We start from the raw sequence: 71,760 nt of genomic DNA, 5'->3' as shown, positions 1-71,760 counted from the left end.
GAATATATTCAATATCAGACTAAAAAGTATCAAATAACTTATGAATGAGCAGAAAGTAACAATTGTATTTGTAAACAGTATTTTTCTTTTTTCTTTTTTTCTTTTATATGAAATAAGGGAGTTATGTTTCTAGGGGAAGGATGGGAGTTCATGAATAATTAGCGTACTTTAGCTAAAGGGGAGGGTGGGGGTGGAGGGCGAAGGAGGGTAAATATTTGTTAAAATTGTGGTAAAACTTTTTAATTAAAAAAAAAGTTTGCAATGAAAAAGAGGCCCTTCACAGGAGACGCTTTACAAGGGTAGGTCAAATGTAGTGCCTAGGCCAGAGGTCGGCAACCTTAAACACTCAAAGAGCCAGAAAGGTCCTAACCAGAAGCCCCCCATTCAGTTCTGGAGCCAACCAGAAGTCCAGTTCCCCTACCATAGAGTCTCCACCTAGCACGGCATCCTTTTTCTTCTACCTGTCCTAACTGAAATCCCTATCAATTGTGGAGCCCACCAGAAAACCCACCCCTTGCCATAGAGCAGGGGTGTCCAAACTTGGTCCCTTTAAGACTTGTGGACTTCAACTCCCAGAGTCCCTCAGCCAGCAAAGCTGGCTGAGGGACTCTGGGAGTTGAAGTCCACAAGTCTTAAAGGGACCAAGTTTGGACACCCCTTGCCATAGAGTCTCTTCCTGGTGTGCCGTGCTTTTCCTCCCCATAACCGGAAGCTCCTCTCAAAATTGTGGCGGCGACAGGGAGCCGCAGCAGAGGGATGAAAGAGCCACATCAGAGGTGGGTTTCAGCAGGTTCTGACCAGTTCTGGAAAACCGGTAGCGGAAATTTTGAGTAGTTCAGAGAACCGGGAGTAAAAATTCTGACTGGCCCCGCCCTCATCTATTCTCTGCCTCCCGAGTCCCAGCTGATTGGGAGGAAATGCTGTAACCTTCCCCTACCATGCCCACTAAGCCACGCCCACAGAACCGGTAGTAAAAAAATTTGAAACCCACCACTTAGCCACATGCAGCTCCAGAGCCGAAGGTTGCTGACCTCTGGCCTAGGCAATTGCACCATAGGAAGCCAAGGAATATGTATTATGCGTATGTGCCCAAGACCACCCAAAAAGGTTCTCAAAGAATGAAGCCAGGCAGAAGATCTGTATCTACAGGTAACCCTTATGACCATTTGTTTAACAGCCATTTGAAATTACTACGTGTTGTGACCCAGGCCTAAATAGGTGGTATTAGATGCAATCAGTTCAAAAAAAAACAGACTTTATTAGAACTCATTAATGATGACTTAAACTCATTCTCAGCGTCGTCCAAACTAAATCAAAGCAAATTCTTCATAACACAATTCTTCAGTCTTATCACCAACCTTGGTGTCAACCTCCACTCCAATCCTCACATCCTTTTGTACACTTTATATTCAGTAGTTAGATTGCAATGGGGTTTTATGTGTAATGTAAAATAGCTCATGGACTTAAGATGCATTACTATCCTATTCAGGTTAAGTGGAGAGAGCCCTTTAAGAGTGTCATCTGACATGAGATCAAGGGGAGGGGAGATTGACGGTTTGTAAACAGCAAGAAAGTTAGAGTGCGGGCTTTTCAACAGACACTGCATTCCTGAGATGGTTGACAGCCAGAGACCTGCAGAAGAAGATTACCTAATGAGGGGATATGGAATGTTAGCCATATTTTGTCTCAGATCCAACTTTACCCGGCTGTAGTCAAGATGTATTTAGTAAAAGTACTTTTCTTCATTATCAAATGAGGTCAAGGTGTTTTCTTTCCTAAATATAATCAGAGACAGCCTGACACTTGGTCTAATTAGGCAAACTGCCAAAGGCTTTTCCTGGCAAAAGTTCAGAAGCAGAAGACACTGACAAGAAATAAATGCAGCAAGGAGCAAGTCTATCAATGTTGTTTTCCGACAAAGAGCCCAAACACCGTTGCTGGTCTTCTAAACCTTAAGGTAGTAAAACCGGAGGGAGACTCCGCCCATCGACTCCGATGTCATCAGCAAGGTCCTGCACATGCGCAGAAGCAAGCAAGCATGCTTGCACAATCCCACTGCGAACCCGTAGTAAAGGTAAATAGAACCCACCCCTGGTTGAAATGCTGTGATCAGGTGAGGTGTTGCTTTCAGGACCTGGAACAGCTCCAGGGAGGTTGTTTTGTAAAAAGCCTTGGGCTGGCTACAGATTGCGGGAGCCAGAGGTTATGGCTTGTGGCAAAGTGACCCTTGCCTGCCTTTGATTCATTTCCTTTCCTTCTACACTTGGAGGCTGTTGCCATAGCCAGTGGCGCCGAATTTCTCCCTGCCAGTCTTTTTCCCCCCCGCAAAAAAATGTTTTAGAGAAACTCATTCTCAATGCTATAATAATGCTAGAGGGAGCAAGGAATCTGGCAAGCACTGAAGTGTGGTTTGAGGGTGTGCATGTCTGTCCATCAATATAATCATGCCCTTGGCCACAGCATGACCAGATCCTCTAGAGCAGTAGTTCTCAACCTTTATAGTGCTGCGACCCCTTTAATACAATTCCCCGCGATGTGGTGACCCCAACCGTAAAATTATTTTCATTTTGAATTTATCACGCCTGAAGCCGTATTGGCTAGCGATCTGAACTGCTTGCGATTGCCTTGAGGACGGAGGCATTAAAGCGGAGACTCCTCCCCTATTAAGTTTATCGCGCCTGAAGCCAGATTAGGCTAGCAATTGGGAGTGATTGCAGCTGACTTGAGAGGGAGACATCAGAGCAAAGATTTCTCTCTTTTTTAATTCATCACGCCTGAAGCCGAATTTGGCTAGCGATTTGAAGAGCCTGCAGCTGGCTTGTGGGGTCAACCATTGGAGCGCGATTCTTCGACTCGCAAGTATACTTCCCATATTTCCGATGGTCTTAGGCGACCCCTGGCAAATCGTCATTCGACCCCCAACGGGGTCCCGACCCACAGGTTGAGAACCGCTGCTTATGCTAGAGCATAAGATGGTACTTGCAGGAATTAGTTCTCTCTAATTAGTTCTGAAGTATTAGTACTGCTTTATAAAACCTTAGTACTAAGTTCCATACCTGGAATACTGCAACCAATTTTGGCCACCGCACTACAAAAAAGATGTTGAGGTTTTGGAAAAAGTTCAGAGAAGAGCAACTAAGATGATCAAAGACCTTAAGGCTAAAACATAGGAAGAACAGCTGCAGGATTTGGAGTCTGGCTAGTCTAAAGAAAAGAAGAATCAGGGGTGACATGATAGCAGTATTCCAGTGTTTGAGGGTCTGCCACAAAGAAGAGGGTGTTAAATTATTCTCCAAAGCACCAGAAGGCAAAAAAAAAAGAAACAATGGATGGAAACTAATCAAGGAGACAAGCGACCTGGAATTGAGGAGAAACTTCCTAACAGTGAGGACAATTAACCAGTGGAACAACTTGCCTCCAGAAATCGTGGGTGCTCCATCACTGGAGGTTTTCAGGAAGAGACTAAACAGTCACTTATCTAAAATGGTGTAGGTTCTCCTGCTGGAGTAGAAGACCTCCAGTGTCCCTTCCAGCTCATTCATTCCATCTTCTTCTCCTTAAAGACAGGGAAGGAGAGATCACAGAACATGCAAGACCAACCTAAAGTAAGCTGTGTTTCACCATGGAGTAGGAAACCAGCTGTAGCATCTTGAGTGAATTCAGCTGTAGCATCTTGAGTGAATTCAGGCCTTTCTATTAGGCCAGAGTATGGTTTCTTCTGAAGTTGCATTACACAATCATTTGTGTTTTGTTTATCTGGGTTGAACATTCCATGTGTTGCATAGGTCTTTCTATATTAGAGATTTTAAATGAAGTTCAGTCTTCGTTGGATGGACATTATGCCAAGATGGTAACTGTGGTTCTTTCGTGGCCAAGAAAATGTATTACTCAAGTATAGTTGGGGGAAAGAAGACTCAGAGGATTGCTACTTGACTGAAGAATAACCAGTAGTCAGTATTTCTGTTCTTTTCCACAAATGCAAATAGAATCTCACAATGACTGAACCGGACTGAGTTGCTTGCGTCAACTCAAAAATAGTGGCAGCATACAGAGTAGAGCGGATGGCCTTGACAAAGAGAGGAAAGATACGTTACCAGAGCAACAAACAATCAGAAAGTAGTTTAAGCCTCTTTGCAAAGACACAGATGTATGAAAACATCTAAGACAGACACCCCAGGGGTGAAATCCAGCAGGTTCTGACAGGTTCTGGAGAACCGGTAGCGGAAATTTTCAGCAGTTCAGAGAACCGGTAGTGGAAATTTTGAGTAGTTCAGAGAACTGGCAAATACCACCTCTGGCTGGCCCCAGAGTGGGGTGGAAATGGAGATTTTGCAATATCCTTCCCCTGGAGTGGGGAGGGAATATAAGGGGTGTGCATAAGAGCACAAAAGTGCCTACCGTTCCTGTCCTATTGTTCTCTTCATTATAATATTATATGCATACTTTTACTTATACTTTTACTTATATATACTTTTTCTCTCATGATGAGTTATTTTTATGTTGATGATTGTATATACTGTTGTGACAAAATAAAATTTATTTATTTATTTATTTTATTCAATTTTTATACCGCCCTTCTCCCGAAGGACTCAGGGCGGTGTACAGCCAAGTAAAAATCACAGTATAAATATTAAAAGAAATTAAAACAAACATATTATAAGGTGGCCGAATTTAAAACAATTTAAAATATTAAGATATAAAAAATAAAATAAATAAAATATATTAAAATAAAATTTAAAAAAAAGAATAGGGGTTTTGTAGTATCCTTCCCCTGCCACGCCCACCAAGCCATGCCCAAAGAACTGGTAGTAAACAAAATTTGGATTTCACCACTGAGAGACGCCCTTAATTCACACGATGACACAGGTAGCCTGTTAGAACTGCCTTCTCATTCGCTTGATGCCAGGCTACCATGGATGGAAGGGGGGAAAGTTTGCTACTCACCATACCTTCTGGAGCCACAACGTCAAGGTCAGATAGCTGGATGACCAGCAATGGGAAGTGACTTGGGTGGTATGGGGAGCGGGAGTTAAACTTAGGGATTGTTGGCCAGCAAATTTCAGTTCTGGCTTTGTTTTATTGTATTCTGCTTGACCTATACTAAACTATGCCTTTCTCAACAAATGGAGTCAAGGATCGTTCTTACTTAACGGCTCGAGCTGAGGCAGGACTGACATAGTCCTTGAATTATGACAGCAATAGGGAGCAGAATTTTCACCACAGAGCAATGCAGTCTTCAAGTGCAATGTCATGTAGTCACAAAGTTTAGTGATGGCAATTCTGGTAGTCCTGGTTGCCATCATAAACCCAGGACCACGTGGGTCATTAAGCAATGCCCTCCCTGAGGTGAGAACAGTGAGGAAACTCCAGTGAGTATCTAGGGGGTGAGAGGTATGGAGTGGATGGGTAGATAGGTGGCATGGACAGGTGCTATAGAGCAGGGGTCTCCAACCTTGGCAACTTTAAGACTTGTGGACTTCAACTTCCAGAATTCCCAGAACTCTGGGAGTTGAAGTCCACAAGTCTTAAAGTTGCCAAGGTTGGAGACCCCTGCTATGGAGCATGGGTGGGTGGGCAAGAAGCAGCGAGAGTAGGAGTGAGTCACAACCTCCTCCTGGCTTCCTCACTTACTTTGATTGTGGGAAGCTATCAGGGAAGGCTGCAAATGGTGATCACATGACCATGGGATGCTGTAACCAGGTAATTGCCAGTTGGTTGCCAAGCGCCCCATTCTCAATCGTTACAAGAGCAGCAACTAAGTGGGCTTGTCATCAGCCCTTCCTCGTTCAGCACCTTCATAACTTTGAACAGTGGTTGTAACCTGACAACTAGTTGTAATAGAGCAGAGTTCCCCAACTTTTCCAGCTTTGTGGACCAGCATTGCAGGGGTGGGGGGGAGCTGTACAGAACAGGAGTGAAATCTAAAAATTTTCTCTACCGGTTCTGTGGGCGTGGCTTAATTGGTGGGTGTGGCTTGGTGGTCAGGTGACTGAATGGGCATGGTCAATAATAATAAATAATAAAAATAATAAAGTATACAAAACTTGGGAGGCACCGGTCTACCTTCTTTAAAAATTGAGGCCCCGGTCTACCAATTGCCTTTTATTGAGAGGCCCCAGTCTACCAATTGCCTTTTATTGAGAGGCCCCAGTCTACCAATTGCCTTTTTTTGGGAGGCACCAGTTTACCTTCTTTAAATATAGAGGCACCAGTCTACTAGCTTCCTACAGTGCTGATCAGCTGTAGTGCGGCCCTTTGAAGCACCGCAGCAGTCATTTAAGGCTGTTTGCAGCTATATCACCACTGAGAGCTTCAGGGACAGAGAAGAGGAACAGCGAGGAGTGGGCAGTGAGGGGCGGGAGGGATTTTTGCTACCGGTTCTCCGAACTACCTACTCCCATAGCTACTGGATTGCACGATCCGGTCCGAACCGGGAGCATTTCACCCCTGGTACAGAAGTGTGCATGTATGTACAACTCCATTTACACAAGTGGCATGCATGCATGACTGCTGCTCAGGCAAATGGGGTGTGCATGCACGCGGCTCGCGTAACTGGAGATTTGCACGTATTCGTATGTTGCTTCCACAGCCTGGTTGCAAATAGCTCACAGCCCGAAGGTTGGGGACTCCTGTAATAGAGGGAGGAAGGGAAACACATTCAGATTGCAAAATTCTGTCACTGCATCTATTCTAATCAAAGTAGTTTCAGGCCTGTACAGTGTCCGTTTCTTGATCTACAGGCCTAACTCTAACCCTGACAGGCAGACTAGAAGCTCAGTAAAATTTACGCAGGATGGCTCTGGGGCAGCTAATGGTGTAGGGTCTCCTGCTTGGGCAGGGGGTTGGACAAGATCAGAGGTCTCCAACCTTGGCCACTTTAAGATTTGTGGACTTCAACTCTCAGAGTTCTGGGAGTTGCAGTCCACAAGTCTTAAAGTGACCAAGGTTGGAGACCCCTGGACTAGATGATCTACAAGGTCCTTTTACAACTCTCTGTTAATCTCTGTTATTTTCTGGAAGGGAGCAGTTATCATGTGGCTATTTTAAAAATATGCTGAAAATGAGATCAGACCAGCCTCCTGCTCATGAGGTACTGTTGGAAGAAATATCCATCTGGGTTCAGTTCCAAGTGGGGAGAAAGACACTGGAAACATGGAGGCTGATTGGAAAGATAGTTTATTGATGGACAGGACCATATGGGTTTGAAGTCCTGGGCAGCTGAACACATGGAGTGGAGAGTGAAGGTTATTTATACCCTCTCTTGGGCCTTGCCCTTGAGCTTCCTGTTCCTGTGCAAGAAATGTATTCTATTGGGGCTATGCAAGGGTCATAGCTAACTTTTTAGGTTGTCTGAATGAAGTTTGATTGACGCCTGGTCACTCTAAGATGATGCAATGAAGAGGCTTGTGTCCTGAAAGGGTGTTGGGCCACTCCTATTGTGTCTTAATGGCTTTCCTGGTTTGGATCTTGAGTGAAGGTTGATCCTACCATTCTACCTAATTCTGCCTTTGTTCAAAATATCCCCTCTTGAATGGATTATACCAAATCTCCATTTCTAAAAGCCGGCCGCAGCTTTAGCATCTCCTTGGGAGCAGGGAACTATGGCTCTGAATTTCTGTCTCCCTGAAGATTTCTATTTCTGTTGTAGGGGAAATAAAATATTCTGCCTTTTTAAAATATTTCTCAAAATATTTCATTCTTCTCGGAGAGTGGTGGATGCTAACTTTCTACAATAGTATAGAAGTGCCTGGATATTCGGGGCTGAATAAACTATGAGTGGGGAAAAGACCAGAAAACTTTGCACTTAAAATGGTTTGGTTGAGATCATACCTTATGCCACCAGACTTGAAATCCTGGGTTTAGAAAATTTAGAACTCCACCGCCTTCAACATGACCTGAGCTTAACTCATAGAATCATCTGTTACAATGTCCTTCCTGTTGAAGACTACTTCAGCTTCAATCACAACAATACATGAGCACACAATAGATTTAAACTTAATATAAACCGCTTCAATCTTGATTGCAGAAAATATGACTTCAGAAACAGAGTTATTAATACTTGGAACACACTACCTGACTCTGTGGTCTCTTCTCAAAATCCCCAAAGCTTTAACCAGAGACTATCTACTATTGACCTCACCCCATTCCTAAGAGGTCTGTAAGGGTCTGCATAAGAGCACCAACGTGCCTACCGTTCCTGTCCTAATGTTCCCTTTCATGTAGTTATTACATACTTATGCTTATATATATGCTTATATATCGTATAGTTATTTCATGCTTATGCTTATATATAATGTTGTGACAAATAAAATAAATAAATAAATAAAATAAATAAAATAAAATGGTTTGGTTGAGATCTGCATCCATGGAACTGATTGGGGTAGATTGTAAGGGTGACCCCAAAATATAATTTTATGTCATTTTATTCTATTTCATATATTTATCTATTAAATTATATCGCAGCTTCTCTATTTTACCCTACTCTTATTTTAAATTGTTTGTATAAGATTTTATTGGCGATGCATGTTTGCATCTTGTGCTTTGATATGGCTTTTAGGCTAATCAAAGCTATCGTTTTAAACTGTATTTTATTCCAATTTCATTTTAAATCGTATTTTATTCCAATTCCATTTTAAATTCTTTTTATCAGATTTTAGTAATAATTTGTGTCTGGAACTCTGCACTTTGGCCAGAGGGCTAATCAATAAAGTAAACTCTCACTAAAAAAAGTAAACTCTCAGCAGAAAATTAATTTCACCTTTTTTCCTGGAACAAAAAAACCGACATGTATATTTTCAAACGTTGGCGATCCTTTTAAGTAACTGGCCTTCTATGAGAAGATGTTGTTCTGTCTGCTTCTTCCATTCTTCATTTTGCTCCCAGTCAATCTGGTGACCAGAGATAATTCCCTGGGACCAAACCTACAATGTGGAGGAAAAACCACTAAGGGAGCGACAAGCTGTAAAAACAGCATCTGCTCTGGTTATCTTGATAGTGAGCTCTCCGAGGCCCACGGCGAGTGTACCAACCGGCCATCAATGCTTTTTAGATTATTGGTTCTTATCTAAATAGCACCATCTGATTTTATTGGCTGCCGCCTGCTAATGAACAAATAAATGTCATGCTGAGAGGTGGTGTTTTTTTTTTATGCAACCATTGAAACTGCACTTTTATTTTTTACCTTTTACAAAAAAAAAAAAATGGGGTGGGAAGGCAGACAGAACAGACCAGAGGAAATATTTCTTTGCAAACTGCTATAGGGTGAGAAGCCATTTTCCCTTCTCGTCAAAAGAAATAAACTGTGGCTTAAAAAAATAAAAAACCACAGAGGTTAGATCGGTGGTGGGATTCAATTTTTTTTACTACGGGTTCTGTGGGCATGGCTTAGTGGGCGTGGCAGGAGAAGGATACTGTAAAATCTCCATTCCCACCCCAATCCAGGGGAAGGTTACTGCAAAATCCCCATTTCCTCCCAATCAGCTGGGACTCGGGTGGCAGAGAATAGATGGGGGCGGGGCCAGTCAGAGGTGGTATTTGCCGGTTCTCCAAACTACTCAAAATTTCCGCTACCGGTTCTCCAGAACTGGTCAGAACTTGCTGAAACCCACCTCTGGTTTAGTTCATTATTGACTAATAATAATTTTGATAAGCCTTACTAGGTGGCTCAATGGCTAAGACACTGAGCTCGTCGATCGGAAAGTTCGGCAGTTCGGCGGTTCAAATCCCTAGTACAAGTCTCCTGCGTGAGCATAGGGTTGGACTAGATGACCTCCAAGGTCCCATCCAACTCTGTTACTGTTACTGATCCCCAGATGATGCAGGATATGGGTGTGGTTTATTCAGGGGGGTCTGTTCAGATCAGTGGCAGCTCCCTAGAAACACAAGTAACTCCTCGACTTAATAACAATTCGTTTAGTGACCATTCGAAGTTACAACGGCAACTTACAACAGGACTTATGACCGTTTTTCATGGTTATGACCTTTGCAGCATCCCCATGGTCACGTGATCAAAATTCATTGATCACTAGGCAACTGACTCATCGTTTTTTTAAAATAATTTTTATCAAGCTTTTCACCCTTAAAAACAAAATGAAGAAAAAAACACAACAAAACAAAAAAAAACCCACATTAAAAACACATAACAAACATAGCATTACATATTTTACAGCTTGTCATATCGGCCATGGTATATATATTCTCTGTTCTTTTTTACTCAATCCTATACATACTTATATTTACATTGGTTTCTATTTAACAATCCAGTAATATTCATTTCCTAATTTTAACTTAGTTAGATTAACAATCCAATTTATAATTTTGATTTCTTTTTTCCAACCAATCATATAATTTATTCCACACTTTGTAATATTCCAACTCTTCCCTTTCCTTAATTTCTAACGTCATCCTGTCCATTTCTGCACACTGTAAAAATTTTTGGATTATTATTTCCTCTCCTGGAACATTATTTTGTTTCCATACATATGCTACAGCGATCCTTGCTGCCGTTAATAAATGAAGTATTAAATATTGCAAAGATTTATCCATTTTTGAACTAATTATTCCCAATAGATAAAATTCTGGTTTGAATTCCATTTGTAGTTGAGTAATTCCCTCTAGTCAATTTTTGATTTTTTGCCAAAAAATTTTTATCTTGGGGCATATCCACCGCATATGGTAGTATGTGCCTAGCATATACCCACATCTCCAACAATTTGGTGGTAAAATTGGGAACATTTTGGCCAGTCTCGCTGGTGCCAAATGCCATCTATGGAACATTTTATACAGATTTTCTTTATAGGCTACTGCCATTGTTAATTTATAATTTCTATCCCACAATTTATCCCATTTTTCTAATTTTATGTTATGCCTGAAGTTTTTTGCCTAACAGATCGTTTCTTTTACTGTTTCATCTTCCATTTTGTATTTTAAGAGGAAATTATAAATTTTGGTGATCATCCCCCCCCCCACCAATCCTAATAGAATTTTAGGATCTATGTCCAATTGTTCTCTATGTATACTATATTGCTCCTGATCTTTCTTAAATCTGATTTTTATTTGTAGATATGGCCACCATTCCATGTTTAATCCTTGTTGTTTCAAATCTTGAATTGATTTTAATTCCCCTTTTTCATTGAGTAGCTCTGCATATCTTATCATTTTACTCAAATCCGTGGTATTTGGGTGTAATATTGCTTCCATGGTTGATAGCCAAACTAGGACTTTTGTGTAATTGTCTTTCTTAATTTTCTCCCAAACTTGTAAAAGGACATTTCTTAATAGATGTCTTTGGAAATATGTGTGGTATTTATTCTTCCCATCCCAGAGAAAACTGTGCCAAACAATCTGGAGATCATGGCCTTCTATCGTTAATACTCGTTTATTTTGTAGTTGAATCCATTCTTTAAGCCATGTTAGCACTGCGGCCTAATAGTAAAGTTCCCAATTTGGGAGACTAAAGCCACCTCTACTTCCGCTATCTTGCAATATTTTGAGTTTTATACAGGGTTTCGTCCTTGACCAAATGAATTTTGATGTGATTTCATTTAATTGTTCAAAGAAATTTTTCTCTAGTTTAAGCTGGATCATTTCATTCACATTTTCCTTTCTTTGGATAATACTTAATGGAATAACAGAATTAGAAGGGACCTTGGAGGTCTTTTAGTCCAACCCCCTGCTCAAGCAGGAAACCCTAAACCACTTCAGACAAATGGTTATCCAATCTCTTCTTAAAAACTTCCAGGTTTTTAAGGTTTGGAGGGTGAGATGCGGGCAGTGCAGAAAAGAGAGGAGACGACAGGCAATGCTGTGCTTGGACTACAGATGGATAAAATGTCTTATTTCCTTAGGTTTCAAAATTTGGAAGAAGTGGACCAAGAAGACTTGAGAGATGTTGTGACTAAATTGTTGGGAGAATTTCTTGGGAGAGGTGTTGATTTCATGAATTGGGATGTGGATCGAGTTTATAGAGTTAATTCGCAATATGCACGCACGCATGCAGTTCCCAGAGAGGTTCATGTCAAATTTGTGAGAAGAGAGACGAGAGATGAAATTCTTAGAAAACATAGGAGTGGGGCACTGATTTACAGGGGCAGGGAGATAGCCATTCTGAGGCAGATTCCCAGACAGGTACGTGAAAAAAGAAAGAAATATTATTTTTTGTCAAGCAAATTGTACCAGAAGGAGTGGGCTTCAGATGGCTGATGCCAGAGGATTGATGATTTTCCGGGAGGGCATTACGAAAAAAATCAGTACAATTGCGGAGGCTACGGCCTATGTGGAGGAACACAAAGCCTTCCTGGAATCAGATGACCCAGGAATTGAAGAAGGGGAGGTTATAGATCATGGGGCTGAGCGGCTGCGCTGTTGCGCCCTGGAGTTGGGTCAGGCTGAACCCAGAGTTCTGAGATCCAAAACTAGGAAGTGATAAAGATATTTGGGATTGTGTTGGTTTTCCTTATTCTCTTTTGTACGATATTCTGTTTATTCTTGACTCTTCTTTATTACGTATTTAAAATTTGCAAACTTAGCTACTTCGTGTCACCTGCTTGCCTTATGGCTGTTGTATGTGTTAAAAAATTTGAGTAAAATTCTTATTTTAGATAAGAAAAATGAAAATTTACCATACCTGATATGTATTTGTATAAACCTTTTTTGACTAATAAAAACTTTTTGAATAATAAAAACTTCCAGTGTTGGAGCATCCACAACTTTGAGAGGCAAGTTGTTCCACTGGTTAATTGTTCTTACTAAAGGTAAAGGTTCCCCTCGCACATATGTGCTAGTCGTTGCCGACTCTATGGGACGGTGCTCATCTCTGTTTCAAAGCCGAAGAGCCAGCGCTGTCCGAAGACGTCTTCGTGGTCATGTGGCCGGCATGACTCAATGCCAAAGGCGCACGGAACGCTGTTACCTTCCCACCAAAGGTGGTCCCTATTTTTTCTACTTGCATTTTTACATGGTTTCGAAACTGCTAGGTTGGCAGAAGCTGGGACAAGTAACGGGAGCTCACCCCGTTACACGGCAGCACTAGGGATTTGAACTGCTGAGCTGCCGACCTTTCAATCGACAAGCTCAACGTCCTAGCCCCTGAACCAGTTCTGAGACAGTTCTAACTGTCAGGAAATTCTCTTTAGTTCTAAGTTGCTTCTCTCCTTGATTAGTTTCCATCCATTGCTTCTTATCTCGCTTTCTAGTGCTTTGGAAAATAGGCTGACCCTCTCTTCTTTGTGACAGCACTTCAAACATTGGAACAATGTGTCACCCCTGGTCCTTTTCACTACAAATTGGATTCACTAGAACTTCTTCCAGGTTCTCAGAAGTCTTCACATGGGACCCTGAACTGGACACACAACCCGAGGGGGGGGGGTCTGATAAAAGCAGAAAAGAGCAATGCTAGATATTTCCATGCTCTGAAAAAAAAGAGCCCTCTGTTAAATGTTTGCTTCTTTTTCTATGTTACGTCTTCCTTGGCTTTGTTCTTTTATTTTTTTTGTCATGAAGTCAACTCTTTTATATGCTGCCCAGCAACCATAATTAAGATTAACTACTTCTGCTAAACCACAAGTTATTGTAACTTCATTATCAACTTTATTATTTATTGGTTCATATCTTTTCTATGCTCCACTTATTTGTGTGAAGGTTAAAAAAGCGTTTAACAACAGTGTTCCTAATTTAACAGCTGCAATGATTCACTTAACACCTGTGGCAGGCAAAGTTGTAAAAGGAGGTAAAATTCGTTTAACAAATGTCTCGCTTAGCAACATAAATTTTGGGCTCAATGGTAGCCGTAAGTCGAGGACTACCTGTATAAGTTTTCTCCAGACTCTTCCAATAATGCCTCATGGTTCTGGCCACTAAGGAAAAAAATGGCCCAAAGTAGTTCTTGAGCAATGTAAGGTTAGATACTTCAGATGTAAAAAAAATTAAGCAGCTTTCGTAATCAGATTTAACAGAGTTGGAAGGGACCTTGTAGGTCATCTAGTCCAACCCCCCACCCAAGCGGGAGATCCTACACCATTTTTGACAGATGGAAATCCAGTCTCTTTTTGAAAGCTTCAAGTGATGAAACTCCCACAACTTCCGAAGGCAACTTTTGTTCCATGGGTTGATTGTTCTCCCTGTCAGAAAATTCCTCCTTATTTCCAGGTTGAATCTCTCCTTGATCAGTTTCCATCCATTGTTCCTTGTCTGGCCTTCAGGGGCTTGACCCCCTTCCTCTCTGTGGCAGCCCCTCAAATATTGGAAGACTGCTATCCTCTCTTCCCTGGTCCTTCTCTTCACTAGACTAGCCAGGCCCAGTTCAAAATGTTTTGGACTGATGCTCTGTGGTTCTGTGTACAGGGAATGAAATCCATCTGTAAAATAGATTGTGGAGTTACACTAACATAAGTGGTACATGGAAAGAGGACAGGTGTCCATGCATAAACAGCGGCGCAAAGGAGCATTTAACCTTCTTGCCAAAGCTCAGTTCTGTTATTCCCTATTAGAAGTGATTCTCCAGACCTCAGATGCGAGATCTCATGCCCCCACCCCCGCTCCCCTCTTTTGCTCTTCCTGCTTTTCTGAAAGCTTCCACCGAGTTTTTGCACATGGCCCATTTCCCAGGGCTGCACGCCACCGCAATTATTGCAATGCATCAAACTTAATTAGCAATTTTAGGAAAGCTTTTAATGCATCAATTACCACCAAAGACCAGCCGCAACCTTTCAAAACCGCTGCTGTCTGAACCGTGCATATAAATATCTGTTGCCAACAGAGACAAGGCACCGAATATGCTGTGGACGTCTAAGTGGAATATTTGAATTGCAGTCTCTTGACGTAAAAGACCCCCCTTTTTTCCCCCTAGGTGAGTCAAGGCAGGTAGCATCCGCTTGGCCTGGCTAGTCTATAGAATTATAAAATAACAAGAGTTGGAAGGGACCTTGGAGGTCTTCTAGTCCAACCCTCTGCTTTAGGCAGGAAACCTTACACCACTTCAGACAAATGGTATCCAACCTCTTCTTAAAAACTTCCAGTATTGGAGCATTCACAACTTCTGAAGGCAAATTGTTCCACTGATTAATTGTTCTCACTGTCAGGAAATTTCTCATTAGTTCCAGCTTGCTTCTCTCCTTGATTAGTTTCCACCCATTGCTTCTTGTCCTGCCCTCAGGTGCTTTGGAGAATAGCTTGACTCCCTCTTCTTTGGGGCAGCCCCTGAGATATTGGAAGACTGCTATCAGTTCACCCCTAGTGCTTCTTTTCATTAAACTAGATATACCCAGCTCCTACAACTGTTCTTCATATCTTTTAGCCTCCCGTCCCCTAATCATCTTTGTTGCTCTTCTCTTATTCTTTGAAAACCTCCAACGATGGAGCACACTCACAACTCTGGGAGGTAAAAGCTATTTCATTAATTGTTCTAACTGTCAGGAAATTTCTCCTTAGTTCTAAGTTGCTTCTCTCCTTGATTAGTTTCCACCCATTGCTTCTTGTCCTGCCCTCAGGTGCTTTGGAGAATAGCTTGACTCAGTGGTGAAATCCATTTTTTTTTACTACTAGTTGTGTGGGGATGGCTTGGTGGGCGTGGCAGGGGAAGGATACTGCAAATCTCCATTCCCACCCCACTCTGGGGCCAGCCAGAGGTGGTATTTGCTGGTTATCTGAACTACTCAAAATTTCTCCAGAACCTGGCAGAACCTGCTGGATATCACCCCTGGCTTGACTCCCTCTTCTTTGTGGCAACCCCTGAGATATTGGAAGACTGCTATCCTGTCTCCCCTAGTCCTTCTTTTCATTAAACTAGCCAGGCCCAGTTCCTGCAACCTTTCTTCATATGTTTTAGCCTCCAGTCCCCTAATCATCTTGGTTGCTCTTCTCTGCACTTTTTTCAGAGTCTCAATATCTTTTTTTACATCGTGGTGATGTAAAAAACTGAATGCAATATTCCAAGTGTGGCCTTATCAAGGTATTATAAAGTGGTATAAGTTTTTCTTAGGGAAATCTCTTTGGCTTCGCATCCTGGAGCTGCAGGCTTTGAATGTGACCAAGCAAGACCAAGAAAGGGCTAAGACGGATCTTCTTACTCGAGCTGCTACATGCAGGAAGCTCAATGGGGGAAAATAATACAAAAGATGAGCCTCCAGCAGGAACTTCAATTACCTCCACATTACTCAATGGAAGGAATTGCTCAAAGGGGCAGCAAACCAGCGGTAATTTTCTACATGTTTTATTCCTTTTAGTAACATTCGGTAAAATAATCCAGTTGGGGCCTGAGAGGCAATATTACCCTTCAAAAGTCGTCTACTCAAGGCAGAATTTTGTATGTGGGTTGTTGTTTTTACCCCAGAATTCTTATATTAATTCTTATAAGAGCCGTGTTGGTGCAGTGGTTAGAATGCAGTACTGCAGGCAAACTGCCCACCCCCCAGGAGTTCGATCCTGACCGGCTCAAGGTTGACTTAGCCTTCCATCCTTCTGAGGTCTGTAAAATGGGGACCCAGATTGTTGGGGGTGATAGGCTGACTCTGTAAACCACTTAGAGAGGGCTGTAAAGCACCGTGAAGCCGTGTATAAGTCTAAGTGCTATTGCTATTTTCCTTCCTTCCTTCCTTCCTTCCTTCCTTCCTTCCTTCCTTCCCAGTGGTTAGAATGCAGTACTGCAGGCAAACTGCCCACCCCCCAGGAGGTCGATCCTGACCGGCTCAAGGTTGACTCAGCCTTCCATCCTTCTGAGGTCTGTAAAATGAGGACCCAGATTATTGAGGGTGATAGGCTGACTCTGTAAACCACTTAGAGAGGGCTGTAAAGCACCGTGAAGTGGTATATAAGTCTAAGTGCTCTCTCTCTCACTCTCTCTCAATCTCTTTCCCTCTCCCCCCATGGTGGCACAGTGGTTAGAACGCAGTATTGCAGGCTGATTCTGCCCACTGCCAGCAGTTCGATCCTGACCAGCTCAAGGTTGACTCAGCCTTCCATCCTTCCGAGGTCGATAAAGTGAGGACCCAGATTTTTGGGGGAAATATTCTGTAAACCACTTAGAGAGGGCTGTAAAAGCACAGTGAAGTGCTACATAAGTCTAAGTATTATTGCTATCCTGAAGTGATACAGTCCTATCTAACGACCCACCCTGTTACCTGCACTGATTTTAACTCCCCTCCAAGTTCCAGAAGTTCATTCTGACAGTCATAGAAGAGGACAAGAGAAGAAGAGAAATAGCTTACAGTTACCTCAAAGCGTCTCAAGCAGAGATTTGCATTTTAATTTGTTTTCCCTTCGGTTCCTTTTTCCTGACATCTGTGTGCTCTACCCTTCCAATATTTACATCGAAAACGAACTCTGTTGCTATGAGATTGACGGTTGATTTGAGATACATTTCTCCTCGTTCCCTTTTCCATTCTCTCTCCCACTCCGCTATGCAACTGGATGCATTTTTAGAGGCAGATTGTCTCAATAGGGCCGCGGTGTGGCTCAGGCTGTAAGAAGCCTGTTATTAAACACAGCTGCCTGCAATTACTGCAGGTTCAAGCCCCACCAGGTCCAAGGTTGACTCAGCCTTCCATCCTTTATAAGGTAGGTAAAATGAGGACCCAGATTGTTGGGGTGATAGGCTGACTCTGTAAACCACTTAGAGAGGGCTGTAAAGCACCGTGAAGCCGTGTATAAGTCTAAGTGCTACTTCCTTCCTTCCTTCCTTCCTTCCTTCCTTCCTTCCCAGTGGTTAGAATGCAGTACTGCAGGCAAACTGCCCACCCCCCAGGAGGTCGATCCTGACCGGCTCAAGGTTGACTCAGCCTTCCATCCTTCTGAGGTCTGTAAAATGAGGACCCAGATTATTGAGGGTGATAGGCTGACTCTGTAAACCACTTAGAGAGGGCTGTAAAGCACCGTGAAGCGGTATATAAGTCTAAGTGCTCTCTCTCTCACTCTCTCTCAATCTCTTTCCCTCTCCCCCTATGGTGGCACAGTGGTTAGAACGCAGTATTGCAGGCTGATTCTGCCCACCGCCAGCAGTTCGATCCTGACCAGCTCAAGGTTGACTCAGCCTTCCATCCTTCCGAGGTCGATAAAGTGAGGACCCAGATTTTTCGGGGAAATATACTGACTCTGTAAACCACTTAGAGAGGGCTGTAAAAGCACGGTGAAGTGCTACATAAGTCTAAGTGCTATTGCTATCCTGAAGTGATACAGTCCTATCTAACGACCCGCCCTATTACCTGCACTGATTTTAACTCCCCTCCAAGTTCCAGAAGTTCATTCTGACAGTCATAGAGGAGGACAAGAGAAGAAGAGAAATAGAGGTTTACAGTTACCTCAAAGCGTCTCAAGCAGAGATTTGCATTTTAATTTGTTTTCCCTTCGGTTCCTTTTTCCTGACATCTGTGTGCTCTACCCTTCCAATATTTACATCGAAAACGAACTCTGTTGCTATGAGATTGACGGTTGATTTGAGATACATTTCTCCTAGTTCCCTTTTCCATTCTCTCTCCCACTCCGCTATGCAACTGGATGCATTTTTAGAGGCAGATTGTCTCAATATAGGAAGAGAAGAAGGAAGGAGGAAGAAGGGGAGGGGGAGGAGGAATTGTTGTTATTATTATTATTATTATTATTATTATTAATGTTTAATGAATATCATATATTTTAAGAAGATACTTGGTTGATACTTAGGACGCTGGCAGCAACCCATATTAACCATTAGCATCAGTCAATCATATTTGTGATACATTTTTAAATGTTCAGTTGACTCTTTCAGGTTTAATGAATAAAAGAGATAATAATGAAGAAACAAAATACGCAAGATTGTGTATTTTGTTCCTTCATCATCATCATCATCATCATTATTATTTATCTTCTTCTTCTCCTCCTTCTCCTTCTCCTTCTTCTTCTTCTTCTTCTTCTTCTTCTCCTCCTTTTTCTTCTTCTTCTTCTTCTTCTTCTTCTTCTTCTCCTCCTTCTTCTTCTCCTTTTTCTTCTTCTTCTTCTCCTCCTCCTCTTACTGTAGTGAGACAATCTGCCTCTAAGCATGATTTAAGAAAACTGATTTTCTTCTTTGTCTGGCTGACAAAGGGAGGCACCACCAGCACTTCAAATCCAGGTTGTAAGTTCCTCCCCTAAGTAGATCCATGATAACTTCAAACAATCGCTAAGTGACTGGTGGTAATCAGACTAAACTAACCAAGAAGAGAAGCAACTTGGAATTAAGGAGAAGCTTCCTAACAGTGAGGACAATCAACCAGTAGAACAATAGCTTGCCTTCAGAAGTTGTGGGTGGTGCTCCATCACTGAAGGCTTTCAAGAACAGCTTGGATAGCCACTTGTCTCAAATTTGATAGAGTCTCCTGCTTGAGCAGAGGGGTTGGACTAGAAGACCTCCAGCATCCCTTCCAGCTCTATTCTGATGGGATGGAGTTGGTCACAGCACCTGCTCTCTGGTGTAACAGTCCTCTTCATCCCCTCCTTCTCTGAGATCCATGCACCTTCAGCCTGCCACCCTCTACAACAGGGGTCTCCAACCTTGGCAACTTTAAGACTTCTGGGAGTTGAAGTCCACAAGTCTTAAAGTTGCCAAGGTTGGAGACCCCTGCTCTGCAATAGCCTTGAAAACCTGCCTCTTTCCTCAGGCAATGTGTCAATGAACCCACTTCTGAATTGGAATCCCTGTGATTCATTTGTGTGGGTATCTCCCTAACGTTATCTTGCCTACCCAAGTGGTTTCTTGGAGGACTCCAAGGAGTAGTTTAATGCTGAATTGGTGCCTTAACCATTGTCTCCAAGGTGAACATCTGCCTCCAGCATCTTCTGGTATCACTGCTACCAAACAGAGGAGCCTGCTGGCTTCACCTGGGATGACCCTCACTCCTTAGGTCACCCTGCTGGGAGTATATAAACTTGGCAAGGAAAGAGAAGAGGTGGGACCAGCAGGAAAGCTGATGGATTCAATTACAGCAGAAAGGGACAGCAGTGTCGGGAGACGTGAAAGAGCAGATTAGGGACAGTTTACCATTAAGAAAATCAATGATTGCTAAGGGTGATGCCGACTGGATGGCATCCATGGATGTTTAGATGTGTCAGAAGCATCACAATTCAAATAAGGCACACTATATGACATAAAAATTAAGATATAAAATACAAGATTAGAACGTGTACCCATTAAAAAAATCTTGCCCAGAAATTAGCAACATTAATGTCAGCCTCCACTCCAACCCTCACATCCTTTTGTACACTTTATATTCAGTAGTTAGATTGCAATGGGGTTTTATGTGTAATGTAAAATAGCTCATGGACTTAAGAAGTATTAATATCCTATTCAGGTTAAGTGGAGAGGGCCCTTTAAGAGTGTCATCTGACATGAGATCAAGGGGAGGGGAGATTGACGGTTTGTAATCAGCAAGAATGTTAGAGCGCAGGCTTTCCAATGGACACTGCATTCCTGAGATGATTAACAGCCAGAGACCGCAGGAAGAAGACTATTGCTAACATAGTGTAAGCCGCCCTGAGTCTTCGGAGAAGGCGGGATATAACTGTCTGGTTCGGTTCTGCAACCCAACAAGAAAACACAGACTTCAGAGGATAATTAGAACTGCAGAAAAATAATTGCTACCAACCTGCCTTCCATTGAGGACCTGTATACTGCACGAATCAAGAAGAGGGCCGTGAAAATATTTGCAGATCCCTCGCATCCTGGACATAAACTGTTTCAACTCCTACCCTCAAAACGACGCTATAGAGCACTGCACACCAGAACAACTAAACACAAGAACAGTTTTTCCCCGAAGGCCATCACTCTGCTAAACAAATAATTCCCTCAACACTGTCAGACTATTTACTGAATCTGCACTACTATTAATCGTTTCATAGTTCCCATCACCAATCTCTTTCCACTTATGACTGTATGACTATAACTTGTTGCTGGCAATCCTTATGATTTATATTGATATATTGATCATCAATTGTGTTGTAAATGTTGTACCTTGATGAACGTATCTTTTCTTTTATGTACACTGAGAGCATATGCACCAAGACAAATTCCTTGTGTGTCCAATCACACTTGGCCAATAAAATTCTATTCTATTCTATTCTATCTTCTTCTTCTCCTCGTTCTCCTCCTTCTCCTTTTTCTTCTTCTTCTTCTTCTTCTTCTTCTTCTTCTTCTTCTTCTTCTTCTTCTTCTTCTTCTTCTTCTTCTTCTTCTTCTTCTTCTTCTTCTTCTTCTCCTCCTCCTCCTCCTCCTCCTCCTCCTCCTCCTCCTCCTCCTCTTACTGTAGTGAGACAATCTGCCTCTAAGCATGATTTAAGAAAACTGATTTTCTTCTTTGTCTGGCTGACAAAGGGAGGCACCACCAGCACTTCAAATCCAGGTTGTAAGTTCCTCCCCTAAGTAGATCCATGATAACTTCAAACAATCTATAAATATACAAATAGGATGAAGACTATTGCTAACATAGTGTAAGCCGCCCTGAGTCTTCGGAGAAGGGCGGGATATAACTGTCTGGTTCGGTTCTGCAACCCAACAAGAAAAACACAGACTTCAGAGGATAATTAGAACTGCAGAAAAAATAATTGCTACCAACCTGCCTTCCATTGAGGACCTGTATACTGCACGAATCAAGAAGAGGGCCGTGAAAATATTTGCAGATCCCTCGCATCCTGGACATAAACTGTTTCAACTCCTACCCTCAAAACGACGCTATAGAGCACTGCACACCAGAACAACTAAACACAAGAACAGTTTTTTCCCGAAGGCCATCACTCTGCTAAACAAATAATTCCCTCAACACTGTCAGACTATTTACTGAATCTGCACTACTATTAATCGTTTCATAGTTCCCATCACCAATCTCTTTCCACTTATGACTGTATGACTATAACTTGTTGCTGGCAATCCTTATGATTTATATTGATATATTGATCATCAATTGTGTTGTAAATGTTGTACCTTGATGAACGTATCTTTTCTTTTATGTACACTGAGAGCATATGCACCTCCTTGTGTGTCCAATCACACTTGGCCAATAAAAAAAATTCTATAAATGTGAATAAAAAAAAAATCGCTAAGTGACTGGTGGTAATCAGACTAAACTAACCAAGAAGAGAAGCAACTTGGAATTAAGGAGAAGCTTCCTAACAGTGAGGACAATCAACCAGTAGAACAATAGCTTGCCTTCAGAAGTTGTGGGTGCTCCATCCCTGAAGGCTTTCAAGAACAGCTTGGATAGCCACTTGTCTCAAATTTGATAGAGTCTCCTGCTTGAGCAGAGGGGTTGGACTAGAAGACCTCCAGCATCCCTTCCAGCTCTATTCTGATGGGATGGAGTTGGTCACAGCACCTGCTCTCTGATGTAACAGTCCTCTTCATCCCCTCCTTCTCTGAGATCCATGCACCTTCAGCCTGCCACCCTCTACAACAGGGGTCTCCAAGCTTGGCAACTTTAAGACTTCTGGGAGTTGAAGTCCACAAGTCTTAAAGTTGCCAAGGTTGGAGACCCCTGCTCTGCAATAGCCTTGAAAACCTGCCTCTTTCCTCAGGCAATGTGTCAATGAACCCACTTCTGAATTGGAATCCCTCTGATTCATTTGTGTGGGTATCTCCCTAACGTTATCTTGCCTACCCAAGTGGTTTCTTGGAGGACTCCAAGGAGCAGTTTAATGCTGAATTGGTGCCTTAACCATTGTCTCCAAGGTAAACATCTGCCTCCAGCATCTTCTGATATCACTGCTACCAAACAGAGGAGCCTGCTGGCTTCACCTGGGATGACCCTCACTCCTTAGGTCACCCTGCTGGGAGTATATAAACTTGGCAAGGAAAGAGAAGAGGTGGGACCAGCAGGAAAGCCGATGGATTCAATTACAGCAGAAAGGGACAGCAGTGTCGGGAGACGTGAAAGAGCAGATTAGGGACAGTTTACCATTAAGGAAATCAATGATTGCTAAGGGTGATGCCGACTGGATGGCATCCATGGATGTTTAGATGTGTCAGAAGCATCACAATTCAAATAAGGCACACTATATGACATAAAAATTAAGATATAAAATACAAGATTAGAACGTGTACCCATTGAAAAAATATTGCCCAGAAATTAGCAACATTAATGTCAGCCTCCACTCCAATCCTCACATCCTTTTGTACACTTTATATTCAGTAGTTAGATTGCAATGGGTTTTTATGTGTAATGGAAAATAGCTCATGGACTTAAGAAGTATTAATATCCTATTCAGGTTAAGTGGAGAGGGCCCTTTAAGAGTGTCATCTGACATGAGATCAAGGGGAGGGGAGATTGACGGTTTGTAATCAGCAAGAATGTTAGAGCGCGGCTTTCCAATGGACACTGCATTCCTGAGATGATTAACAGCCAGAGACCGCAGGAAGAAGATTGGGGGGGGGGGCGAGAATGAGCTGGCATTGGACCAGACCTGCCTGACCTCTTGGTGGAGGAGGGACTAACAAGGGGATATGGAATGTTAGCCATATTTTGTCTCAGATCCAACTTTACCCAGATGTAGTCCAGATGTATCTAGTAAAAGTACTTTTCTTCATAACCAAATGAAGTCAAGGTGTTATCTTTCCTAAATATAATCAGAGACAGCCTGACAATTAATTGCATTCTGTTGCACTTCCATGAAGTCCTCAAGTGTGTTGTTGTCTGCACGTGACCACAGTTGTCTCTGGAACTTGTTGCATCCCCATGCATACTCTACTCAGCCATGTCCATACTTCCCAGCTTTTGTCAGACACCGGTGCCAGCTCCTCTGCTGGTTCCCTCCAGGGTTGGTTCTGCTAATTAATGAATGAATTGTGTTCATCAGTTAATCAACCTGTATCAATCAATTTCTCCTTAGTTCCTACCAAGAATTAAGGAAGGATTTCCTGAAAAAACCATGAATTAGCTTGCCTGAGGAAGTTGCGAGATGCTGAAAGTTTTCAAGAAAGGATTGGACAACCGTTTGTCTGGAATGTTGTAGGGTCTCCTGCTTGAGTAAGGGGTTGTCCCAGAAGACCTGCAAGGTCCCTTCCAAGCCTATTATTCTATGTTTTATTCTGCTGCTCCACAAGTGAGACGGCCTCTTCTAGGGATTGGGCTGAGAAACATGACTGGCCAAAAGTCTCCCAGCTGACTTCTGTGCCTAAAGCAGGACCAGCGTTTTTATAAGAAATATTTACTCGAATAGAATAGAATAGAATAGAATAGAGTAGAGTAGAGTAGAATAGAATAGAATAGAATAGAATAGAATAGAATAGAATAGAATAGAATAGAATAGAATAGAATAGAATAGAATAGAATAGAATTTTTTATTGGCCAAGTGTGATTAGACACACAAGGAATTTGTCTTGGTGCATACGCTCTCAGTGTACATAAAAGAAAAGATACGTTCATTAAGAATCATTAGACTAGACTAGACTAGACTAGACTAGACTAGACTAGAATAGACTAGAATAGAATAGAATAGAATAGAATAGAACAGAACAGAATTCTTTATTGGCCAAGTGTGATTGGACACACAAGGAATTTGTCTTGGTGCATACGCTCTCAGTGTACATAAAAGAAAAGATACGTTCATTAAGAATCATTAGAATAGAATAGAATAGAATAGAATAGAATAGAATAGAATAGAATAGAATAGAATAGAATAGAACAGAATTCTTTATTGGCCAAGTGTGATTGGACACACAAGGAATTTGTCTTGGTGCATGCGCTCTCAGTGTACATAAAAGAAAAGATACGTTCATTAAGAATAATTAGAATAGAATAGAATAGAATAGAATAGAATAGAATAGAATAGAATAGAATAGAATAGAATAGAATAGAATTTTTTATTGGCCAAGTGTGATTGGACACACAAGGAATTTGTCTTGGTGCATATGCTCTCAGTGTACATAGAAGAAAAGATACGTTCATCAAGAATCATAAGGTACAACCAGTGGTGGGATTCAAGTAGGTTCTCTGCCCTAATGATTTCTTCCAACAACCAGTTTGCCAAACTGCTCAGAAAGTTAACAACCGGTTCTCCCGAAGTGGTGCGAACTGGCTGAATCCCATCACTGGGTACAACACTTAATGATAGTCATAGGGTACAAATAAGCAATCAGGAACCAATCAATATCGATATAAATCATAAGGATACAAGCAACAAAGTTACAGTCACACAGTCATAAGTGGAAGGAGGTGGGTGATGGGAACAATGAGAAGTTGATCTGATCGATTATCTGATCTATTGTCTTGGTAGTAGCTCTTCCTCTGCTCCCTCATTCCTTCTTCCCACTACCAGGGCAGGCTGTCATCACCACCAAGATGACCCTGTTTACATTGTCCCAAAGGTGCTTTTTCAGGAGGCAACTGGACTTTCTTGGGTTTTTTTTAAAGTCATTTCTTTACTTGAATGGTTGGTGGGGAATGGAAGGATTTATACTCCTTGCAGACAGCTGGTCATTTGCATCCTTTTAGAAGGTCGTGGACACTGGTGGGATTCAGCCAGTTCGCACCACTTCGGGAGAACCGGTTGTTAACTTTCTGAGCAGTTTGGTGAACTGGTTGTTGGAAGAAATCATTAGGGCAGAGAACCGGTTGTTAAATTATTTGAATCTTACCACTGGTCGTGGAGGCCACTTGGAGGTTTATTTGTGTCCTCAGGGTCACCTGAGTTGGTGCTCCTGGTTCCTGTAGTCTGCAATTTCCCCCCCTGGAAATCCATTCCTACTCCCATGCCATTCCAAGAACGTTCATCCCAAATTGTATAGGTAAAAGTCTGTAGAGATTCTGAGTCATCCAGGTCACGGGGGGGAAAAAATGGTTGTCCCAAAGTTGCTTTTTTAGGTGGCAACTGGACTTCCTTGTTTTTACTTTGAAGACTTTTCTCTCTTTAAAAGTCCAGTTGCCTCCTGAAAAAGCACCTTTGGGGCAGCCATGACCTGGATGACTCAGAATCTCTACAGACTTTTAAGTACTACATTGGTTTTTGCTTAATTAAATATGTCAGAGAACTTTCTCCCATTCTAAATTTTGAAATCTGAATCTGCAACCCCACAAGTTAGGAGAAATGTATTTCACAAATAGCAACCGATACCTTCTCTCCTTTGCAAATAAGAGCCGCCGGCAGTGACAGGAATCCCATATTTGTCTTATTGATTTTTCAACCACAAAGAGGTGCAAAGATTAAATCACCTACCCTCCGCACATTTATTCATTTGCTAGCTTACTTATTTATGAAGTACTTCAATAACCTGGCTCATTCTGAGATACCCTGAAATGATTTCAGAATCATTATGAAAAAATAAAAGACAGAATGAAAGCAGAACCCAAACATTTGAAAAACAATCCATTAAAGTGAATAGCCCAATTAAGATCATTCAGTGTCTAAGTGGCTTGTTTATAATTTCTCCATTTTTCTTTTTCTTTTTTTGGTCTCATCCTTTGAGAATAGCCCCAGAATTTATCAATCAATAAAGGGCCTCTGGTGGCTCAGACTGTTAAGACAGTCTGTTATTAACACAGCTGCTTGCAATTACTGCAAGTTCAAGTCCCACCAGGCCCAAGGTTGACTCAGCCTTCCATCCTTTATAAGGTAGGTAAAATGAGGACCCAGATTGTTGGGGGCAATAAAAGTTGACTTTGTATATAATATACAAATGGATGAAGACTATTGCTTAACATAGTGTAAGCCGCCCTGAGTCTTCGGAGAAGGGCGGGATATAAATGCAAAAAAAATAATAATCAGTGAGAATAGAGCTGGAAGGGAGCTTGGAGGTCTTCTAGTCCAGCCTCCTGCTCAAGCAGGGAGAACATATACAATTGCAGATAAGTGACTGTCTAGACTCTTCTTAAAAACCTCCAGTGATGAAGCACCCACAATTTCTGGTGGCCAGCTGTTCCACTGGTTAACTGCCCTCGCTGTTAGAAAGTTTCTCCTTAATTCCAGGTTGCTTCTGTCCTTGATTAGTTTCCATCCATTGTTTCTTGTCTTGCCTTCTAGTGCTTTGAAAAATAGGTTGATCTCCTCTTCTTTCTGGAAGTCCCTCAAATATTGGAACACCGCTATCATGTCACCCCCCCCCATTCCTCTTTTGACTAGACAAACATACCCAATGCCTGCAACCATGTTTTGGACTCCAGGCCTCTAATCATCTTAATTTCTCTTCTTTTCACTTTTTCCAAAATATCAACATTTTTTTTGTAATGTAGTGATCAAAATTGGACGCAGTACTCTAGGTGTAGCCTAACTAAGGCTGTATAAAGCTTTACTAATACAGTTCACATGATTTTGATTCTATGCCTGTGTTTATACAACCAAGGATTGTATTCGCTTTTTTGGCTGCCACCGCACACTGCTGGCTCGTGATTAAGTGACCGTCCACTTAAGAGAAAAGAACAACTCCAGTCCACAACTTGGATGACTGTCAGGACTGTCCCAGCTTGGGCATTTGGTAAAGAAAGACCCTCGACTCCCTTTGCAGCAAATGGTATACTTTTGTTAAAGCCCAGTGTTTACAATGTAAGCAAAGTCAGATCTGAATATTCCCGCATAAACCCAGTTAACGGTTAACAGTTTCAGTTTATTACAGCCATAAGCCAGAACAAATAAAAAACACTCTAGTAAATATACAATTAAAAATTCAAGAATAAAATAATACATAACATAAACCCAGTTATTTTCCCTTCTCCCAGGCCCTTTCCCCTTGGTTCTTTCGTTAATGTCCAATGCTATTCAAACATGGTATTTTGGTATCAGTTCGGTGCCTCTTCGTTGGGTGTTTACTTTCCATTCTCATGCCTGTGTCCTTGGATCTTTCAACCATTGGCTCTTATCTCAGGATGGCGCTTCTGGTCCCTGTCACCCCCCGCCCCTCACCCCCATATCCCCCTGCTTCCCCCTCCCCCACTTATGACAGGATGCCATCAAACCAAAGCAAGGAAGAGTCCATTATGGTCCACAGAAACTTTCCTTAAAATATAAAATGCAGCTGATTTTTCCTGGAACAGTCACAGAAAACGAACTAAAATTGTCTGTGCTCGTTTACAGCTATCCACCTTTCAGCAGCTTTCAGTCTGTATCACCTCCCACCTTCCCCCAAATAGGAATGTTCCTGCCTTAATGTGATTAATATCATGTCTTGCGTGTCCTTTAAGCAACTGAGCTTTGAATATCAGCAAACTGATGTTCACAATTTAAAATAAGGGAAACGATAATGTGGCCTTGTTTATCTTCATGCAAAATGCCACACACAACATTCTATGCTTGGTCATATTATTCTCTGTGTGTGTGTGTGTCCATGTTCTTTAGCATGTTGTATAAATCCAAACTATGGCTTAATATAGTGTGCACACACACACCCCAAATTAATTCAATAAGGATAACAGAGTAACAGAATGATAGAGTTGGAAGGGACCTTCAAGTTTTTCTAGTCCAACCCATCCACCCCCAGGCAGGAAACCCTATACCATTTCAGACAATTGGTTGTCCAATCTCTTGTTTAAAACTTCCAGTGTTGGGCCCCCCAGAACTTCGGGAGACAAGTCATTCCACCAGTTAATTGTTGTGTCAGGAAATTTCTCCTTAGTTCTAGGGTGCTCCTCTCCTTGATTAATTTCCATCCATTGCTTCTTGTCCTGCCTTCAGGTGCTTTGGAGAATAGCTTGACTCCCTCTTCTTTGTGGCAACCCCTGAGATATTGGAAGACTGCTATCATGTCTCCCCTAGTCCTTCTTTTCATTAAACTAGACACTCCCAGTTCCTGCAACTGTTCTTCATATGTTTTAGCCTCCAGTCCCCTAATCATCTTTGTTGCTCTTCTCTGCACTCTTTCTAGAGTCTCCACATCTTTTTTACACTGTGGCGACCAAACTGAGTGCAGTATTTCAAGTGTGGCCTTACCAAGGCCTTATAAAGTGGCATTAACATTTCACGTGATCTTGATTTTATCCTTCTGTTTATGCAGCCTAGGACTGTGTTGGCTTTTGGGGCAGCTGTAGCATATTGCTGGCTCAATGATGGTCCACTAGAACTGCAAGATCCCTCTCAAAATTACTACTATTGAGCCAGGTACCACCTATACCAGGGGTCTCCAACCCTTGGCAACTTTAAGACTTGTGGACTTCAACTCCCAGAATCCCTCAGCCAGCTTTGCTTTGCTGGTTGAGGAATTCTGGGAGTTCCAGAAAGTTGCTGAGATTGACCTCAATCTGAGCACTTGGCGGTTTTTTTGGGCTTTTTTTTTGCCTAAACCTTATTTTTTTCCACTGCTGAATTTCATTTTGTTAGATGGGTCCCCATGTTCAAAGTCTTTCGAGATCCACACAGAGATTTTGTTAAAGTCTGTTCCCAAGTTATATTTACACTAATGGAGCAAAAGGGAGGTGTGCAACATGTATGTTTCAAACTGTGGAGAGGTTGTTTCTTTGAGAGCACCTGTAGTGAAGAAGCTAACCCTGAAAGGGAACTAAGCAGGGGTGGGACTCAGCCGGTTCTGACTGGTTTCGGGCGAACCAGTAGCTCTGATCATCAGATAGGCCCACCTGCCCACCCCTGCGCTATACTGACCTATATATATATATATTTGAAGCCCAGCTGACAGGTGCAGCAGAGCGGATTGCTGTGCCTCAGCTGTTTTATTCACTCTGGATTCAGTAGAAGTCAACTTTCTATCGTAATGTGTTTACATGGTAGTGCGAGTTTGGCACACACACGAGCAAAGCGCAGGTGAAGCGCTTGCGTAGAGAACTGGTTGTTACAACTAGCGAATCCCACCACTGGAACTAAGGTAGCACTTTGTTCAGAATGAAGAGGACTTGCTTCTATGGCAATTCTGCATTTTAGCCAACAGAGGATAACAAGAAAAAAAGAATTTTATAAGCTCCTCTGGCTCCTTGAAGGAAGTACTGAGGGTAGGGACTTGGGAGAAATTGACAAATAAATTGTTTAAATGCAATTGATAAAGCTGAACCTGTAGAATGAATAGCCATCAATGCAAGGCTTGTCATACAGTCTGTTTTTTAAAGTCCCTTTATCTTACTGAACTCAAATGCACAACAATAACAATTAAAACAAAAGTCAAATGTGACAATAGATAGCCCCCCCAGCCCCAGTGCTCAGCCCCAACAGAAAGGAAGGAAGGAAGGAAGGAAGGAAGGAAGGAAGGAAGGAAGGAAGGAAGGAAGTGGGAGGGAGGGAGGGAGGAAGAAGGGAGGGAAAGAAAGAAAGAAAGAGAGAGGGGGAGGGAGGGAGGGAGGGAGGGAGAAGGGAGGGAAAAAGAAAGAAAGAAAAAGCTAAAAACCGCAGAACATTTCTTTAGACCAATTTGTTACTCAAACTAACACTTCACAGTGTTAATGGAAGTCATTTTCACTCATTTGTTTCTTTCATTTCATTCTGGGTCTGCCTCTCAAGGGTTGCCAAAACACTTGGCAGCTTGAAAATTGACACCCTCCATTGCAGAGCGTTCAATTTTCAAAGTAGAGTGAAGTACAATTCTTTGCCCGAAGCAAAGGAACTTCAAAATCAACAAGCAACATAATTTCCTCTGCATGACTCAATATATGATGTCAAGTGCATGAATATTAGTACTCTGGTTCTAGCTGTAACTACTCAGAAATAATTTCTACTGAGGTCAGTTGAGCATATTCCAAGATTTATCAGTATATGGAAAACACTGATAGTTTGATATCTTATTCTTGGAGAAAATAAAGACCTAACTTTAAAAGTAATCAAAATATTTTCCGCAGAGTGAGAACCCACAGTAATATAAACAACTCCAGCAATATAAACAATTGGAGAACAGGTACCTACGTGAACAATTCAGGCAGAACGGATACTCACTAGCGTTTATTACAAGAGACCTGCCAACACGCAGGGGTGCGTGTCCTACATCAAAAACATTTCAGAAGCATTTAGAATGCAGCTTCCGAGATCTGCAAGCGGACATCGTACACCACACAAAGGCTACCATACAAGGACGCATTATCCCTCGTAAAGATCATTTGGAGATGGGAGATACTTCTAATCATGTAATCTACCGGATCCTCTGCATGGATTGCCCATGTAGGACAGATGGGGAGGAAGCTCACTAGTAGATTGCAAGAACACAAGTGAGCGGTCAGATGAGGAGAGCCTAATCATGTAATCATGTAATCATGTAATCATCCGGATCCTCTGCATGGATTGCCCATGTAGGACAGATGGGGAGGAAGCTCACTAGCAGATTGCAAGAACACAAGTGAGCGGTCAGATGAGGAGAGCCTAATCATGTAATCATGTAATCTACCGTATCCTCTGCATGGATTGCCCATGTAGGACAGATGGGGAGGAAGCTCACTAGCAGATTGCAAGAACACAAGCGAGCGGTCAGATGAGGAGAGCCTAATCATGTAATCATGTAATCATGTAATCTACCGGATCCTCTGCATGGATTGCCCATGTAGGACAGATGGGGAGGAAGCTCACTAGTAGATTGCAAGAACACAAGTGAGCGGTCAGATGAGGAGAGCCTAATCATGTAATCATGTAATCATGTAATCATCCGGATCTCTGCATGGATTGCCCATGTAGGACAGATGGGAGGAAGCTCACTGCAGATTGCAAGAACACAAGTGAGCGGTCAGATGAGGAGAGCTAATCATGTAATCATGTAATCTACCGGATCCTCTGCATGGATTGCCCATGTAGGACAGATGGGGAGGAAGCTCACTAGCAGATTGCAAGAACACAAGCGAGCGGTCAGATGAGGAGAGCCTAATCATGTAATCATGTAATCATGTAATCTACCGGATCCTCTGCATGGATTGCCCATGTAGGACAGATGGGGAGGAAGCTCACTAGTAGATTGCAAGAACACAAGTGAGCGGTCAGATGAGGAGAGCCTAATCATGTAATCATGTAATCATGTAATCATCCGGATCCTCTGCATGGATTGCCCATGTAGGACAGATGGGGAGGAAGCTCACTAGCAGATTGCAAGAACACAAGTGAGCGGTCAGATGAGGAGAGCCTAATCATGTAATCATGTAATCTACCGTATCCTCTGCATGGATTGCCCATGTAGGACAGATGGGGAGGAAGCTCACTAGCAGATTGCAAGAACACAAGTGAGCGGTCAGATGAGGAGAGCCTAATCATGTAATCATGTAATCTACCGGATCCTCTGCATGGATTGCCCATGTAGGACAGATGGGGAGGAAGCTCACTAGCAGATTGCAAGAACACAAGCGAGCGGTCAGATGAGGAGAGCCGAACTTATGGTTAGCCTCATATTGCAATGAACAAATAAAAAAAGCACAAACTGGCATTTAAAACCAAGTTGGCCACAGTGGCACAGAGGTTAGAATGCAGTATTGCAGGCTAATTCTGCTGACTGGAAATTGCCAGCAGTTTGGCAGACCAAATCTCACCAGGCTCAAGGTTGACTCAGCCTTCCATCCTTCCGAGGCGGGTAAAATGAGGACCCAGATTGTTGGGGGTGAAGAGGCTGGACAATTTTTTGACTATACCTTGTGTTTGTTCTGGGAAGTTGGGGGGGAGGGGGGTTTCTGAAGAGAGGGGGAAGGAGGGCTGGGGGAGGGGGGAAATGGGGGGAGGGAAAGTTTTGTAAAACTTTTTCAATGAGAAAAAAAAGAGGCTGGACAATGTAAACATGTAAACATGACACCTATCCTGCGCAGACTGCACTGGCTACCTGTGGCCTTCCGGGAGCGCTTCAAGGTGTTGGTGACAATCTTTAAAGCGCTCCATGGCATAGGGCCGGGCTATTTACGGGACCGCCTACTGCTACCGAATACCTCTCACCGACCCGTGCGCTTTCACAGAGAGGGACTCCTCAGGGTGCCGTCAGCTAGGCAGTGTCGTCTGGCGACGCCCAGGGGAAGGGCCTTCTCTGTGGGGGCTCCCACCCTCTGGAATGAACTCCCCCCAGGACTGCGTCAACTTCCGGACCTCCGAACCTTTCGTCGCGAGCTCAAAACATATTTATTCATCTGCGCGGGACTGGATTAGATTTTAAATTTACTGGTTTTAAACGGGTTTTTATTTTTTATATTGTCTTTTAATAATGGGCTATAGAATAAGTTTTTTAACTGTCATTTTAACTTGTATTTATATGTATTTTTAATTGCCTGTGAACCGCCCTGAGTCCCTAGGGAGATAGGGCGGTATACAAATATGAAAAATAAATAAATAAATAAATAAAAACTCTGATATATGTCTAAGTGCTATTGCTCTCTCTCTCTCTCTCTCTCCCACTCTCCCTCTCCCCCACGGTGGCACAGTGGTTAGAATGCAGTATTGCAGGCTAACTCTGCCCATTACCAGGAGTTCGATCCTGACCAGCTCAAGGTTGACTCAGCCTTCCATCCTTCCGAGGTCAGTAAAATGAGGACCCAGATTGTTGCCGGCAATATACTGACTCTGTAAACTGTTTAGAGAGGGCTGTAAAGCATTGTGAAGCAGTATATAAGTCTAAGGGCTATTGCTATTGCTATTCTAATATTACGTCTCTCCCTGTGCTAGGATTCCTTATCTGAAAGGCACCCATGCTTCACAGAGGATGTGTGTGTATGAGCCCTTCAAGGTAGGCCAGGTCAGGCAACTGTTTCCATAGGCTTGATTCTTAAGTCTATTTCATTTATCTAAGCTAGAGTCACAGAGTCTTGAAAGACATCTGTCTTTCTCTCCTCTTATATACCAGTGAATTGAGTGGAACCAATTGGAACATCTTGTTGTGGTCTGCCAACAGCCTGCGGAGCTGGCAGCGGAGTTGGACAGTGATGAGGCTGAGGAAGAACATGGGCCAGTCCTGGGTGCTGGGGAAGGCACGGATAAGGGCTCTGCGTCAGAGGCAGAGGTGGGGCCAGGGCCATCTGGGAGTAATATGCGGACTCGGGAGCCTCCAGAGGCTGATAGTAGTTAGGCAGAGGAACAGGGGGAGCCTGTTCCTAATGCACACATGAGAAGAGCTGCCAGAAAGCAAGAGCAGCTAAAGCAGAGAGGACGACTCGGGAGTAGGGCCAAGAGATGATTGGCCCCTCCCATAAGGCTTAAAAGACCAGCAACAGCGTTTGGGCTCTTTGTCGGAAAACAACATTGATAGACTTGCTCCTTGTCTTGCTGCATTTATTTCTTGTCAGCGTCTTCTGCTTCTGAACTTTTGCCAAGAAAAGCCTTTGGCAGTTTGCCTAATTAGACCAAGGTTGGTGATAAGACTGAAGAATTGTGTTATGAAGAATTCACTTTGATTTAGTTTGGGCTACGCTGAGAATGAGTTTAATTCTCAGCTGCTCGAATAAAGTCTGTTTGTTTTTGAACTGATTGCGTCTACTACTAGCTACTTGGGCCTGGGTCACAACACATCTTCCTTATCACCTTCTGAACACACATTTTTGTTTTCATAACTGTTTCTGCACATTTGCTCCAAGGTCCTCTCTATGGCTACCTGCAATGTGTCAGGAGGCTGACCTTGTAGCATCCGAGGAATCAGGGCTGCAGCTGAAGGCTTTACACTTCCAACAGTATCAAGTCATTTCCGCAGATGTTCAGGACACAACAAAAAAAACCCTGACCAGGGCATGACCAGCACTGAGAATTAAGCGTCCTGATGAGGTAACGATACTGTTGCAGAAAATAAAGATGGGCAAGCATTTTTTTTAAAAAAAAATAGTTCCGTATTTTTCAGAGTATAAGGTGCTCCGGACTACAAGACACACCTACCTTTTTTGGGGAGGAAAACAAAAAAAAGAAATCTGCCTCTGCCTCCCAGCAATCTTGCTTTGTTGCAGCAAACAGCCCACAGCCTGTTTCGGTTTCATTTTCATTTTCAGCACAGCCTGATTAGCACAAGAAAAAAAAATCTGATCCCAGCAATTTACCTCCTTGCAGCAAGCAGTAGAGACCCACGCAAAACAGCTGAGAGTCAGGAAGCCAATTCAACAATCAGCTTGTGCTAATTAGGCTGTGCTGAAGCCGAAATGGGCTGTTTCTTCTTGCTGCTTGCTGCAAGGAGGTAAATTGCTGGGAGGCAGAGGCCAAAGGGTGGCGGCCAGTGGGTGGGCGGGGTTACATTCAATGTATAAGACGCACCTAAATTTTCACCTCCTTTTAGGGGGGAAAAAGGTGAGTCTTATACTCTGAAAAAAATGGTACTTTTGCCACTGCACAGAAAACTAAAACTTATAGTTGTGTCCCTCTTTCCATGGGGATGCAAATTTTAATTGTGCGTTTTGGAATAAGCAAATAAAAACAAAGAAATTGTCCAATTGTCTTTTGAAAAAGCACCTTTGTCTGGAATGGTATAGGGCAGGGGTCTCCAATGTTGGCAACTTGAAGACTTGTGGACTTCAACTCCCAGAATACTTTGCTGGCTGAGGAATTCTGGGAGTTGAAGTCCACAAGTCTTCAAGTTGCCAAGATTGGAGACCCCAGCAATAGATAACCTTTTTCTCTTTGTCTGCTGAAAGCGTGTGCGTGTGTCGGCACCCTTAATGCAATGCAGGAGGCCCTGCGCATGCATGCACAACCCTTCCATGCTCCACACACCCACCCATGCATGTGCAAGCGACACCCCCCCGCACTCCCCTGGCCCCGCACATATGCACGCAACATCCCCACCCCCCATTTTGGGCCTGGGAGGCCTCCCTGCAGCCTCCTGGACCCAAAAATGGACTGTGAGTGGAGGAATGCCGCACTCCCCCACGTGACCCCCCAACCCCGTGCATGCACATATGACCCCCCACGCATGCAAGTAATAATAATAATAACAACAACAGAGTTGGAAGGGACCTTGGAGGCCTTCTAGTCCAACCCGCTACCCAGGCAGGAAACCCTACACCATCTCAGACAGATAGTTATCCAACATTTTCTTAAAAATTTCCAGTGTTGGAGCATTCACAACTTCTGCAGGCAAGTCGTTCCACTTATTAATTGTTCTAACTGTCAGGAAATTTCTCCTTAGTTCTAAGTTGCTTCTTTCCTTGATTAGTTTCCACCCATTGCTTCTTGTCCTGCCCTCAGGTGCTTTGGAGAATAGCTTGACTCCCTCTTCTTTGTGGCAACCCCTGAGATATTGGAACACTGCTATCATGTCTCCCCTAGTCCTTCTTTTCATTAAACTAGACATACCCAGTTCCTGCAACCGTTCTTCATATGTTTTAGCCTCCAGTCCCCTAATCATCTTTGTTGCTCTTCTCTGCACTCTTTCTAGAGTCTCCACATCTTTTTTACATCAAAACTGAATGCAATATTCCAAGTGTGGCCTTACCAAGGCATTATAAAGTGGCACTAACACTTCACGTGATCTTGATTCTATCCCTCTGTTTATGCAGCCCAGAACTGTGTTGGCTTTTTTAGCAGCTGCTGCACACTGCTGGCTCATATCTAAATGGTTGTCCACTGTGCCCTGCCCCCCCTGCACATCCTGAAAATCAGCTGGCCGGCGGGAGGCGCACGCAATTGCGCAGTGGAGCTGACCTGGGTGACGGCTCGCATGCCCGTAGAAAGGGCTCCACACGCCATAGATTCCCCATCACGGGAATAGGGTCTCCTGCTTGAGCAAGGGGTTGAACTAGAAGACCACCGAGAGCCCTTCCAACTCTGTTATAGTGTAATATTGTAACCCTAAATATTATGGAGGCCCAAGTCTAATTCAATAAACGACACGCAACTGATGGAGGCCAGACTGTTATTTTTCTTCATATAACCTAGCTCTAATCTAAGCCTTCAGCCTGGGAATGTTTGGAAGTCAAAACAGGGAAGTTAATAAATATCTAAAATTAACAGGGTTCATCTTTGTTCTTTATCACAACCTTACCATATTAGGAAGCAGAAGGAAAATTAGAGGTCAGTCTGTAACTTTTTTTTCTCACTATCTCTTTCATTCCTCTCTTCCTCACATCAAAGTCTTTTTGTCTTTTTGCATCTTGCTCTTTTAAATATTTAATATCCAAAAAGATTAACTCAGATTTTTTTTTTATTAAAATAAAATCCAAGGTCAGTAAAATAAAGCATGAGAAAAGGAAAGGAAAACGGTGACTAGATACAACCTTGATTGTTTCACGTATAATTGATAACGTGTGGATCAGTGGGGGGTTTCTCCCGGTTCTGTCGTAGTAAAAGCGATGGGAGGCTCCGCCCACCCACCCTGACATTGTATTTGGCTATCTGCACATGCACAAAAGCACACATGCGTGCTCCCATTGCGAACTGGTAGTAAAGGTAAGTAGAACCCACCCCTGGTGTGGATCTAATCATTAAATGTTAAATGTATTATCCCAGACCTATTTTTAATCGAAACCTCTTGGACTTCCTTTGGACTCACGATGTAGGATTGTCACACAACCCTATTTCAGTCATCCTTTAAAACAGGGGTCTTCAACCTTGGCAATTTTAAGGCTTGTGGCCTTCAACTCCCAGAGTTCTGGGAGTTGGAGTCCACAAGTCTTAAAGTTGCCAAGGTTGAAGACCCCTGCTTTAAAGGTTATTCTCCTACTATCACCATTCCTTTGTGAAGCATTTGGAACAATTACAGATATAGATTAACAGAATTGGAAGGGACCTTGTAGGTCATCTAGTCCAACCCCTCTGCCCAAGCAGGAGACCCTACACAATTTAGACAGATGGCAGCCCAGTCTCTTCTGGAAAGCTTCCAGTGATGAAGCTCCCACAACTTCCGAAGGCAACTTCTGTTCCATGAGTTGATTGCTCTCACTGTCAGAAAATTTCTCCTTATTTCCAGGTGGAATCTCTCCTTGATCAGTTTCCATCCATTATTCCTTTTCTGGCATTCAGGTGCTTTGGAAAATAGCTTGACCCCCTCCTCTCTGTGGCAGCCCCTCAAATATTGGAAGACTGCTATCCTGTCTCCCCTGGTCCTTCTCTTCACTAGACTAGCCAACCATTCATCATATGTTTTAGCCTCCAGTCCCCTCATCATCTTGGTTGCTCTTCTCTGCACTCTTTCTAGAGTCTCAACATCTTTTTTTTATAGTGCAGTGACCAAAACTGGATGCAGGACTCTAGGTGTGGCCTTATTAAAGCTTCATAGAGTGGTATTAGTACCTCGCTTGATCTTGATTGTATCTCTCTGTTACACACCATGTCCCTGTTTCACGCTGCCAGTGAGGAAAGCAGCAGGTATTTCATCTTTGAATGTTTCTGACCTCACTTCTGTTCCACTCCATCTTACCTGGGCAGGTTGTGATCTCTCAGCAGCTGTGGAACTGACACCTGATTGCTTCCTGACCATGTTTGGGTATTAGCACCCCAAGCATGTCCAGGGGAAAAGCATAGGGAAGGTCCAAGAGAAGAAGAGAAGAAACATTGACGGGCTAAAAAACAAAACTGGGAGGGGGGGTGGCATATATTTATCACATGGGATACCTGCCCTGGGGAACATTGTTTAGGTCAGGGGTCTCCAATTCTGGGAGTTGAAGTCCGCCAGGCTTAAAGTTGCCAAGGTTGGAGACCCATGGTTTAGGTCACATTGTTCATCTCTATTCTCTATAGAGAAACGAGACCAATTTTTCTGTTTTTGTACAAAGTCCAGCGTGACGCCTCTGGGTTGTATAACCTCCAAGTCCATCTGACTCCAAAGTGCCTTCTGTTTGTCTTTCCCATTCGATTACATCAAATGCACTTTCCGTTTCTGCAGATAAGCGCAATCCTGCTATCTCTGCTAAGCCTCCACTTGGTTTTCCCGAACCCCCTTCCATTAATGCGACTGGGGCCTGGATTTCCTTATCGACCGTAATTGTTCTCTGGTTTTGCCTGCCACCTGGAGAGATTTCACAGGGCTTTTTTCGCAGGAAAAAGACAGGTGTTCGGTGGAAGAGGAAAGATGCAGAGGTCACCTAAAGGGCCTCTCCCAGGCTAAGTCACAGCACATTAAACAGGACGAGGCCCAATTTGCATATGGTTTTCAGACCACCAAGAGATCCCAGGGCTGGGATCAAAAATGATCCCGGATACAGGAAAGGACAAGGGACAAAATCAGGGGTGAAATGTTCCCGGTTCAGACCGGATCAGCTGATCTGGTAGCAATGGCAGCAGGTGGTTCAGAGAACTGATAGCAAAAATCCTTGCCCCTCCCTCATGCCTAGCTGAGCTACGCGATCGTCAGAGCCTTTTTTTTTTTTTTTTACTTTTAAAAGCATTTTGTAAAAGGTAAAAAGGCTGAAGCCTGCTAGGCAAAAAATGGGGGGTGTAGGCAAAAAATGGACGAGTGGGGGGTTCGTTTGAGAGAGAGAGAGAGAGAGAAAGAAAGAAAGAAAGAAAGAAAGAAAGAAAGAAAGAAAGAAAGAAAGAAAGAAAGAAAGAAAGAAAGAAAGAGGGAAAAGGAGAGGAGGGAAGGACTACAAACCTGGCACTAGACACAGCTTCTGAGATTAATCCAGGGCTGGAAGAGACCTGGAGGTCATCTAGTCCAACCCAGCTCCAGCAGGACATTGTTTTCTCCACTGGACAAAATCCTCAGGGATGGACCCATGAAGTCACCAAGTTACCAACATTAGAAAACACAAGGGATTAGTGCTTGCTTTTTTTTTTTTTCTTCCCCTTTCTCTCACACTTAACAATTACTATTTTGGAAAAATATTGCTTTGGAAAAAGTGCCAAGAATAGCAATTAAGATTGCATTAGAATTTTTAGAATAGCAGAGTTGGAAGGGACCTCGGGGATCTTCTAGTCCAACCCCTTGCTTAGGCAGAAAACCCTACACCCTACAGATAAAAAGCATAGGAAGAATGGTTGCAGGATTTGGATATGGCTAGTCTAAAGAAAAGAAGGATTAAGGGTGAGATGATAGCAGTGTTTGAGGCACTGCCACAAAGAAGAGGGTGGATCAACTTGTTCCAATATCTCAGGGGCTGCCACAGAGAAGTGGGAGTCGGACTGTTCTCCAAAGTCCTGAAGGCAGGACAAGAAGCAATGGGTGGAAACTGAACAAGAAAAGAAGCAATTTAGAACTAAGGAGAAATTTCCTGACAGTTAAAACAATCAATAAGTGGAATGACTTGCCTGCAGAAGTTGTGAATGCTCCAACACTGGAAATTTTTAAGAAAATGTTGGATAACCATCTGTCTGAGATGGTATAGGGTTTCCTGCCTGGGCAGGGGGTTGGACTAGAAGGCCTCCAAGGTCCCTTCCAACTCTGTTGTTATTTATTTATTTATTTATTTATTTATTTATTTATTTATTTATTTATTTATTTATTTATTTATTTATTTATTTGTCTTCCAAAGCACCTGAGGGCAGGACAAGAAGCAATGGATGGAAATTAATCAAGGAGAGAAGCAATCTAAAACTCAGGAAAAATTTCCTGACAGTGAGAACAATTAACCAGTGGACCAGCTTGCCTTCAGAAGTTGTGGGTGCTCCATCACTTTTAAGAAGAGACTGGATAGCTACTTATTTCAAATAGTATCGGATCTCCTGCTTGAGCGGGGAGGGGTGGACTAGAAGACCTCCAAGGTCCCTTCCAGCTCTATGCTGACTTGACTTGAATTTGTTAACAACTTTTGAAGGTCTCCAATCAAAGTTTTTAGGAATCAGTTCAGCTCTGGGCACTTCTACATTAGGTGCATACCCTCCATTAGAAATAATAACATATCTGTTTTGATGAGAATTCACATTTGTGAATTTTTTAAAAAACTAGTTTGGGCCTACTAGAGTGAAACCCTGCACGCGCCGTCATGTCCACATCTGTCTGAGATTAAAGAGCATCGGTGTTCTCTCTTCAGCCTAGACATCCCTCAAAAGGTCTCTGCGTGGTACCCCATCCTCCTTGCCAGTCTCTGCCAATTTGGTCGGATGCTAAAATCAAATGATGATTTAGGTAATACGAGAATTTAGACAGGAGCGGGGAATGAACATAAAAAAGAAATCAAAGGTTTATGAACTGATTTTAAAATGAATATTTTTTTAAAAAAACAAACAAACAAACTTATTGTCTCCTGGATACACATGCTTTCTGTCTTGTCCTTATTTTTCTCTTTTAAAAAGGCATCTGATCTTCACCTTAAAAGGGCCCTGCCACCCCATTCCAGATAATTGTTGCATGCTGGGCAGGGTCTTTGAAAAGGTGACAACGGCAGCCCCACCAAGTGAGCAGCATTTAATTCTAACTCAGTGGAAACAAGCGGACCAAATCTCTTTCGGTTATCTCTGTGGACACGATGGATTTGCAGGGTTTATTGGCTTGTTTGCAAGTTTACAAGCTTCCTTATCAGGCACTTATAAAATGTCAGCGCTGGGTGGGAGCGGAGGTTCCCCTGAGTCATATTGCAAACATCCCCCTAGCTGGGGCAAACAAATATGGCCATGATTGGGGATTCAGAGCCGCCGACGGGGCTGCTGTCATTGTCCTAAACGTATTCCTTGTTTCTCAGAATGGGAATACGTTTTTCATTCTGCAAAAACGCAGAATGACATTTAAGAGCAAGGCTTGTAAAGGGCTCCACTCAGGTTGTGGCTGCTGGGGGGTTCACAGGAGTTCGGGAGAACCTCTAGCTAAGATTCTGCCCAGTTCGGAGAACCCCCCAAATCCCACTCCTGGCTGGCCCTGCCCCTCCCCGCCCCTCCCAGGAGTCTCCGCTCAGCCCATTTTGGAAGTAAAGGGTGCATGTGGAGGCTCAGGGAGGGTGAAAAACGGGCCTACCGGAAGTTCGGGAATGCTTGAAATGGGCCTGTTTTCAGCCTCCAGGGCCTGGGGAGGTCGTTTTCGCCCTCCCGGAGGCTCAAGAAAAGCCTCTGGAGCTCAGGGAGGGCAAACACACACAGAGACACACACACCGCTGTGGTGCAGGAGGCTGACTAGGTCACAACCACCATGGCCACGCCCACCCAGCAACCGGGCAGAGAACCCCTTGCTAAAATTTTTGAAGCCCACCCCTGGGTCCACTTAAGGAAAAGAAAGTGGATGGGGTGGGGAATACCAGGCTAGGTAACAGCCCAGTACCTAAAGAAAGAAATATGCGTTGAAATTACAACAACCAACAGGAAGAACCTACACAGGTGGTCATTCTAATAAAGGAGCATATTTGTAGCTCAAGGTTGAAATGAAGGTCCCTGGAGCTCTCCGAGCTTGCTTGTTTTTCTTGCAGACGTTTCATTATCCAAACTAGGTAACGGTCATCAGTGCTAGTCTAGATAGTGCTGGACTAGCTGTAGTAGTCGTTGCTTAGCAACCACAATTGGGCAAGCGAGCTAGTCGCTAAGTGCAACTGTCACTAAGCAGGGCATCATGCGACTGTGATGGGTTTACAATCTCACTTCCCCTTCATCTAGATTGGAGGCACAGGAAAAAAAGATAGATTACATAGACAGACAGATGATAGATAGATAGATAGATAGATAGATAGATAGATAGATAGATAGATAGATAGATAGATAGATAGATGACAGACAGATAGATGACAGACAGACAGACAGATAGATAGATAGATAGATAGATAGATAGATAGATAGATAGATGACAGACAGACAGACAGATGACAGACAGACAGACAGACAGACAGATAGATGATAGATAGACATAGATGACAGACAGACAGATAGATAGATAGATAGATGACAGATAGATAGATAGATAGATAGATAGATAGATAGATAGATGACAGACAGACAGACAGACAGACAGATAGATAGATAGATAGATAGATGACAGACAGATAGATGACAAACAGATAGATAGATAGATAGATAGATAGATAGATAGATAGATAGATAGATAGATAGATAGATGACAGATAGATAGATAGATAGATAGATAGATAGATGACAGACAGACAGACAGATAGATGATAGATAGATAGATAGATAGATAGATAGATAGATAGATAGATAGATGACAGACAGACAGACAGACAGATAACAGACAGACAGATAGATGATAGATAGATGACATAGATGATAGATAGATAGATAGATAGATAGATAGATAGATAGATAGATAGATAGATAGATAGATAGATAGATAGATAGATAGATAGATAGATAGATAGATAGATAGATAGATAGATGACAGACAGACAGACAGACAGACAGACAGACAGACAGACAGATATAGATAGATAGATAGATAGATAGATAGATAGATAGATAGATAGATAGATAGATAGATAGATAGATGACAGACAGACAGACAGACAGATGACAGACAGACAGACAGATAGATGATAGATAGATGACATAGATGATAGATAGATAGATAGATAGATAGATAGATAGATAGATAGATAGATAGATAGATAGATAACAGATAGATAGATGACAGATAGATAGATAGATAGATAGATAGATAGATGACAGACAGACAGACTCAGACAGACAGACAGACAGACAGACAGACAGATAGATAGATAGATAGATGACAGACAGACAGACAGACAGATAGATAGATGATAGATAGATGACATAGATGATAGATAGATAGATAGATATGTTCCTCATGGGGTTTATTCAGGCAAAGGCTGAAGAGCCTCAGTTCAACGTTTTACAGTATTTTGGATTCTTCTCCATTTATTGACTATATTTCCACTGCCAACCATGGTATCTCCTGTTTTGTGGTTTTATCACTATAAATCAAGGATGAGTAAAAGAGTAATGAAAAGGAGGACTAGGGGTGATAAGACAGCAGTCTTCCAATATTTGAGGGGCTCCTACAAAGACGAGGGAGCCATCAAACTATTTTCCAAAGCACCAAAAGGCAAGATGAGAAACAATGGATGGAGGAGGCTCCAGTGACGTCACCCTCCTGCTGGGTGCTCTAACAGAGCACTCCGTGTTTGAAGATTGTAAAAGTCAGTGAAACAGAAAATAAATCACTGTTCACTGAGCTTAGCATAATCTCTGGGTGAAAGAGGTTATCAGAGTTGTGGAAGAGTGGCAGGTCTGACAGGGGGTTTGCTCTCAAGAGCGAATTTTCCTGGATTTATGACCCCACCGAATTCCACTCCCTCCAACTTCAGCACGCTCCTGTTTTTATCAGGAAAAAGGAGAGGAATGTCGCTTCTGCTCTAGAGGACTTATTAAATTGATTGATATTCCAAGCAGACGGGAATTTCACAAGCGTTCGATCTTTGATGCAGAATCAGCACGGCAAGTACCGACTCCCTTTTTGAAACTTGAAACCTTTCTTTGTCTTTGATTAATTGACTTTTAAAATGGCGTCTAAAAGTGAAAGTAAAAATTTTTTAGTACGATGAAGCAGCGTTACTTGTGGATTGTTACAAACGGAGTTTTTTTATACTGAAAGGAGGGAAGGAGAGTTATTAAGTTTGAATTCCTGATTCTTTTGAAGACAGAATGGCAGCTAAACCTTTAAAGCCTTCTGGAAGAAGGGGATCTGAACCAAGTCTTGAGGAAATATTGAAAGAACAATTAAAACTTTCTGAAGATAGGCAAAAAGAGATGATGGAGAATTTTAATGCAAAAATAAGAGAAGATATTCTTATGGCAGTTCAAGGACTGAGTAAAAAAATTGAAGGATTGGAAGTGGAAATGCAACAGATCTCTCAGTCAAATAAGCATTTAGAAGACGAAATGAAAGGTGTTCAGAAAAAAGTGGATCAAAATGAAGATCAGGTTGTGATATTACAATATAAACTTATGGAAGGAGCTCTTAGAATTCGTGGTATGCAAGAAGAGCGTGAGAAGACTTAAGAAAAATTATATCAGAAGCATTGGCTGAATTTATTGAAGTGGACCCCAAGAGGAAGCTTACCAAATTGATAAAATATATAGAGTTAATTCTTGGATTGCAAGACAGAGAAAGCTTCCTCGGGACATTGTGGTTTATTTTGTGAAAAGGACTATGAGAAATCAAATTCTGCAAGTTTCATATCAGACAACTTTAAAAATTGGAGAACAGGAGTTGAAGGTGTTGAAAGAGATTCCTTCAAAGATGTTAAGAGACAGGAAGGAATTTGCTTTTTACACAAGAACTTAAAAAACATCAGATTCAATTCAGATGGGAGGTGCCAGTTGGACTGACACTATTCTATCAAGGAAGGAGATATAGAATTGACACTGTTTTAAAGGCAAAGGATTTTCTTTCTACAGTTTTGAAAGTCGAAATAGAAGTGATAGAAAAACTTCAAGAGACTCAAGAAGGCGTGGTGATCCAAGAGCCTTTATTGCTGCCAGTATTAGAGGAACCACAAGAGCAAAGGGTGACAAGAGGAGCCCTTAAGCGTAAAGAAGAGCAACAGTCTCAAAGTAAAAGTCAGGATCCCATTATGGAAGCTGTGGGAGGAGCTAGACGGAAGATACCGGAGGAGGAGCTTCCGTTGTCTGCTTCAAAGCTTCAGGAGGCCAGTAATGGCAAATAGAATCTTGTCATGGAATGTTAATGGCTTGAATTCAGCTCAGAAAAGAAGGAAAATATTTCACTACTTGAAACAATTTAAAAATGATGTGATTTGTTTGCAAGAGACACATATAAAATTATCAGACCAAAAATATTTAATTAATTCAAAATTGGGTAACCATTTTGTTGCATCAGCTTTAGAAAAGAAGCATGGAATTGTTGTATATATCAGGAAGGATATACCAGCTAAGCTAATTGAGGCAGATATTCAAGGAAGATTTATTGCTATTGAACTGGTGATAGATGCAAAAAAGACTTTGTTGATAGGTATTTATGCACCTAATCAGCAACAAGAAAAGTTTTACAAAATGTTACATGAGAGGTTGACCCTCTGGGATTATAGTTCGTTTATTTTATTAGGAGACTGGAATGGAGTAATTGATACAAGAAGGATAAGAGAACCTCCTCCAAGAAGATACCTATACATGCAAAATTACCAAAATCCTTTTTGAAATGATGGAAGACTTTGAGTTTAGAGATATATGGAGGTTACGGAATCCAGATGAGAGAGATTTTACTTTTTTTTCTGATAGGCATCAATCTTTTTCACGCATTGATTTTATTTTAATTTCTAATGACTTGCTTTCTAGGGTGAAGAAAACGAAGATATTTCCGAGGTGTTTAACTGACCATAGCCCAGTATGGATGGAATTATTACAAGGGAAAAAAGGTGGTAGAACATGGAGGTTGAATGAAAATCTGTTTAGATATGAGGATAATGTAACTTATTGTAAGAAACAGTTAAAAGAATTTTTTGATTTTAATATGTACAAAGGGACACCTATAGGAACTGTGTGGGAAGCGAGCAAAGCGTTTATTAGAGGGATATTGATTTACTTGGACAATAGGCAAAGGAATAATAAACAAAGGCAGCGTAGATATTTGGAAGAAGAAATTCAAAGGAAGCAACAGTTATTAATTCAAAACCCACAAGATCATAAACTTAAAGAGGCTATAAAAATATTACAGAGTCAATTTAATATGTTAATGGCAGACCAGGTGGCAACGAATATACAATATGCTAAACATAATACCTTTTGTAATGCAAATAAACCTGGGAGATGGTTGGCATATAATTTAAGGAAGAAACAGAAAGCACGTGTCATACAAAAAATAGAATATAAAGGTAAAGAGATATACCAACAGGATAAAATTAAAAGGCATTCTCAGAATTTTATACTGCACTATATGCAAAAGACAAAATATTGAATAGGGACATTTATGATTATTTGAAAGATTATAAGGTTAATATTCTAACATTAGAACAGAGGAGGAGCTGAATCGGCCGATAGCTACTGGAGAAATAGTGGAGGCAATTAAACAATTAAAATGGGAAAACCCTGGTACAGATGGTCTTACAGCAACTTATTATAAAAACACAGGATGAAATATTAGGCCCACTTAAAGAATTATTTAATCAGATACAATTAGGAGTGGAATACCCCGTCATGGAAAACATCTTTTATTTCACTGATACCGAAGAGGAGCAAGACTGCTCTAAACCTGGTAACTACAGGCCGATTTCACTTTTAAATAATGATTATAAGATTTTGTAAAATAATAGCAAATAGATTAATGTTAGTTTTACAACAAAGAATTCATACTGATCAATCTGGTTTTATAAAAGGGAGGCAGATGAGGAATAATGTTAGACAGATTATTAATATATTGGAATATTTGGAAAAGAAGAATACTTCAGCGGCACTTATTTTTTTGGATGCAGAGAAAGCCTTTGATCGATTGCATTGGGATTTTTTATTTAAATTAATAGAGAAAATGCAATTTGGAGACTGTTTTATTAGAATAATTAAAGCGATTTATGGAGAGCAAACAGCACAGATTATAGTAAATGGTAGTTTGACAGAAGTTATTAAGATTGCGAAAGGAACAAGACAGGGATGTCCCTTATCACCATTATTGTTTGTTTTGACTCTGGAACCATTATTAGATAAAATACGAGAATTAATGAAAATAGAGGGAATTAAGATTAGACAATATGAGTACAAAGTTAGAGCTTTTGCAGATGATAGTTTACACAAGCACAGAATTTAAGGGAAAATTTTTATAAGATGTTTTATAGATGGCACTTAGATCCCAAAAAATTATCATGTATGTATCCTAATATCCAAGCGAAATGTTGGAGGTGTGATTGTGATGATGCTACATATTTTCATATTTGGTGGACTTGCAAGAAAATTAAGGTCTTTTGGATAAGAATTTGGTGGATTATTCAAAATGTACTGAAGAAGAAGATAAAGTTCCTGCCACAATTTTTCCTTTTGGGAATTATAACGGATTGTACAGGGATTGAGACTAAATTGATTCTGAACTTAATAACAGCAGCAAGACTGTTGATTGGACAATACTGGAAGAAAGAAGAGATACCTACAATAGAAGAATGGATATTGAAAGTTATTAATTTGGCTGAGATGGCTAAAATCTCAGCGTTTTTAAAAGACAATACGCAGGAAAGATATTTAATTGAATGGAAAAAATGGATTGATTATCAACAAAACAGATATCAGATTAAGAAATATCAGATTGCCTTTGAATAATTAGAAAGTTATTTTATGTAATGGGGAGGGGGTTGGGAGACGAAAAGCTTTGGATGTGGTTATTTGGATTGGAAGGGAAAATTTTATTCTATGTTTGGTTTATGTATAACTATACCTTGTGATTGACCCGGGAAGCCGGGGGGTGGGGGAGGGAGGGGGATGTTTTGTTTTTTGTTTTTTTTTCTGGGAGGGAGGGGGGAAAAAGGGGGAAAAATGTTTTTGTTTTTTTAAAACTCTTTCAATAAAAAAAAAAAAAGAGAGAGAGAAACAATGGATGGAAACTAATCAAGGAGAGAAGCAGCCTGGAATTCAGGAGACATTTCCTAAGAAATTTGAGAGCAATCAACCAATCGAATAGCTCGCCTTCAGAAGTTGCGGGTGCTCCAACACTGGAAGTTTTAAAGAAAAGTTTGGACAGCCATTTGTTTGAAATGGTAGAGGGTCTCCTGTTTGAGAAAGAGATTGGACTAGAACAGGGGTCTCCAACCTTGGCCACTTTAAGCCTGGCGGACTTCAACTCCCAGAATCCCCCAGCAAAGCAAAGCTGGCTGAGGGATTCTGGGAGTTGAAGTCCACAAGTCTTAAAGTTGTCAAGGTTGGAGACCCCTGGACTAGAAGACCTCCAAGGTCCCTTCCAACTCTGTTATTCTATGTCAGTGATGGTTAACCTTTTTGGTGCCGAGTGCGCAAAGCACGCGTGCCACAATCCCCAAAATGCAATGTGAGTGCCCCCACGCATGCCCCCACACATGCATGTACGTTCCCTGTACATGTGCCCTCCTGCGCATGCGCCCCAGGCCCCTGTTTTGGCTTCCAGATTGGTGCAGGAGGCTTTTCAAGCCCAAAATGTGTCGCGGAGGGGCTCTCACAATCTCCACAGTTTCTACCCCAATCGCGTCCTAGCTTTCTCCTCCATTCATGATGTTCTGTCTCCTTCCCCACTTCAGACGCACGAGCTGGCCTTCAGCCAGTGGATTCACGGCTCTTATCAGTCCTGGCAGAGAAATCGCTGCTGCCTGCCAAAGTTCAAACAGATGACTCACGTAGCAAGACTTTCAGCTCTTTTTGAAATGGATCAGCTAAACTTTTGCTTCCCGTGGAGTGAGAGCAGTCCCAAAGCTCCTTATATATCCTGTGGAGCCCCACCCTTCCTTTTGATGTCGCCGCCTCTCTAATCTTCTGAAGCGCGGGTCAAGCCAAGCTTGATTATTATTACCAGCTGGGTCTGAAGGCGTAGCCTGGGGAAGGGAGGAATCAGGGAATGACGGCCTCATTACGTCCTCCGACTGGTCTGGTTCTGGCTCCTGCAGCTGGGCCAAAGGAATCGGTGCTCCCGAGGTAAGCCTTACCGGCCCTTCCCCCTCACTCTCGGAGTCACTTATGGGGCCAGGTTCGGGGGCTGGAGTCACAACACCTGCCTTCTGTGCCTTCCATGATCTCCACAGCTTCTCCCCCCATCGAGTCCGAGTTGCCTCCTGCCTTCCATGCCTTCTCCGATCTTTGCAGTTTCTACCCCCAATGCGTCCTAGCTTTCTCCTCCATTCCTGCCACGGAGAGGCACCTGTGGAGGGTGGAACCTGTGAAGATCAGGGAAGGCCCCATCTCCGTGCATGCACAGCAGAGACCCGAAGACCAGCTGGCTGATGGGAGGTGCGCGCATGTGCAGTGGAGCTGGGCTGGGGTGACAGCTGGCATACCTGCAGAAAGGGCTCTGCTTGCCACCTGTGGCACACGTGCTATAGATTCGCCATCACGGTTGTATGTTCTATGAGTAGGGATGAGTTTGAAGGTATGAAGTCTCCTGGCTTGAGCAGGGGTTGGATTAGAAGACCTCCAAGGTTCCTTCCAGCCCTACGATTCTATATTCTAAGGGAAACCAAAATTAACTTCCAACTTAATTTTGCAACAGCACTGCTCCAATCCATCAAATCATCTCTGTAGCATAGATGTAATTATCACATTATTAATAAACTCTTCTTCAAAAATTGGACATCACAAAAGGAGATTCTTAAAGGAAAAGAGACTGAAGGGGACTTCTCAATACGAAGACATCCAAAATGTTCTGTATTCTAATAATTAAACTCTTCACAGAAATGAAAACAATCTACAGGTTTTTAAAAAATGTCCTTCCCAACCAACAGACAGATTTGGGGTATCTAAGAAAGGGGAACGATTTCCTTGAGTCAAGCAGAACTCCTAGGATATTCTTTTAATTGTTTTAATATACCTAACAGAAAGTAAACAAGAAAGAAAAGAAAAAACGTTAGAAACACAAAAGGAAATAGAGGAGAGAGAAAACAAAAGAGAAAGAACACGTTACTCATAGGATATCATTCTTTATTATTTTTAAGCACCTCATGAATCCCTGTTCAATAATATTGATTACAGATCCAGTTCATGAACAAAAGGAGAACACAGATTAGGACTAGAAGACCTCCAAGGTCTCTTCCAGTTCAGTTATTCTGTATTCTATTGTCCAAAGCACCTGAAGTCAAGAAAAAGAAACGATGGATGGAAACTAATCAAGGAGCGAAGCAACCTAGAACTAAGGAGAAATTTCCTGACAGTCAGAACTCTTAACCAGCGGAACAGAAGTTGCCTTCAGAAATTCAGAAAGGGCCGCGGTGTGGCTCAGGCTGTAAGAAGCCTGTTATTAAACACAGCTGCCTGCAATTACTGCAGGTTCAAGTCCCACCAGGCCCAAGGTTGACTCAGCCTTCCATCCTTTATCAGGTAGGTAAAATGAGGACCCAGATTGTTGAGGGGGCAATAAGTTGACTTTGTAAATATACAAATAGAATGAGACTATTGCCTTACACACTGTAAGCCACCCTGAGTCTTCGGAGAAGGGCGGGATATAAATGTAAACAAACAAACAAAAAATTGTGGGTGCTCCATCACTGGAGGATTTCAAGGAGAGACTGGACAGTCACTTGTCTGGAATGGTACCGGGTTTCCTGCCTGGGCAGGGGGTTGGACTAGAAGACCTCCAAGGTCCCTTCCAACTCTAACAAGTCTGCTATTCAAATACTCATAATGATAATGATCATAATGATAATCATTAATGATAATCATAACCAATAATGATTGGTCATAAATTGAGGGCTACGTTTATCATGCATATCATGCCATCATTCTAATTCCCAAGGATGTCTCTGAACCCCAGGAAGCCAAGAAGTAATCTTAGGAAATAAAATGGCACATGACTCTTTTTTGGATCCCCACCCCCTTCTTTTCTTTGAAGCATATACTCTGCCTCAAAGGAGGGTCAAGTATTCTGAGAAGTGATGGATGGAGTCCTTAAAGTGGTGGGGATGGTCAGCCTTATTAATTTGTCTTCTGGTCAAGAAGTCTTTTGTAATTGGTCTTAGACGCTGGGGGAATGTGCAAAATCTCCCCCCTGGCACCCGTTTTGTGAGAACTATTCAGCAGGATCCCAGAGATCTGGGATTTTCTCTCCATCACAACACTGGGAAAAGTCGTAAGCCTAGTAGCACCTATTTATACGTTAATTCCACTGGGGCCCTGAGCACAGAATAGGACAACTCACCGTGGCCAATTCAGCAGAGGATAACTCGCTGCAGGACAATTCAACAATTCGATTCAATTATTTTAAAGTATATTAATAATTTAATTATTATTTTATTCCACCATATATTTGATATTAATGTAACTCTTGACCTGCTGCAAGTTTTCCCGTAGCAAGCTGGCCGTAGTGAGTTGGCCATGGTGAGTTGGCCGTGGCGAGTTGGCCGTGATGAGTTGGCCGTGGTGAGTTGGCCATGGCGAGTTGGCCGTGGTGAGTTGGCCGTGGCGAGTTGGCTGTGGCGAGTTCGCCATGGTATGTTGGCCATGGTATGTTGGCCATGGTGAGTTGGCCATGGTGAGTTAGCTGTGGTGAGTTGGCTGTGGTGAGTTGGCCATGGTATGTTGGCCATGGTGAGTTGGCCATGGCAAATTGTCTGTGGTGAGCTGGCCGTGGCGAGTTGGCTGTGGTGAGTTGGCCGGGAGAGTAGCCGTAGTCCCCGTGCGCAAGGCAAGCAGCTCTGTGGCTGCAGTCCATGCAAAAGCACCGTTTGAAGAGTAGACAAGCCACCTCTGCTACTTTAGTCTTCGACTGGAGTTCCTTCCACAGCAGGCTTAATTAGGTGGCCGTTGAAGATAATATAGATGTCCGACTCCTCGCTGTAGATCGCATTCTCCCGCTCCCGCTTGAACATTCGTACCCAGACCTCATCTCCTTCCAGGAGGTCCAGCATGAGGCTTTGGCTCTGCATGATGCTCCTCTCACTGGGCTGAGAGTAGAGGATCGCCACTTGGTCTTCATTCTTCATGATGTGCAGGTAGGTCTCCTTGTAGTTCCAGGTGTGGACGTTCAGGTTGAAGAAGTAGATCCCGGGAACGTAGCAGAAGAAGCTGCCAGTAAACATGTTGAAATGCTTGTAGAGGTTGACGAACTCCGTGTCGAAAGTGACCCGTTGGTAGTAATCCAAACTGTGGAGGGGTTTGCTGCGTCCGATTGAAAAGGCAGCGTAATGCTGTTTGCAGGAGTGGCCGGGTGGGCCCACCTGACCCTTTTGACCTTTCTGGCCATGGGATCCCTGTAGGCCTGTCTCACCCGATTTGCCTTCGAGCCCTGCAAGGCCTCGTTCCCCCATCTCACCTTTTTCTCCTACGGAGACAAAAAGGAATAAGGCGTCACAAATTTAGATGGTGTGAAAACGCTGCCCTGCCTATTTTTTTTTCTCAGTTCTTTTTTCCTGCAAAAGAGGGCGCTGTTGGGGTAGGGATTTTGCTTTCTTGGATGGATTACTTTGGGTTGATTTAAGAGCTGGACATGATAGAGGAGATGGTTCCCAATCATAGAGCTAGAGGGCTGGAAAGGACCTTGGAGGTCTTTGTTCTGACCTAGCCTTCGCAAGCAATGAGAAACGACTTACTCATGGGTAAAACCACCCCCTTTTTTCTTAAAACATGAACAGTCTTCGTTCACATCGGATAGACCAAACCAAAAATAATTAGTCGCAAGTGAAAGTCTTTTTCCCTTCCGAAACAGGGCAAGGACAGTCTCTGTTGACATGAGAACTCAAGATAAAAAAGTCCTTCAATGATTAAGCCAAGCAGAACAGTCCCTGTTCACACCGGCTGAGGCAATGCACCACCTATTGTTTCCCAGCGGGGATACTCAGTTGGCACCTCAAAGACAGAAGCAATTAGTCCCGACAAACCTGGTTCTGGCAAAGGAATCCGACTTGATGGATGTACACTGGAAAATGAACAGTTGCCTGTGACAACTGGACACTCCCAAACCCCTCCTATTTATTTCCCAGCCAGGGAGGGGCTGGCTATCGTCTGCGTCTGCCTCTCCCTAAGAGCCGGCTTATTGCTTTCCTTTGCTCTCCTCTCCTCTCCTCTCTGCGCATACGTGCATCTGGGATGGGGCCCATCTGTTCCTCCCCCTCACTCAGCTCAGGCCCCGAAGACAGCTACCTCTCCACCTGGGGCCGAACAAAAGGCCCCGGATCTGCATCTGTTTCTGCTTCCTCATCAGAGCCTTCCAAAGGCTCCGAAGCTAGCCCAGGCCTCCCCTCAACCTCCTACTCATCTGACTCCGCTGCTAGCTCTGCTGGCAGCCGACGGGCCACAATAGTCTTGTGATCTAAACATCCTGCTTAGAAAAGACCCCACTGGAGGACTCCTTTCCTGGTATCTCTCCTGAATGGGAAGCCAGGAAAACATCAAGAGATGTTCAGACAGGTAGTCCTTGACTCCAAGTTGTTAAAGTCACAACAGCCGTAAAGCAGGACTTCATGCAACTGGCCCAATTTACAAACTAGGGAGAGCCGAGGTGAACACATTTGCAAACATAAGAACATGAGAGAATTGTCCTATTCACCTAATCCTATTAGTAGGGATGTCAGCTTTGGCAGCCATATTAGGCCGTAAGATTCCGTGCTGCCACCTTCTCGTCTGTGGGAAAGTAGGAGGGGGGGATTGAGTAGAGGGGTTGTCTTTAGACACAATAGCATTCTTCCTATCGGTCAAGGTCAGGCCGATCCTGCATCTGAAGGAGGAGCAGTCAGAGTGCTGTCTCGAGATGGGATGGTTGGCGATTGGAGCATGTGATCGACTGAGGAGTCAGGGGATGGTTTGGGGGGTTTTGATTTCCTGAGGGAAAACCCAGACCTCTCAGATTCGGGTTTTCCCAGATGTGCCATTTTACCTATCCTAGTAAATAAAACTTTGAAAGATGCTTGCTTCAGAGTTTTTACTTGGAGTTAGGTTTTTTTTTCTGGAACGCTGACAAGGGATTTTTTTTAAAAGTGATTGATCTGTGCATACTTCATTGCAATCAGCAATGCTGCATGAGAATGGCCTTGGGAGACCAGGTGAAGGGATACTACTCAGAGAATGTTCAGATAAGAAACAACTGGATGATGGTTGGTGCAAGAGACCCAGAAGGGACTGTCCCTGAGTTAATGGGCCATAAAAGTGACAGTGGAATAATTGTAGACTGGCATGATTCTGTAATGTAGCTTTACAATAAATTGGAAGTAGCTTGTATGGCTGTGTGTAGGAGATGATAAGCCTGACCCACAAGAAATCTAAGTCCAGCCCACCTTGAATTCCATTTGACTCTTATCTAATGCCAGTTGGCTTTGACTGTCAACAGTTCAGATTCTTATAGAGAGCTTAAGCTTGCAATAAACCCTTATATACCATATTTTTCAGAGTATAAAACGCGCTTCCCCCCCCCCTAAAAGGAGTGAAAATTTGGGTGCGTCTTATACACCGAATGTATCCCCACCCACCAGCTGCCACCCACCCACCCTTTGGCCTCTGCCTCCCAGCAATTTACTCCTTGCAGCAAGCAGCAAACAGCCCATTTCAGCTTCAGCCCAACCTGATTAGCACAAGCAGCTGATTGTTGGTTGGATCGGCCTCCCGACCCTCAGCTGTTTCAGGCTGCAAGGATTTCCATTGCCTATTGCCGCACAGGCCTCCACTGTTTGCTGCAAGGAAGCAAATTTCTGGGAGGCAGATTTTTTTTTGTGCTAATCAGGCTGTGCTGAAAATGAAAATGAAAATGAAAAAGACAATTTGCTGCAAGGAAGCAAACTGCTGGGAGGCAGAGATAGATTTTTTTTTCTTGTTTTCCTCCCCCAAAAAAGGTAGGTGTGTCTTATAATCCAGAGCATCTTGAACTGCCTGAGTTTCCTGACTGCCGTACTTGACACTGTGTTTTCTATCTGGTCTACCTGACATGGTTGACACAAGAAGAGATACTGATCAGAGCTTTGCAGAAAAGTGGGGGCGGGGGGGGCAGTGGTGGGATTCAGGTAATTTAACAACCGGTTCTCTGCCCTAATGATTTCTTCCAACAACCGGTTTGCCAAACTGTTCAAAAAGTTAACAACCGGTTCTCCCGAAGTGGTGCGAACTGGCTGAATCCCACCACTGTATGTATGTATGTATGTATGTAGGTAGGTAGGTAGGTAGGTAGGTAGGTAGGTGTCTGTCTGTCTGTCTGTCTGTCTGTCTGTCTGTCAGTCTACCTACCTACCTACCTACCTATCCAGTGGTGGGATTCAAGTAATTTAACAACCGGTTCTCTGCCCTAATGATTTCTTCCAACAACCAGTTTGCCAAACTGTTCAGAAAGTTAACCGGATCTCCCGAAGTGGTGCGAACTGGCTGAATCCCACCACTGTATGTATGTATGTATGTATGTAGGTAGGTAGGTAGGTAGGTAGGTAGGTAGGTAGGTAGGTAGGTGTCTGTCTGTCTGCCTGTCTGTCTGTCTACCTACCTACCTATCCAGTGGTGGGATTCAAGTAATTTAACAACCGGTTCTCTGCCCTAATGATTTCTTCCAACAACCAGTTTGCCAAACTGCTAAGAAAGTTAACAACCGGTTTTCCCGAAGTGGTGCGAACTGGCTGAATCCCACCACTGGGTGGGGGTGGGGGTAATATTTTAAAAAGAGATTGCTTGCCTTTTAAGATGTGGATATCGATGGTGGGCTGGATCTTAGGGGTCGCATAACGAGAATCGCTGGTCATCCGTGCGAATCGGGAAGCAGTGATGGAGGCTGGCTGCTCGTCCTGCCCGCAGCACCGTATACAGGGTGGAGCCCTCCAAGCCCTCTTCTTTGGGGTTGCCTTTTCACCCGGGAGATTGCTGGCGTGCAGAAAACACACCAAGAGCAGGAGAAAGGTGGGATGCATCTTTAACTGACCAAAGAAGAAAGGGGAAGCGGTTTAAAAAAGGAAAGCCGGCTGCCCTTTTAGAAATATCTGCCCCATTAAAATAAAAACTTCATAGAGTCAGGGGGGAAGTCAGGTGTGCTGCTGTTTCCTGCCAACCTGATAGCCTAGTAACATAACATAACATCAGAGTTGGAAGGGACCTTGGAGGCCTTCTAGTCCAACCCCCTGCCCAGGCAGGAAACCCTACACCATCTCAGTCAGATGGTTATCCAACATTTTCTTAAGAATTTCCAGTGTTGGAGCATTCACAACTTCTGCAGGCAAGTCGTTCCACTTATTAATTGTCCTCACTGTCAGGAAATTTATCCTTAGTTCTAAGTTGCTTCTTTCCTTGATCAGTTTCCACCCATTGCTTCTTGTCCTGCCTTCAGGTGCTTTGGAGAACAGCCCGACTCCCTCTTCTTAGTGGCAGCCCCTGAGATATTGGAACACTGCTATCATGTCTCCCCTAGTCCTTCTTTTCATTAAACTAGACATACCCAGTTCCTGCAACCGTTCTTCATATGTTTTATCCTCCAGTCCCCTAATCATCTTTGTTGCTCTTCTCTGCACTCTTTCTAGAGTCTCAACATCTTTTTTACATCGTGGCGACCAAAACTGTAGAAGACAGTTTTGTGGTAGTAGAAGACAGATAAGGTACTCCTTGCCTTGCGGCCACAATTGAGCCCAACATTTCCATTGCTAAGTGAGACATGTATAAAAAAAATGTATAAAATGTATTTTAAAAAAGTGGTGAGATTGCTTATTTGGGGGGGTTATTGTTGTCCTTTTTTAGGGGAGATGAAGAGGTGGGTAAATTTCTAAGATGCCTTTGTTTAAAGCAGACATTTTTAAAAAAAACTAAACCAAATTCTGAACATTGATGTAGTAACTGCAAGAGAGGTCTTGAAGTCCTAGTGGACAATCATTTAAATATGAGCCAGTGGTGGTGCAGCAGCTGCCAAAAAAGCCAACACAGGTCTAGGCTGCATAAACAGAGATCACTTCAAGATCACGTGAAGTGTTAATGCCACTTTATAAGGCCTTGGTAAGGCCACACCTGGAATACTGCATCCAATTTTGGTCGCCACGATGTAATAAAAGATGTTGAGACTCTAGAAAGTGTGCAGAGAAGAGCCACAATGATGATTAGGGGACTGGAGGCTAAAACATATAAAGAATAGTTGCTGGAATTCAGTATGTCTAGTTTAATGAAAAGAAGGACTGGGGTGACACGATAGCAGTGTTCTGATATCTAAGAGGTTGCCCCAAAAAAGAGGGGTCAATTTATTCTCCAAAGCATCTGAAGGCAGGACAAGAAGCGATGGATGGAAACTAATTAAGAAGAGAAGCAACCTGGAACTAAGGAGAAATTTCCTGACAATGTGAAACAATCAGTGGAACAACTTGCCCCCAGAAGTTGTAAATGCCCCCGCACTGGAAGTTTTTCAGAAGATGTTGGATAACCATTTGTCTGAAATGGTATAGGGTTTCGTGCTTAAGCAGGGGGGTTGGACTAGAAGACCTGGGCCTCTGGTGGCTCAGCAGACTAAGTCTGTCTGTTATTAACACAGCTGCTTGCAAGTACTGCAGGTTCAAGTCCCACCAGGCCCAAGGTTGACTCAGCCTTCCATCCTTTATTATAAGGTAGGCAAAATGAGGACCCAGATTGTTGGGGGCGATAAAAGTTGACTTTGTATATAATATACAAATGGATGAAGACTATTGCTTAACACAGTGTAAGCCGCCCTGAGTCTTCGGAGAAGGGTGGGATATAAACTCAAATAAAAATAAAAATAAAAAAAAGACCTTCAAGGTCCCTTCCAACTCTGTTATTCTATTGTAAATGTTTATTTTTATTTATTTATTTTTGTCACAACAATATATGTAGGCATCATACAAAAAGATTATATAGTATATAAACACATATATGAGTAAATATAGGAGGTATAAGCATATATATATATATAGGAAGAAGAAAAGAAAAACAATAGGACAGGAACGGTAGGCACGTTTGTGCGCTTATGCACGCCCCTTATGGTCCTCTTAGGAATGGGGTGAGGTCAATAGTAGAAAGTTTTTGGTTAAAGCTTTTAGGATTATGAGAAGAGACCACAGAGTCAGGTAAAGTATTCCAAGCACTGATGATTCTGTTACGGAAGTCATATTTTCTGCAATCTAGATTAAAGCGGTTGACATTAAGTTTAAATCTATTGGTTGCTCTTGTATTATTGCAATTAAAGCTGAAGTAGTCTTTGACAGGAAGGACATTACAATAGATGATTCTGTGAGTTAAACTCAGGTCATGTCGAAGGCGGCGTAGTTCCAAGTTTTCTAAGCCTAGGATTTATTTATTTAGGATATAAATGTGTTCCTGTGTGTTGATGTGATCTGTCAAAACTCTGGACACATATTTCTACTTTACCTCTTCTAAGTAGCCAAGTTGAAGGTTTTATTTTGCTTCACTGAATATTTAAAGGCAATGCCTGATATTGCATGATCACTTCAAAGTCTGAGCATTGTTTCTGCTCGGCTGGATTTGGCCCTTCGCTTTGCTTTCTGCAATCCAAGGTTGCGGCTGCACATTCTGAAGCTATTAGAACAAAGGTTATTTCATTTCTATAATTTTTCAGCCTACTTTCCTCTCGCGGGCGACTGTTATAATCAAAATACAGATTGTTCAGAGGCGAAAGAGAAGCTGTTCTAATGTTCCTCTAATATAATCTGATTCAAAGAAGTCCTGTTTTTTTTATAAACTATATGAAATTGTATTATGGTATGATTTTATATCGCATTGCTAAACGGAACTGAGATGTTGATTCTTTTTGCCTTGCTCTTAAAAGGAATTCGGGGGTGGTGGGGAAACCAGAAAAACGATTTTTTTAGGGGAAAAGTCTCTGATTCAAAAGCTTCCTTTGTTCTGCATCAATTTGCAAATTTCTTATGCAGTTATTTTCTATCAGCCTGGGGGGGGGGAAATGGGAGGGAGGGGAGAGAATTAGAGGTTAGAAAAATCTTTTTGTATTTTTCTCCTACTTATTTTCATTCAATTTCATGGAATAGAAAGAGAGGTTTGTTTTAATTACCAAAGAGAGAGAAATTTTCTGCGTTGTCCTGGGAGGAATGGTAGGTAGTCCTCAACGTACGACCACAATCGAGCCCAAAATTTCTGTTGCTAAGCGAGACATTTGTTAAGTCGCTCCATTTTACTACCCTTTTGGGCACCATTTTTAAGTGAATCGCTGCAGTTGATAAGTTAGTAACCTGGTTGTTAAATGAATCTGGTTTTCTTGTTGACTTTGCTCGTCAGAAGGTCGCAAAAGCGGATCACGTGACCTTGGGACACAGCAACGGTCATAAGTATGAATCAGTTGTCAGGCGTCTGAAAGTTGATCACGTGATCAGGGGGATGCTGCAAAGGTCGTAACTGTGAAAAACGGTCCTAAGTCACATTTTTCAGTGCCGTTGTAACTTTGAACGGTCACTAAGTGAACCGTGATAAGTCAAGGACTACCTGTAGGGGTGCTCTTACTTAGTGACAAGGTCTCGGAAAGGGGCATATGTGTGAATGTCCTCTTTCTTTTTTTTTTGCAAGTGATTGGGGTTTTCTCAGAGTCAGAAAATTCAGGGTGGCACGGGGCTGTGATGGGAAATTTCACCAGTTTTCTTTTGTGTGTTTGCACCTTTTCAAAGGAGAGAATTCAATCACAGTGAATTATTTTTTTTTACATCTTGACTCTTTTTAACCAGAATTGGAGACACCAGTGCAACGGATGCCAAGAGGACAATCCTCCCTGGAGTTAAGCAGCAGTTCTCCAGTCCAGTTAAGGCCTTGGAGAACAGAACAGAACAGAGCTGGAAGGGACCTCAGAGGTCTTCTAGTCCAACCCCCTGCTCGAGCAGGAGACCCTGTACCATTTCTGAAAGGTAGCTGCCCAGTCTCTTCTTGAAAGCTTGAAAATTTCCATCCATTGTTTCTTGTTTTGCCTTCTGGTGCTTTGGAGAATAATTTGACCCCATCTTTTTTGGGGCAGCCCCACAAATACTGGAACTCTGCTCTCATGTCTCCCCTAGTCCTTATTTTCATTAAACTGGACATACCCAGTTCCTGCAACCATTCTTCATATGTTTTAGCCTAATTAGCCCCCTAATGATCCATGTGGCTCTTCTCTGCACTCTTTCCAGAGAAAAAAATGATCTAAGTGCCAAAGCCCACTGCAACTACATAGCAAAAAAAGCTCTAAGAATTGTAAACCTAATCTTGCGTAGCTTCTTTTCCAAAACACTACACTACTAACCAGAGCATATAAAACATTTGCTAGACCAATTCTTGAATACAGCTTGACTGTCTGGAACCCATACCATATTTCTGACATCAATACAATTGAACGTGTCCAGAAATATTTTACAAGAAGAGTTCTCCACTCCTCTGATCACAACAAAATGCCTTATCCCACCAGACTTGAAATCCTGGGTTTAGAAAATTTAGAGCTACGCCACCTTCGACATGACCTGAGTTTAACTCATAGAATCATCTATTACAATGTCCTTCCTGTTGAAGACTACTTCAGCTTCAATTGCAACAATACACGATCTCACAATAGATTTAAGCTTAATGTTTACCGCTCCAATCTTGATTGCAGAAAATATGACTTCAGTAACAGAGTTCTTAATACTTGGAATACATTACCTGACTCTGTTGGCTCTTCCCAAAACCCCCAAAGCTTCAACCAAAAACTGTTTACTATTGACCTCACCCCCTAAGAGGTCTGTAAGGGGCGTGCATAAGCGTGTCTACCGTTCCTGTCCTATTGTTTCCTTTCGTTATATCCAATTAATATAGTTATTACATACTCATGCTTATATATATGCTTATATATTGTTTAGTTATTTCATGCTTATGCTTATATATACTGTGTGACAAAATAAATAAATAAAATAAAATAAAATGTAAAGGAAGGAAGGAAGGAAAGACATTAGCAGTTGTACTTACAATTATATAACTGCTTAACATAACATAATAACAGAGTTGAAAGGGACCTTGGAGGTCTTCTAGTCCAACCCTCTGCCCAGGCAGGAAACCCTACACCATTTCAGACAAATGGCTATCCAACGTTTTCTTAAAAATTTCCAGTGTTGGAGCATTCACAACTTCTGCAGGCAAGTTGTTCCACTTACTGATTGTTCTAACTGTTAGGAAATTTCTCCTTAGTTCTAAGTTGCTTCTCTCCTTGATTAGTTTCCACCCATTGCTTCTTGTTCTACCCTCAGGTGCTTTGGAGAACAGCCCGACTCCCTCTTCTTTGTGGCAACCCCTGAGATATTGGAAGACTGCTATCATGTCTCCCCTAGTCCTTCTTTTCATTAAACTAGACATACCCAGTTCCTGCAACCGTTCCTCATATGTTTTAGTCTCCAGTCCCCTAATCATCTTTCTTGCTCTTCTTTGCACTCTTTCTAGAGTCTCAGCATCTTTTTTACATCGTGGCAACCAAAACTGAATGCAGTATTCCAAGTGTGGCCTTACCAAGGCATTATAAAATGTCACTAATACTTCACGTGATCTTGATTCTATCCCTCTGTTTATGCAACCCAGAACTGTGTTGGCTTTTTTGGCAGCTTCACAGTGCTTTACAGCCCTCTTTAAGTGGTTTACAGAGTCAGCCTATTGCCCCCAACAATCTGGCCCTACTGCCCCCAACAATCATTTTACCGACCTCGGAAGGATGGAAGACGAGTCAACCTTGAGCCAGTCACGATCAAACTCTCAGCAGTGGGCAAAGCCAGCCTTCAATATTCTAATCATTGCACCAGGAAGGAAGGGAGAGAGGGAGGGAGGGAGGGAGGGAAGGAAGGAAGGAAGGAAGGAAGGAAGGAAGGAAGGAAGGAAGGAAGGAAGGAAGGAAGGAAGGAATAGCACTTAGATTTATATACCGCTTCACAGTGCTTTCCAGCCCTCTCTGAGCAGTTTACAGAGTCAGCCTCTTGCCCCCAACAATCTGGATCCTCATTTTACCCACCTTGGAAGGATGGAAGGCTGAGTCAACCTTGAACCTCGTGAGATTTGATCTGCCAAATTGCAGATGTCAGAACAGTCACTAAACCAATGGCTATAAGTTGAGGATCATCTGTAAACATGTTATAGGTTCAAATGGCCTGGATTTTGGACTTAAAAAGAAGAATTTGGGGCACATAAGTTTTGTAAGGCAGAAGTAGGCTTGATGGTACACACACAGCACTGTACAGACAACATCAAGGGCCACAAAACTGGCTGGCAAGGAGATTTAAAAAAAAAAAAAGCCAGAGAATGCCTTGAAAATGGCTTTTCTCTCCAAGCCACAAAATAGCCGCAAAAAGCAATTTTGCTTCTCGGAGGAAGACTCCTTTGAATGTTTGAAAACATTTTAGATTGTGTTTACTATATTGGATTTTTGATCAATGGCTTTCAATTAGATAGAAGTCGTGCTAGGCAGCAGCGGAGGTTTAAAAAAATTGAAGATGATCACAGCAACATAATAAATGCCTTTTAGAACTGCGTCCTTCTCGATGCCCTTGCAGAAGGGAAGGGGTCAGCTTGACCATGCTGACCCCAGGGTTAGACAGGTATATGTCTATAGTTCAGAGGGCTGGGTCAATTTTGACCAAACCTAGGGACAGGTGACCTGAAAGAGCACATCTGCCCTTGGAATACTAACCAAGGAGAGAAGCAACCTGGAATTAAGGAGAAACTTCCTAACAGTGAGCACAATTAACCAGTGGAACAGAAGTTGTGGGCGCTCCATCACTGGAGGTTTTTAAGAAGAGACTGAACAGCCACCTGTCTGAAATGGTATAGGGTCTCCTGCCAAAGCAGGGGGTTACCAATGGAATTAACCAATGTAGCAGCTTGTCTCCAGAAATCGTGGACTCTCCATCACTGAAGAACCAGACAGTCACTTATCTGAAATAGTATACTGTGGGTTCTCCTGCTTGAGCAGGGGGCTGGACTAGAGGACCTCCAAGATCCCTTCCAGCTCTGTTATTCTGTTATTCTGAATACACTGAGGGATGCATTGGGAAGAAAAAAAAATCAGATTGTCTCCAACTTACCACCAGTCATTCCCATTCAAACAAGAAAGTACATAATTGGCTGGAAGAGATAACTAAGCAGAAAATAGATTCAAAACTGGAATTATATCTCTTGGGAATAATACCAGAGGGTTATGATAAAGGGATCACATCAGAGGTGGTATTCTGGTTCTAACAGGTTCTGGAGAACCGGTAGTGGACATTTTGAGTAGTTCGGAGAACCAATAGTAAAAATTCTGGCTGGCCCCGCCCACATCTATTCTCTGCCTCCCAAGTCCCAGCTGATCGGGCGGAAATGGGGATTTTGCAGTAACTTTCTCCTGGAGTGGGGTGGGAATGGAGATTTTACAGTATCCTTCCCCTGCAACGCCCACCAAGCCATGCCACACTCACCAAGCCACGGCCACAGAACTGGTAGTCAAAAAATTTGAAACCCACCACTGGACCACATATTTAATTTTACATATACTGACAAGCTGCAAGGATTATATCTGCTAAATACTGGAGAAATGAAAACACTCCGCCAGATGGAGAAGTGATTCAGAAAACTTTAGAATGTGCTGAAATAAATAGGTTAACTTTTAAAATTAAAGTTAAAGAAGACTCCGAATACTACTGGATATGAAACAGTTTTTATGAGTGGCTAGAAAAAATGGGTAGGAATTAGAGGAAAAAAAGACTACGAATGTATTAAAATAGAGATGGTTTTCAACTATAAGTATGATAATATTTGCAGATCCCTCGCATCCTGGACATAAACTGTTTCAACTCCTACCCTCAAAACGACGCTATAGAGCACTGCACACCAGAACAACTAGACACAAGAACAGTTTTTTCCCGAAGGCCATCACTCTGCTAAACAAATAATTCCCTCAACACTGTCAGACTATTTACTGAATCTGCACTACTATTAATCGTCTCATAGTTCCCATCACCAATCTCTTTCCACTTATGACTGTATGACTGTAACTTGTTGCTGGCAATCCTTATGATTTATATTGATATACTGACCATCAATTGTGTTGTAAATGTTGTACCTTGATGAACGTATCTTTTCTTTTATGTACACTGAGAGCGTATGCACCAAGACAAATTCCTTGTGTGTCCAATCACACTTGGCCAATAAAAAAAAAAATTCTAATCTACAAAATGTAAATAAATATAAGAAAACTCAGTTTAAACTATTTGGTTATACTATTACAATTATATCTAATACAAGTGTTATCATATTATACTTACTGGTACTGGTACTAGTTACTGTTATGAGTTCATGTGTTAATATCTTTTTTTTTTAATTCTGGTCTTTGTGTAACTGACGTAACTGACATACCCTGCATTCATACACTGTGCTCAAAAATGCTTATAAATAAAATATATATATACTACAAAAAAAAGTCACTTACAATCGGTATCCAAAGTTATTACTGGAAAAAAAATAGGAACATTGACCCCCTCAGCGGTCAAAGTGTCTGTTTTATTTTGCCTGAAGATCCTGCTAATCATGACATTCCCTCCTGCTCGACTTTTCCGGCTTGATTCATTCCCATTGTTTGAAAGCAAATCTTTAAAAGGAACAACCTCTCTTCCTGCCTTTCCTATATCGATGCCTTTAATTCCTTTCCTTTTATATAATTCCTTTCAAATTATCTATGTACGGAACATAAACATTGAACGCAAAGCACAAATACCTTCCTCTGTGTTCTTTCTAAGCCAGTCCTCAATCGATTTGTTGTCTTTCTTTTCTTTTTTCAAAGGAAAAGAGAATTTCAGGGAAATTACTCAGGGGATAATATGATGTTCTGGCTCTAAGTGAATTGCTCATTGGCCAAGCCTGCAGATGTCCTGCTCGTAACCAGAGAAACATTTCTCTAATCCCTGGCTTCCCACAATTTGATAGGAAGAGTTTGTTTGTTTGTTTGTTTGTTTGTTTGTGAGTTAGGTTGGTTAGTTAGTTAGTTAGTTAGTTAGTTAGTTAGTTAGTTAGTTAGTTAGTTAGTTATAACTCAAACTCTAAAATTTTTCTGCTACTCAGAATAATAGAAAAATGTGTTATTGGAAATATTAACAGCAGCACAGCAGTAGAGGTAGTCCTTAACTTACGACCACAATTGAGCCCAAAGTTTAGGTAGCTAAATGAAACATCTGTTCAGTGACTTTTGTTCAGCCATTTTATGACTTTTCTTGCCACGGCTGTTAAGTGAATTATTACATTTGTTAAGTTAGTCAGCTGGTTTTTAAGTGAATCTGGCTTCCTGATTGACTCTGCTTGTCCGAAGGTCGCAAAACCTGGATGGGTCGCATGACCCCGGGACTTTGGAACCATCAGATACAGATTAACAGAGTTGGAAGGGACCTTGGAAGTCATCTAGTCCAACCCCCTGCCCAAGCAGACCCTACAGCATTTCTGACAGATGGCAGTCCAGTCTCTTCTTGAAAGCTTCCAGCGATGAAGCTCCCACAACCTCTGAAGTTATAAATATGAACCAGTTGCCAAGCCTCAGAATTTTGATCATATGACCATGGGGAAGCCACAGAGGTCATAACTCTGAAAAATGGTCATAGGTCACTTTTTTCAGTGCCGTTATAACTTTGAACGGTCACTAAATGAACTGTTGTAAGTCAAGGACTACCTGTAGTCCCAGAGGTGCTTTTTCAAAAGGACTTTCTTTGTTTTTGCTTGAAGACGTTTCGCTTCTTATCCAAGAAGCTTCTTCAATTCCACTAATGTTGTTTGCTTTTTAAGGGGTTTAAATTTCTGAAGAAGGTCCTCCGATGAGCATAAAGAATAGAATAGAGAAGCGAAAAGTCTTCAGAGGAAAACCAAGAAAGTCCAATTGCCTTTTGAAAAAGCACTTTTGGGGCAACCGTGACCTGGATGGCTGAGAATCTCTAGACATTCAGAGCAGTAGATAGCTTCACCACCTGCACTACGAAACAAGCCTAAAAAAAACGCAGCCAAGAAGAATTTGAAAGAAATTCTCAACCAGCCTGAGAATAAAGTAGAAAAACAGAAGCCATTTCACAGCGGGAGGAAAATGGTCTGAGCAACCGTTAAAAGGCAGATTTTAAAATAAACATTAAAAATGGACAAAGGCACCACCGTTACCTGGCTTTGATAGATGTTCAGGAAGATCTTTTTTATGGATGGATGGAAGGATAATATTGAGCTCCACTTGTTTGCCTCAGGTTTGTCTTTCTGGCAGCTGTTTTTTCATGGGCCACAAAGGACACCCAGAGAGGGAAAAAATGATCTCTCCAGGACACTCAGAGATTTAATGAGAGCTCGAGAGCTCGTCCCTCTAGGAAAAGACACCGATTTCTGCAAAGAAGTCCAGATGCCAAAGAGGAGGAGAGGGGAAGAGGAGGAGGAGGAACGGCTGCAAAACAGCCACGTCATGGAGGGCATTTTCTTCTACTTTCTCTCTTTCTGGACCAGTTTGTTGTTGCTCCCGTCCTTCTCCTCTTATCTTCAGGAGATTTTCACAGCAGCCAAAACAGAAAATTGTTGATACTCAGGGCCAAGCTGGAAATCTGCCATTGATTTCCATGGGAGCAAATGGATGGGACAGGGCACCCCTCACTATCCTTCGGCCCCTCAACATACACCCAGAGCTGCACACATTATTTATTTCAAAGATGTGCCTCCAGAAACTAAAACATGCCTCCAAACATTGAAGGGAAATGTTTGCATTTGTGTGTTTGTATATTTGGTGTGTTTGTATATTTAGAAGGCTTTTTTTTTTAAAGGAACATTGGGGAAATGTATCAGCGTCTCAAGGAAATATAGAAGAGAAGCTATTTATGTGTTTAGGAAAGAGTTCTGCAAGTTAGGGAATACCTGGAAATAACAAACCTGCAATTATTATTTTTTTCAGTAGATTGAAAGAATAAATGATTTTATAACATTACAACCACTGAAGACCTGAGACACCTCGCAGGATTCTGATTTACACGAGTTGCACAGCTGGTTATTTATTACTCAATATGTTATCACTGATACCCAGTAAAATTATCGCTGGCCAGGGAGTAGGGAAGGGAGGAATGTACCAGTCCTGTAAAAAGGATCCATTTGTTCAATCTTCAGTGTCAGTCTGAAACTAGGACCGGTGCCTCAGCTTCCTTGTCTTTTGACTCTTCAGTTGCGGTTGTGGGAAGGAAGGCCTGAAGGGAAGAAAGCCAGGTTGGGAAAAACCGAATGCATCAAAATATAATCGAAATATCAACATAGAAATAGGGAAAAAATGCACAGGTGTAGAATAGGCGGTACCTGGCTCAACACTAGTAACTATGAGAGGGATCTTGGAGTCCTAGTGGACAATCACTTAAATATGAGCCAGTCGTGTGCAGCAGCTGCCAAAAAAGCCAATGCAATCCTAGGCTGCATTAACGGAGGGATAAAATCAAGATCACGTGAAGTGTTAATACCACTTTATTGTTGTGATTTAGGCTTCCTGAGTCATTAAAACACACGAGTAGTCCCAAAAACCTCTTTCACTGCAACAGCTGTGAATTATGTTCATTCACAGCTGAGTCCCAATTAGTTGCAAAAAGTCTTTCAGGATAATCACCAACCTTTATCTCCCTTGCCAAAGACCTACTTGGCAGAGCCACACGGAGTCCAGAATCAAACAGGGATGCCGACTGGGAACAGAATTAACCACATTGCTTTCCTGCAAAAGGCCCACTTGCCTTTGCACCTCTTTTAAGCCTTATGGGAGGGGCCAATCATCTCCAGGCCTTACTCCCGAGTCGTCCCTTTTGTTTTAACTGTTCTTGCCTTCTGGAAGCTCTGCGCATGCACACACTGGGAAAAGGCTCCCCCTGTTCCTCTGCCTCTCTGATGTCCAACTCTGGAGGCTCCGGAGTCCGTGCATAACTCCCAGATGGCCCTGGCCCCAACTCTGCCTCCGACACAGAGTCCAAGCCTTCCCAGACTCCAGGATTGACCCATTGTCCTCCCCAGCCTCCTCACTGTCCGACTCTGCTGCCAGCTCCGCAGGCTACTGGCAGACCACAATATTTATAATGCTTTGATAAGACCACACTTGGAATACTGCATCCAGTTTTGGTCGCCACAATATAAAAAAGATGTTGAGACTCTAGAAACTAGAGTGCAGAGAAGAGTAACCAGGATGATTAGGGGGCTGGAGGCTAAAACATGTGAAGAATGGTTGCAGGAATTGAGTAGTCTAGTGAAAAGAAGGACTAGGGGTGACATGTTAGCAGTCTTCCAATATTTGGGGGGGCTGCCACAAAGAAGAGGGAGTCAATTCTATTCTCCAAAGCACCTGAACGCAGGACAAGAAGCAATGGATGGAATCGAATCAAAGAGAGAAGCAACCTAGAACTACTAAGGAGACATTTCCTGACTGTGACAACAATTAATCAGTGGAACAGCTTGCCTCCAGAAGTTTTGGATGCTCCAACACTGGACTTTTTAAAGAAGAGATTGGACAACCATTTGTCTGAAATTGAATAGCATCTCCTATTTGATCAGGGGGTTGGACTAGAACAAGGGTCTCCAACCTTAGCAACTTTAAGCCTGGAGGACTTCAACTCCCAGAATTCTGGGAGTTGGAGTCCTCCAGGCTTAAAGTTGCTAAGGTTGGAGATCCCTGGACTAGAAGACTTCCAAGGTCCCTTCCAACTCTGTTATTCTGGAACCAAGGTGGCAAGGAAACAGAGATGGATCTTCTACCACTCCTGTTAGCTCACCCCCGGAGCCCCCCTCCCGCAAATGTCCTTTCTGAATGTAGTTGCTAATGGATCAGACAAAAAGAACGTATTTGTGATGAGCTCTTCAGAATGCTTTGATTACAGAAACTAGTCTGTTAATCTTTTCGGAGTGCTGCTCGCAAGGCAATACCACTTAACATCCCGCAAACAGAAACTAATCTCTAAATCCGTTTCTAAACTCTGGAAACTTTATGGTGTGTGGACTTCAACTCCCAGAATTCCCCAGCCAGCTAGCCAGCCAGCCAGCAACCCCTGCTAGATGGGGAATTCTGGGAATTGCATCCCCCATATCTTAATTTTGCCAAGGCTGAAAAATCCTAGGGCGAAGAGAGAAGGATGATATCTCTTGATAAAGATTTAGCTTTTCACACCTGTGGAAAGGCCCCCCACCCCCAAAGAATGAAATATTTTGGGAACTATTAAAAAGGCAGGATACTATATTTCTATAAAGGAGAAATGGAGAAACATGCTCTTAAAGCCAGAAAGAAGCCCCCAAGTCTTTCTTAACAGCCCGCAGCAGATGCCAGCACTTAAGAGATTAAAGTGCTTATTGAAAGAGGAAGGTGAGTATCTAGATGGCTCTATTCATAAGCAAAGCAAACACTGCAGGCAGAAATCCATTCAAGACACGACATTTCAAAACTCCTCTCAGCAGAGCTAACGAAGGCAGAATGGTAGGATTAGAAAGCAGCCCCCTCACCCAAGATCCAACACAGGACAAAAGCCATTAAGCCACAATAGGAATTGCCCAACACCCTTTCAGAACACAAGTCCCTTCATTGCACCACCCCAAGAAGAGTTAAAACTTCAAAGCCACAGAAACGTATAAAGATCCATCCACTCCTTCAACCATTTGTTTGGCTGCACCAGAACCACAAACCCTGGTGGTTCTGCTCACCAATAAATGGATCTTCTTTTCAATCAGCCTCCAGCCTCCACTTTGGTTCCAGTGCCTTTCTCCTGGCTCGGAACTGAACCAGATGGATTTTTTTTTCTTCCAACACACCCCACTGCTGCTTCAGAGGAAAGAATGAATTATTATTATTTTTTTAAAAAGGAGAAGAAAGGTTTTTCTCTTCACTTCTGGAGAAAAACTGTTGCAGGAGAGGAAGGGCTTCTGCCAAAAGACAAGCTGACCAACCCCAAAAGTTGACTTGGGCTATGAAAGGGGGGGGGGGTGTTGAATCACAGTTTGGATGTGATCACAGCTCTTTCTGTGGCAGCTGCATTCTCTCGGCCAGAGACATGCTGGCTTGACTGCCTAGTTCAGGACAAATATTCCTCTACAACTGGATCTTTCTCTGTAAGTGGGTCAGATGCAAAGGAGGATTTCTTCGTATGTCTTGGACAGGCATCGGGAAGGAGTGGCTCTCCAGACAACCAGGCAGGGCTGGTGGTGCTGGAGGGAGCTGCGAGTTGAATAGGAAGAATAAAAATTTCCCCGTGGCCAAATCAGTTCTTGGTTTGGATTCTTTCCTCAGAACCCCCCAAAACCAGAAGTGCATCTAGAGGAAATATTTGTGGCGTGTGTGCATGCAATCTCCCCTCTCACACTTTTTGTGCAATGCCCCAAACCTTCCAAGATGACTCTGCCAAAAGTTTGCTTCACATAATACCCAAGGTTGCAGTTTTGCACAAGGAAACTTTACATCCCCGTCACCTTGGAGTCCACAGCCAAAGTTTGCTACTGCCAGGATTTCTTTGTTTGTGTGTTTTGTACTTCCCGATCCAGGCTACCGTCTTGGGAGTTCAGTTTCCCAAAATGATTGGTTTCCCATCCAACGATTACACAGCTCCCTAACCCTGTATATATATATTTTTCCAAGAGCAAAATTCCACAAAGTAAATTTGAGGGGGGAAAATAAATAAAAGCATGCATTAAGTCTCTGTTAGGCACAGTTCATCTTCCTGGCATTTAAAAAGCACCTCCCCTTCAGGCTTCAAATTCTGGTTCTGCCCTTAGCATCACTGCAGTGCCTTTCCAACTCCTGGAACTGAGAGGGAGGGGGGGAGAAGAGGGAGGGAGAAGGGAGAAGGGGAGAAGGGGGAAGGAGGAGGAGGAGTGGGGAGAAAAGGGGGAGAAGGTAGAAGAGGGAAGAAGGGGAAGTAGAGGTGGGGGTAGGGAAGAGGAGGAGGAGGAGGAGGAGGAAGAGGAGGAGGAGGAGGGGAAGAAGAAGAAGAAGAAGAAGAAGAAGAAGAAGAAGAAGAAGAAGAAGAAGAAGAAGAAGGAGGAGGGGAAGAAGAAGAAGAAGAAGAAGAAGAAGAAGAAGAAGAAGAAGAAGAAGAAGAAGAAGAAGAAGAGGAGGAGGAGGAGGAGGAGGAGGAGGAGGAGGAGGAGGAGGAGGAGGAGGAGGAGGAGGAGGAGGAGGAGGAGGAGGAGGAGGAGGAGGAGGAGGAGGAGGAAGGAGGAGGAGGAGGAGGGGAAGAAGAAGAAGAAGAAGAAGAAGAAGAAGAAGAGGAGGAGGAGGAGGGGGAGGAGGAGGAGGAGGAAGGAGGGGGAGGAGGAGGGGAAGAAGAAGAAGAAGAAGAAGAAGAAGAAGAAGAGGAGGAGGAGGAGGAGGAAGAAGAAGATGAAGAAGAAGAGGAGGAGGAGGAGGAGGAGGAGGAAGAAGAAGAAGAAGAAGAAGAAGAAGAAGAAGTGGAGGAGGAGGAGGAGGAGGAGGAGGAAGAAGAAGAAGATGAAGAAGAAGAGGAGGAGGAGGAGGAGGAGGAGGAGGAAGAAGAAGAAGAAGAAGAAGAAGAAGAAGAAGAAGAAGAAGAAGAAGAAGAAGAAGAAGAAGAAGAAGAAGAAGAAGAAGAAGAAGAAGAAGAAGAAGAAGAAGAAGAAGAAGAATTGTAA

General features: G+C 42.7%; 1 protein-coding gene across 3 annotated transcripts; it reads right to left on the bottom strand.

The window, feature by feature from the left end:
• Positions 1-50,213: 50,213 nt before the first annotated feature.
• Positions 50,214-69,883, bottom strand: C1QTNF8 (C1q and TNF related 8). 3 transcript variants are annotated; one of them, XM_058157291.1, is made up of 3 exons: positions 69,820-69,883; positions 55,865-56,102; positions 50,214-52,540 (listed from the first exon to the last, which is right to left on the bottom strand). In XM_058157291.1, the coding sequence occupies exons 2-3, from the start codon at positions 56,094-56,096 to the stop codon at positions 51,975-51,977; spliced, it is 798 nt and encodes a 265-aa protein (XP_058013274.1). In that variant the 5' UTR covers positions 56,097-56,102; positions 69,820-69,883; the 3' UTR covers positions 50,214-51,974. The 3 variants fall into 3 exon arrangements, with proteins under 3 accessions (XP_058013274.1, XP_058013272.1, XP_058013273.1); XM_058157289.1 differs by lacking the exon at positions 69,820-69,883 and adding an exon at positions 66,292-66,498; XM_058157290.1 differs by lacking the exon at positions 69,820-69,883 and adding an exon at positions 64,874-64,915.
• Positions 69,884-71,760: the final 1,877 nt, after the last annotated feature.

This window comes from Ahaetulla prasina, chromosome 14 (assembly GCF_028640845.1).
Source record: "Ahaetulla prasina isolate Xishuangbanna chromosome 14, ASM2864084v1, whole genome shotgun sequence".
Taxonomy (NCBI): Eukaryota; Metazoa; Chordata; class Lepidosauria; order Squamata; family Colubridae; genus Ahaetulla; species Ahaetulla prasina.
Note: the sequence above shows the minus strand (reverse complement) of the source record. Positions and strands in the feature narration are given on the sequence as shown.

Coding starts and splice junctions, on each gene's coding strand:
- C1QTNF8 (XM_058157291.1), bottom strand. CDS start 56,096: ATGCATCCCACCTTTCTCCTGCTCTTGGTGTGTTTTCTGCACGCCAGC. Junction 52,541..55,864: donor CGATATCCACATCTTAAAAG/GCAAGCAATCTC, acceptor TTGTCTCCGTAG/GAGAAAAAGGTGAGATGGGG.